General features: G+C 39.5%; 1 protein-coding gene, 1 long non-coding RNA gene and 2 pseudogenes across 5 annotated transcripts; 2 read left to right on the top strand and 2 right to left on the bottom strand.

The window, feature by feature from the left end:
- Positions 1-9753: 9753 nt before the first annotated feature.
- On the bottom strand, positions 9754-10592 carry LOC148847323 (uncharacterized). Its single transcript, XR_016101233.1, has 2 exons — positions 10121-10592; positions 9754-10038 (listed from the first exon to the last, which is right to left on the bottom strand). It is a non-coding gene; the product is annotated as an uncharacterized LOC148847323 (long non-coding RNA).
- Positions 10593-15811: 5219 nt separating this feature from the next.
- LOC148847322 (dehydration-responsive element-binding protein 1B pseudogene) lies at positions 15812-19120 on the top strand (annotated as a pseudogene). Of its 3 annotated transcripts, none has more exons than XR_016100502.1 (3): positions 15812-16620; positions 16839-16883; positions 18564-19120. The product of XR_016100502.1 is annotated as a dehydration-responsive element-binding protein 1B pseudogene, transcript variant X3 (transcript). The 3 variants fall into 3 exon arrangements; XR_016100501.1 differs by having other exon boundaries at positions 15812-16627; XR_016100500.1 differs by lacking the exon at positions 18564-19120 and having other exon boundaries at positions 15812-16627; positions 16839-16959.
- Positions 19121-28100: 8980 nt separating this feature from the next.
- On the top strand, positions 28101-32243 carry LOC148847321 (UPF0481 protein At3g47200-like). Its single transcript, XM_088951605.1, has 2 exons — positions 28101-29659; positions 31931-32243. Exon 1 carries the CDS (start codon positions 28184-28186, stop codon positions 29636-29638), a length of 1455 nt encoding a protein of 484 aa, XP_088807731.1. The 5' UTR covers positions 28101-28183; the 3' UTR covers positions 29639-29659; positions 31931-32243.
- Positions 32244-54607: 22364 nt separating this feature from the next.
- Positions 54608-55195, bottom strand: LOC148847320 (ethylene-responsive transcription factor ERF024 pseudogene; annotated as a pseudogene).
- Positions 55196-72089: the final 16894 nt, after the last annotated feature.

Below are 72089 nucleotides of genomic sequence, written 5' to 3'. Positions count from 1 at the left end.
TTTCCATAAATTGTTGCTAAATGTATGGAACTCCTCATAATTCATAAAAGTAAAGAATCTTAGATTTTTAACCAAATATTGGTAGATCAACGTATTTCAAATACTCAAACATAACATAAAATGTTTGAGATATGAAATGATTTCAAGAAATTGTGCTTTTTTTTTTCTCAAGTTTGCACTCAAACCCACTTTGAGTCTCAAAATCTCGATTTTTTTTTTTTTTTCCATTTTCTTCGTTTCTTTTTTATAGATATGAAGTCTTTTGGTTGTAAAGAGCTCTTACACAAAGTTTTCAAGCAAAAGAATTGCGTGCCATTTGCCTAAAGTGAATAGGTTTCCTACAATACTTCAACATACATATCAATACTTCAAACCTTTATGTAAGTGTGGAACTTACATGTTATTACATGTGGAGCTAAGTTTGTAGATTAAAGAGGGTCATTCTGCACTATCACACCAAATTGTCTTCATCCACGAAGTTGCAAGAACAATGCATCTCTACCTGACACAAAGGATCCTTTGGTCTCAACAATTTCTTAAAAAGCTCAGGCAAAACATAATAGCTTCACAAGGGATCAGAGAATTTGTCCAAAGGCTCAGTTTGGAAGGAGTATAAATACAGATTTGTAACGTAAAATCTTGCATTTTGTATTATTTTGTATATATTTGCATTGTATATATTTGTATTTATACGCTCCTTTCAAACTAAGCCTTAGGACGAGCTTAAAGATGGTAGCAAAAGATCTAGTTTGACACATGGGAAAGCAAATACGCTGGAAAATAATGTAAATAGAAGTACAACTTTATTAAGGGATATTACTTAAACCTCCCCACAAATACTACTACATACCCAAAGATTTCTGAAATGACTTGCTACCCCTGTCAGAATATGACTCCGTTATATTTGATAGAAAACACAAAAAGTCTATTTTACCCCTTTGAAACGTGGGACTTGATAAGATGGGTTTATGTTCAACTTACAAATTTGCTCATCTATGTTTGGTATCATTTCATTGATTGGTTGAAGAAAACCAAAAAAGAAAAATAACTTGTTTTATTTGACATTTTGCAAAATTGCAACTCAAATTGTTACATCCAGAGTCTTATGTGATAGTGAATATCACTTAAATTAAAAGAAAATTTCTATAAAATAATTATAAGGCTAACTTATATTGTATGGAGTAGATTGTTCCGCAGTCAATAGACAACATGTGTAGGAAAAGAGTGTGAAAAGAATACATAGTAGTGATGCCATATGAATATAGGAAGAGTTCACATCCGCGCCACACAATGCCCCATGATGGTGCATAATTCGGCCGGTTCTAGCTGCCAGTTATCTTGCTTCTGACGAGATCGGAGGTGCTTGAAATAAAGAAGAAAATGGAGACTTCCGGGGAGGAACCCGGTTGGAACACTCCGAAGCTCAAGTTAGTGCTCTTTCAGAAGGCAAGGGAAATGAGGAATTCTAAGACCAAAAAGCGCAAGAATCACATACCCTCTTCTTTGTGAGATGGGGGCCTTTTATAATCACCCTGTACACTTACTTCCATGCCTTTGCCAGTTCGGGCATCATTACCTCTGCCATATCGGGTCACCTCCTCTGCCAAGTCGGGTGTCATTTTTTCTGCCAATTGACGTAGAATTTGAAAGACGGAATGCAAGTCTTGTATTAATTCATGCGAAAACTGTGTCTTGACGACCATGTCGTCTACATAACATTTTATCTTCGTGCTAATTAAGGGCTGAAATAGCTTATTCACAAGCCTTTGGAAGGTTGCCCCAGCATTTTTTAGTCCGAAGGGCATAACCTTGTAGCAGTACAGGCCGAACTCGGTTATGAATGTGGTTTTTTCCTCGTCGGACGGATCTATCCTAATTTGGTTGTAGCCCGAGTAGGCATCCAAGAAGCTTAGCAACTCGTGTCCTGAGGTCGCGTCCACTAGGCGGTCGATCTTGGGGAGGGGGAAGCAATCTTTCGGGCAAGCTCGGTTCAGGTCGGTGTAGTCGACTCACATGCGCCATTTGCCGTTTGCCTTTTTTACCAGAACTAGGTTGGCCACCCAGGTCGGGTAATGAACTTCCCTTATGAAGTCTACTACGAGGAGCTTCTCGACCTCCTCATCGACCACCCTCCAGAGTTCTGGGGCTAAGTTGCGTTTCTTCTGTCTAATGGGTCTTACTACAGGGTTAGTATTGAGCTTGTGAGTTATGAGCATAGGGTCTATGCTGGGCATTTCTACTGCGGACCAAGCGAAAACATCTAAGTTACTGAGTAAGAAGCGTATCAGTTCGGATCGCAGGGGTTCTTCCAGGGATGCTCCGACTTGAAGTAATCTGGCGGGGTCATCTGTCGAGACAGAGATGGGAACGGTTTCCTCTGTTGGTGCAGCTTGCTCATCGTTCTGTTCCATAGGTCGCTCCAGTTCGAGGTCACTGGTTACCTTGGCCTTTCCCTTAAGGGCAGCAACGTAGCACTTGTGGGGCTCGAGCTGGTCGCCCCGCACTACCCCGATGCCGAAGTCTGTTGGGAACTTCATGGCCAAATAGTAAGTGGACATCACAACTCTTAAAGCGTGGGTGATCGGCCGACCTACTATGGCATTGTAGGGGGAGGGGGTCGCGACCACCAAGAAATCGTGATTGAGTCTTACCGTGCTATGCCACGTGCTGACTTCCACAGGTATTGTGACCTTTCCCAGGGGTCTGACCTCTTCTCTGTTGAAGCCGACCAGCAGGGTGTTCCCGGGCTTCAAATCACTCTCTCAGAACTGGAGCTTGTTGAAGGCCACTTTAAAGAGGATGTCTGCCGAACTGCCGGAGTCAATGAGTACCCGTCGGACTTCGAAGTCGTTGATCTTCATCTTTATGACAAGTGCATCGTCGTGGGGGTAGTGGACACTACGCGCATCATCTTCGGTGAAGAATATGGGGTCTTCCGTCCTAGGCCGCTTCGGGGGATTTCGTTCTTCTCTGGCGACCTCCCGGGTTGACGCGCGAGCTGTTGCCGAGGTGCACCCTGCCACGATCGATCCTCCAATGATCACGCGGATTGTTCCCCGAACTGGTCTTTCCTCCGGGGGCTGCTTCTGTGGTTCTACTGGTCGGCTGCTGGACTCGGGAGCGTCTTTGCTGTGCTCTCCATGCCGACCTGGCTTATTACTATTATTATTATTGTGCTGTACAAAATTTCATAGGTATCCACAATGGATAAGTTCCTCTCATTCGGGTTTCCCATCAGACGAGGTGGCCACTTCACATACGGGGCGGCGTCTGTGATCGTCATTAAGATCTCGGCCCGCTTCGAGTTTAAGGGTGTGTAGTCCGTCCGAGCTGCTAAGGGAGCTCAGAACGACTGGCTTGGCTTCGTCTCCTGAGCTGGGTCTTTCCTTCTTCTGTCATCTGGGTTGGAGGGCTCGCCTTCCCTCTTCCTTTTCTCGATCTCGCTTTTCAGCCATTTGGTTGATCTCCTCCTCTGTTCTCATGAATTTGTCTGCGAGCTTGAGGAATTCAGCCATGGTCGCGAGCTGGTTAACTACCATGTGCCACTTGAACTCCTTGTGTGTCACTCCTCTCTTGGCTGCCGCAAGCTGCACCGCAGGGTCCAGGCACGGTATTTACAAGCATGTGTCATTGAACCGCTTGATGTAGCCCTGGATGGACTCTCTTTCTCTCTGGACTACTCCGAAGATGCTCTCCTTGGTTCGGGGGCACCGTTTGTTGGTAACAAAGTGCATGGTGAAGACCTGCACGAACTGGGTCCAGCTTCTTATTAACCCGGGGGCTAGGTTCCTGTACCAGTTGTGGGCCACCCCCCTGAAGGTGGTAGTGAAGGCCATGCACATGCAGGATTCACTGGCCCTTGCTAGGTGCATTTGGGACTGGAAGGCATCGATAAGGTCGTTGGGGTCGAAGGACCCATCATACTTGTCTAGAGAGGGGAGTTTGAAATCTCTGGGCATGGGGACTAAAAGGAGTCCTGATGAGAGGGGGGAAGGGATTGAGAGAATATGGGCAGCTTTTTACCTCATCCGAGCTTATCTCTTCTTTACCTCGGAGCTCGAGCAGGATGCGGGTGGTAGTTTGGCGACTTTGCTAGCGTCTTCGTTGTTGCTTAGATGGCCTGTATTGGTGCTGCTGGCCTCGGTGTTGCCGAGCTCGATGGGCCCGGACTGTTGGTAGTCCGCCACTAGGACGCCGAATCGGTTCTCTGCGAGCGGGAGCTCAAACTTGGAGTGCCGAGGTGCTGACTTGATTGGCAAGGAGGTTTCCGATCCACTGGCGAGCTGCGAGGCGGGGGTGATTAGTCTTTCCCTCTTGCCCGGGGATGAGGCCTGGCTCTTGGAGGGGTTTTGAAGTTGGGAGGCTTCTCCTCGGTGAAGGCATCCGCCCTGAGGGGAGGGCTTAACCGGCTTCGGAGTGGGGTGCTGAGGTGGAAGCTGTGGTTGGTTCAAAGGCAGTTGGGGGAACTGCTGTTGATAGTGATACTGAGAGATGTGGTGCAATACTTTGTGCTGATGGAGCTGATGTTGCTAGAACTGCTGCATTTGGGTTTGCATTGCCCGCATGCACTGCATCAAGTCATCAAACTGGTTTTGGCTAGTTGCTAGAGGGACAACAGTTGGTTCGGCAAAGGTTGTCTCGACAGGGAGAGGAAGGGGAATATTCACAGGTGCCACCATGTTTTGTGCGTTGAGGCTAGGGATTCCATCCATCGATAGGGGGACGGTGAATTGTCCTATGCACACAGTGGCGGGCTGGGGGTGTTCCCCTACAACATTCAAGTCAGCGTTGTGCCTGCTGCTGCTGGGAGAAGCCGTGGAAGCTAAGGTTTCTTTGAGAAAGAGAGAGTTAAAGGATAGGGGAGGCTTTTTGAAAGGTTCCCACAGACGGCACCAAATGATGGTGTGCAATCCGGCCGGTTCTAGCTGTTGGTTACCTCGCTTCTGACGAGATCAGAGGTGCCTGAAACAAAGAAGAAAATGGAGACTTCCGGGGAGGAACCCGGTTGGAACGCTCCGAAGCTCAAGTTTGTGCTCTTTTAGAAGGCAAGGGAAATGAGGAATTCTAAGACCAGAAAGCGCAAGAATCACATACCCTCTTCTTTGTGAGATGGGGCCCTTTTATATTCACCCTGTACACTTACTTCCATGCCTCTGCCAGTTCGGGCATCATTACCTCTGCCCGATCGAGTCACCTCCTCTACCAGGTCGGGTGTCATTTCCTCTGCCAATTGCTAGTTCGAGTGTCATAACCTCCACTGCCAGCTGCCAGGGCCACCTCTGCCCGTCTGAGATGGCGGTGGCAGGTGGCTGTTGGATGGCGGTTGTCATGTGTCGGACCTTTAATCAGTCAGGTGCATCGCATCCATGTACGGGTCTCCTGGTTGTCAGGTACGGTTGTTCAGTCATGACACTTGGAGCCGAAGTGGTGTGTGAGGTGAAATCTTGAGCTCAGGTAGAAGTGTGGCCCGAACTGCCTCTGGGTAGGCAGTTCAAGTCTTTTGCCTTTTGTGCTTTTTGTTAGGCTCAGGACCGCGAAGGGAGAGCTCGGGATCCTCCTTGGGGAGCTCAGGACTCTTCAGCTCGGAGCTTGAGTTGCAGGTTCCCTCTTTGGGGGAGTTCAGGACTTTTTGCTCGGAGCTCGGGTTATAGGGCCCGCTGTCGTGTCGAGCTAGCGCTTCTGCCAGGTCACTCTTGGTTGCTTCGACATGTCGTATGGCCAAGGGGTCGGGTCAAATCTTTCTCCATCACCCCACAATACATCATGACCTTGTATTGGAACACCTCCGTCGAATAGCTCTAATAGGTGGCAAAATGCAAAAAAAAAAAAGAATAACATCCTTTACCCTTTTAAGCTTTTAGGTTGTGTTTGGTTTGAAGGAAAAAGTAGGGAAAGGAAGGGAAAGGTAGAAAAACCTATACAAGGTTTGTAAAGATTTCTCTACATTTCCCTTCCTTTCCCTACTTTTTCCATCAAACCAAACATAGCCTTAAAGTAGGCAATGGGTGAGAAAAAGAATTGGTCCTTCTGCTAACTACATTGATCTTGCAGCTCACAAGTAGTGAGTAGACCTGTTCATGGGCCAGGATCGGGCTTGGTTTTTGCCAAATTTTGAATGGGGCTCAATCCAAAACCCCAAGTCCAACACAGTGTAAATCAGGCCCGAAGCCCGGCCCATGAATAGGTCTACTCACGAGTGAAGATTGGTTGATGTGATAGTGTGGATCCCCTTGTTTCTAAAGCTAATTAAATGCAAACTCCAAAAAACAACATTTCAAGTGGGAATCATCCTTCGCCCCAAAAAAGTATGGAAAAGTATGGACAGGCCCAATGCAAATTTTTGATTTCAACTGTAGAACTATAAACATTTAAAATGTTAGCAACCCACACTCTATGCACCAACACCCACCCATGAATTAGCATCAATTCCGAATTAGCACTTACCCCAACAGTACTTTGAGCCTATAAATTCTGACCCTGGGCTGAACCGCATTTCTCCCAAAATAGAATCATCTTTCCCTTTTCCATTCTAAATGAAACCTTAATATATATAGTTTACCTTAATTAAATATATGAATAGAACCACATTTAAAATTATTTTCTTCTTTTTGTTGTTTATATTTAGGTCCCTCTCCTAGGCCACTTTAAAAAAGAAACACCTTGACTGCTCCTTCCACCAAGAATAAAGTTTGGGATTAAAAAAAAAAAAATTTACTAACTTTAATTAACTTCATCATGATATATCACATTATATTTTGTATGCTTGCTTTATCTCTTGTGCCATCTATGTTATCTCTATCCACCCATTTCTACCTATTTTTTCAAAAGTGATTTCCTTCCTTTCCAAAGGCCTACGACTGACACGTGAAGAATGTTGGTGCAACGACTAGTTAAGAGGACTATCGCGATAAAGTTGATTCTCTTTTTCTTTTTTCTTATTATCAAAAAGTCATTTTAATGCATGGTAATGACATTACAAAAGTTTTTGTATTATATTTGTATACACATATCGATTTGAGTAAGACTGAACTCCACTCAGCGATATGTAGCTTTCAGTATTTTCAATGTCTCTCTCTCTCTCTCTCATGATCTTCTTCTATTTGCACTAATAAATTGGGTTTTGAACGGTGGTTTAGTTTTGAGCCAAGGGTCTTATTCTTGTTGAAAGTTTAGACAAGCGACAGACCTGGGCTATTTAATTATTTCCCGCACTCATCTTCCACCTTTCTTGTATTGAGACAATACATAACAGATCAATGAAATAATGCAAAGAATTGAAGCCAGTTGCGAGAGAGACTTGTACGTTGTCTTCACGCGAACAGTATGATCTCGTGAGCGAATTAATTAATTTGTTCTCCAATATATATTGTCTAGTTATTAAATAGATAAAACAATTTGAGACCCCCTCCGTCCCATCTTGTTTGTTTCACCTAATGGATGGAAGGCAAGATGGCTGTCAATTCAGATTTCAGACTTCTCGTTATCAACTAGATTTAATTTGGAAATTTTGGCTCAACGTGTTTAATGCCTTATTCCATCTCAACTCCATTCAAACCAACTAAGGGATAGGGGATAGCCCACGCTGGATGAATTATTTCACCGGTGGTGCAATATATTTGGAATTCCATTATTATCATGTCTGTAACAAAAGAGCTCTTGATCTAACGTTGTTGTACTGTTTACTTAAAAGAGTAATGACCTTTATTTGATGAGTTCGGCTTCAGTCAGGGCAAAGCCCATTTGAACAGTCTTTTACTGCTTGTATTAAGAATATTTCTTTACTGATGTGCTTTATTTCATGAGGAGATATTTCCAATGCAAGGTTGGGAAATGTTGTTAGATCAGTGTGGGCACAGATTTGCCATGATAGAAGCGGATCTCCTATTTGGTGTCCGACAGTGATTAATACAAAAAAGAATCAATTTCATTGAGGGACAAAACTATTATTTATATATAGGTGGAAACAGGCCAGAAACGCAATAAGTGTGTTCTTGGCCCTTCCTCTCAATCTTGAAAGTTCCATTCAAATGTTAAGAATCACTCTAATACTCCTCTAAACTTAAAATTGAAAAAATTGTTTATTTTTTCTTAAAAAAACTGTAATAGATCCAAACCTTTTTAGCTTTTAATTCCATTTCTCTCCAAACCCTATCTCATTTATTCCTCATCTCCTTTTCTTATTTAACTTCACACCCCCCACAAAAAAGAAAAAATAAAAAAGAATTCTTGACTCCATCACTACTCCATTCTATCCCAAGCTTTTAGAATATTTGTTTCCCTCTCCCGGTGATCATTCAAATCCTTCTTATTCCTATTATTCCTATTGTACATTTAATTAATTTTTTTTTTCTTTTTGCCACATGGTAATGGTAGGTGGCCAGCTATAAGAGCAAAAGTGATATATTATATATATATATATATATATATATATATATATTCTTGTATTTAGTGCCATACACCACTAATAACCTCTTTCCCTAAATCCATAGTTGTAGGAATGATTCTATATCAAAAATGACTACAAGAATATGAGGTTGTATTTAGATAAGCTTATAGGTTTGTGCTTTTAAAGCACAAAGCCAATCCCACCCTCCTTTGGGAAAACTTTCGCTGCCCATGCTGGGCACTGGGCAGGAATTCCTGCCCAGAGGACACAGTTTGTTGCTACGTTATATGACCGTGGCCCTATCCCAGCACCATTAAGTTTTCTTTTTATTTTTACTATTTTATTTTATTTTTTTTAAGGATAAATCTCTTAAATTAATGACACGTGGTATTCCTACTGTCTAGTTATTGTCTTACGGTTCCCTTAAATTTTCTGACAATTGTCATTGCGTTAAATGTTAACAGAAGGAAATAAAATGTTAAATTTGCCCTCGTCTTTCTCTTCAGTGGAGAAAGGTCTCGGCGGAAATTGGGACTCTTCTTCTTTTTCAATGGTGCAAAATATTAAGGAATGGGAAGCCAATTCTTCCACATAGGCTTGCACCGGTGATGCCTTCTTTCCCGAGGCTTCCAATTTCACCGTGAGGCAAGGTCAGCAGGTCTGTTTCATTTCCACCGAGGCCGGTGCCGGTACTGGCAACGGTGGCTGTGGTGACACTATGGGACGCAATACCGTATTCATGATCAGATCTGAAGAACCTTGAAGAAATGGCGCTTTAATAGAGGGAAAGGTAGAGGAGCGGAAAAAATTTGCAAGTTCAAAACAGAACTGAAGAACAAATTCTATAGTTGCAGAGAGGAAGACAATTTTAGAAAAAGTGATGAGACTAAATTCTGGTTTCCCCATTAGCACACTTTGATTCTGTGAAGTCGTTAGGCTTCGTACGAAATTGCATTCAAGACTTCAAGTCTATTAGAGGTCGATCGCAATGCGAAGTTGCGAACTCGAATACACTCACCCATTCTTCTTTTTCCCTAAAGGTAAGCCTTTCACTGAGATGCTCGGTGACCTTCTATGCTACGGCATATTCAATGTGGATGGGGAGCTATATATGGCAAACTCAGCGAAAGTTAGTAAGCCATGAGTTCACCACCAAATCCCTGCGGGAGTTCGTGGTGAAGACGCTGGTGGAAGAGCGGCTGTTGCCCTTATTGGAGTTGGCTTCGGCGAATAATAAGGTGGTCGACATGTAGAGCTATTAAGGAGGTTCGCGTTCGACATGGTTTGCAAGGTGTCATTAGGGATGGACCCTGGTAGCTTGGACGCCTAATGGCTTTTGGTCAGAGACACGACTAGTGAATATTTACAGAATGGACCAACATATTCTATTTCTTCTTGGAGTTAGTTGTATTCCAAATTTCTTTTTTAACTTTTGCCTTAACCAAGCCAATAAGTTCAAACATCTCTCGAGAATTTGAGCTGCCGGTATCGATGAAGAAGTTAGCATGAACTTTGGAAACCTCTGCATTGCCAACTCTGAAGCCTTTCAGCCCAGCCTTCTCAATAAGCTTCCCTGCTGAAACTCCATGCCAGGAGGATTTCTGTACACCGATCCAGCAGTTCGTTCCCCCACATGCTGAGACAATCGCCTCCTGTAAATAAAACCATATCCCATTGGCATCTCTGAGGAGAACAATGAAGAATTCAAGAAGCAAAATTTGAAATCCTTGTTACTTTCTTTGGTATGCTTGTTGACACTCCTTTGCTGATGCTGAAGGCAACAGACGAAATGTTACGGTCACAATTGTTGCCAAATCTTGCATAGCTGGGTATTCTTGTCGATGCATTTTGTAGGGGATAGAAGTGGTTGGAGAGAGAGGGTTTTTGGTTAACCTGAGAGCGGCTGAAGGTTTTCTGGTGGGGATATAAGTGGTCGGATACAGACGATGACAGTGGTGATGATGGCAGCAGAGAAACAGGGAGTGGAATTTGGATTGATTGATTTGGTTAAGCATGGGGTTTGCAATTGCTAGCTGGTTCTCTATACTTATTTATGGATCGCCTCGCCAATTGGCTATTTCAAATCCACTAGAGGTCTTGGACAAGTAGAGGTCTCACCACTATTTTTAATAATGGGCATGTGGAATTTTTTCAAATGCTGAATAGCACTATTCCTATCTCTCACAGTTTGATCGCTGATGATACCATCATCTTTGCGAGAAGTTTCAAAAGGAGTTTAAAGAATTTGCTGGAATTCTTGAGGGCTTATGAGGAAGCATCGATCAGGCCAATTAATAAATAAATACAAGGCTTTTATGACCCAAATTAAGAAAGTGGCATAAAAATTTACCATATGGCTTCACACATTTGCCCCTTCACATTTTGCGAAAAAGCAAAAATGTCCTGAACCACACAATCGAAGCACGAAGCATTCTATTCTTCTTTTGTGCTTTTTATAGCCAAAGTATTTTGAAAAGTACACATTATCACATTCAAACTCCAAACGAGTTTTTTTTTTTTTTTTTTCTACTTGAACGAAATACTAAAATATTTCAAAAAAAAAAAAAAATCCAAACAAACACCACCAAAATTAACCAAGGTTCTCATCTCAAAAATTCCAGATTCGCGACTGCTGGTTGATTATTAAGGAAGGCTTAATTTGGTTGATTAGTAAATAGTCTACCAAAAAACAAAAAGAAAAAAAAAAAAGAAAAAGAAAGACAAAATTGTTGGTTAAAAAGTCTGCACTCGTGAAAAATTCAAGAGTCGTGTATAGATAGGCCCGACCGAGACGGAGAAATGGAGTCAAATCATGTCCCCCATTGAAGAAAGAAATAGGATGGCCCAAATTAAAGACCCAATTGAAGATTTTTTTTAATTAAAATGATACGATTACGATAGCAATGAAGCAATGATAATAATGTGTTAGAAACAATAAAACTAAAAAAACAAAGGATCATACCAACCTTGAGAATCATATGGTATAGAACACTTCAGCCTCTAACCGAGGTCATCAAGTGACACTCTGGGTCATAAAGTGGAACACATGCCAATTCAATGGGGTTATAAAGTGAAACACCAACCTCTCATGCGAGCAAGGTGCCAATTAATGATTTGTTGGTAAGTCCTCGTGCTATGGTTGTAGCGAAGGCCTGGTATGAAGGGATAGGTTACCCTTTGTCTAAAACAATTCATTTTCATAAGAATTTACATCTGCACCCAATACAGTGTACTCCACAAATGCCCCTTAGAATATCTCATGACAAATATGGGAGATGTTCCTAATGCACATTGGGATGTACATGTGGGGCATTTATAGGGTGCAGTTGTAACCTCTTTTCATAGCATAAAGTCTAAAAATTTATTTACATTCTCTCACCAAGTCCATTATTTTTGCCAAACAATTGCCACTGTCAGGTTTAGAATTTTTGTGATATTTATATTTACTAATAAATATGTATGTTACATTTGCACGTGATATTATCTCCAAGACAATAATATTTAGAATTCATTGGCAGTTTTTAAACAATTATAAATGAACAGTTTCTTAACTGTTATAAGTGGGTAGTTTTTTGAGTGAGTAAAGGACTTATATACTCCCTTTATACCCGTTGTATGCTGTTTAGATAAAGGATCGAAAATATCCAATGAAAATTCTAGAAAAAAAGGGACATTCGCTCTTTTATAAGTAATATAGATTATAGGGGTTTTTATGATTCGGTCCACCCCTAGGTGGAACAAGAATTTTCTAAGGGTAGATTGGATCCTGCTCGTGGATTGATGCCAAATTCACAGACAAGATGTGGTTTATAGGGGGGCTGCAAAAAAGATTTCTGAGGGGGAGCGCAGCCCAAAAATCCATAGATTATAAGCAAGATATTTAATTAATTTTGTACCTAAATAATTCACTCTACCCAGTTTCATCTTTGGCTTGTAGGCTAAAAATAAAGAAAAACATCTTGAATTATTATTTTTTCCGAGGAATTACAATTTTTGCGGCAAGAATATGAAAACTCTTGCATAAGATGACAAATAGACGACGATGAATTCGGATTGCCATGTAAATATGTTCTACTTGTGACGAATATAAATGTTGGGCCATACATAGGTAAAAAGGATAATTAATTGGATATTAGGTGGCAATCGTGTTGAGCATTTTTTTTCTCCACTTCTTGTCTCGTATTTCCTTTTTCTTCTTAGTTTTCTCTTGTGGGCCGGGATAGGAAATTCGGAATTAATGATTGTTTCGTATTTGGCCAAGGACTGGGTATGGGATAAAACAGAACCGGTTGCCTGGACAGTTCTTGGGCCAAACAGTCCAATCATCCGGGTTAATGGCGGTTCAAAAGCCATGCTTTAAACAAAAAATTCAGGAACACATTTCTTTTCTCATTTTTGAAGACCAAAAACACATCTATAAGCAAGAACTTGATTTCTATGTTTTTGTGTCAAAACCAATTTATTTTTAAATCAGCTGGTTTTTTCTTGTTTTTAGAACTTAAATACATCCGAGAACACCCCTTAGATGTGTGGTTCCTTCTATTTAACTTGTCATTATCTGTACATAAAGGTGAAGATGACAAACCAAGGGAATGTTTGGCAAATATGAACTTTCCATTTCTTAGAATAAAAGCAATTGCCAATGTGGTGCAAAGAAGTTGCCTTTTGTTACAAAAGAAAACAAAACCCATTCATATTTCTTTGTTGGACACCCTCAAAATTATCGGAATAGGCCATAGGCTGTTTTGAAGCTTTATGGGATTGACACATTTGCGTGAATAAGGAGTAAAAGAGTAATTATAATCAATATTTTTTTAATTAAAAAGACAAATAAAGAAATTAATGGGATAACGTGTCATTTGCCCCGAAACATTTCAGATTTTTTTTTTTTTTGGAGTACATTGCAGCCCAATGCAGAATTTTGAAATTACAGCCCCCTATAGTCTATTAGTAGCCCCTATAAACTGCATCCAACTTGTGAATTTGGCATCAATCTACAGTCATGATTTATCACCCTGTATGGTGAGGCTAAGAATTCTGAGCTAAGCTGATCGGTCATTCTCCCAAATATGGACAATTGGACACGTGTCCCTACCATGTAATAATAACTTTGAAAATTTTTTGACTGTTTGAAAAAAAAAACAAGGGAGAATGACTGACATTCCAATAGAGTTTAGAGTTCAGATCTGCACCCCACAATGTCCCACAGCACATTCCCGCCGTGTATCGGAAACATCTCCCATAAGCCAACAATTCAAATTTAAAATTTTTTAATTTTAATATTAAGATAAAAATATACCAATGATATATAAAGCCTTAGTTGTATGATGAGAAGAGGCAACAGTGTAAAAATTCCCTAAAAGCAGAAGGTGACACAATAAACACATGAATCCTCTATACCCATTATGCACCCATCGGCTAAGCTTCCATGTGAATAATGCTTTTCTAAACTAATATATTTCTCTGAAGAACCTTGCATTGGTATCCCTTCATAAAAAAGCCTGAACTTTTCTAAACTAATATATTTCTCTGAAGAACCTTGCATTGGTATCCCTTCATAAAAAAGCCTGAACTTTTCTAAACTAAATGGTCTATATCATTCCTTTTAGATGGAATATGCATTTTTTTTTCAATTGGTAAATGATAATGAGTTTAGCTCAAATAATAATAGTAATAATAATAATAATAATAATAAAGAGTTCGAATCTACCCCCACGTGTCCTCCCACACGCATGCACGCCTGTAACTCCCATTTCACCCAAAAAAATGAGTCTCTCTTTCAAGTTCGAATCTTAGTCTCTCACTCCTACCGGTCTACCCACTAAAAGTCAGACCACCCTATCTCCTCTCCTGTCGGATCTTGCCGAGAAATTCAACGCTGATGATCGTTCCAGCAGATACACCGAAGGTAATACTCTTCATCTCTCTCATCTCAGATATTCTGAAATATGCTTTTCTCATTTTTTTTTTAACTTTTTTTATTTTTTTTGCGTAAAAGGAAAGAATCGCGACAGATATAGGTGCTGGCTCTCGTTAGGACTCAAAGGCTTGAAACAACGACAACAATGCCTTTTTATATCATCCCCATAAACTTGATTATGCGACTTTTAATTTCGACAAACCAACTGCATGTTTTTATCTCTAAATTATCAGCAACAAGGACGACTTTCAGTGCCAACCCTCCTCTAATCTTGAGACATTGAGTTGCTATCTCTAAATTATCAGCAGCAAGGACAACAAAGTCTTCAGTGCCAACCCTCTAATCTTTTTTTGGAGAGAGTCAACCTTCTAATCACAAAAACGATTGTGCTCTGTTTGACCCACACAATTATTATGGTTTTAATTAATCTCATCTTCATTCTTTAGGCTCAGTTTGGAAGGAGTATAAATACAAATATATAGAGTGCTAAACCTTGCATTTTCTATATATTATTTTATATGTATTTGCACTGTATATATTTGCATTTGTATTCTTTCCAAATTGAACATTAAATAACCATGAAATTTACTCTTATCTTTGCATTGCGTATCAGCCAGCATTCCATGGTTAAACTCAAATAAGTGAATTTAGAGTGGAGTATTGCAGGAGGAAGAGAGAACAGATTGGAGAATATCTGCCGGTGATTCTTCCCTTTTGCATTTTTTCTATTGCAAAAAAAAAAAAAAAAGTTAAAAAACTGAGAAAAACATATTCAAGAACATCTGTAGTGAGAGGGATGGAGAGTTCCAGTGTATCTGCCGGAAGAATCATCGGTGTCGGATTTCTCAACAAGATCCGACGGGGGAAGAGATGGGATGGTCTAAGTTTGAGAGGGTAGGTCGATAGGAGTGAAAGATTGAGGTTCAAACTTGAAGGAGGGAAATGACACACGACGTCTTCTAACTAATCATGTTGGTAAATGCTCTTTTCTTCTCACCTCTCTCTCTATCCAAGTTACTATTTAGTGTACAACAACACTAAAAACATGTTTATCCGAGCAAGTTTTGCATGAAAAACACTTAATTACCTAGAATAACAGGCTTACCCATATAAATAAAAAACAACAGGGCCTAATAATTCTTGATTGCATTACTACTTTTTTTTTTTTTTTAATTTTAATTGAGAAGCATGAGTTAAAACTGCAGTTTCACGTGAGGACTTCCTATTGAAGTTGGTGTTTGCAGCGGGAGAATCTTGCGTTCACATATTATGGTGTCGTAACTCGTAAGCACTTAACTGGACTGGTGTGGGAGCCCGGAGCGGCGGAGCCCACAACTGTCTATTCTATTCTCCGTCTCACCGTCTGTCATAGTCTTTTCACGTGCGTTTTTCATATTCATTAAACACGTGCACTAAATCTTCCACACGTGCTTTTTTCCCTTTTTTTTTGTTTTTCCGCGTGCGTTCCGTATAAAATGGTAAGAGTAGTCTTCCTCTTTCAAACGTCACGACTTAGGTCAAGCCTATTAAGTCTTCTCTACTATCCTTTTGTCTTCTCCCATCGGTGCTGCTTTTTTCTGCTTTTCTGCAACTCCACAGACTTGCTCTTGCTCGGTCTTCTACATGGACATTGAGGAGTCTTCCGCTTCTTCTTCTTCTTCCAGCGAAGCAGCAGATGCTACACAGCTGCCTTCCGATGCGAGCTCTCGCTCTCCACCGGAGGTGAGCACGCCGGCTGTGGTGGTAGGGCACAAGAGAAAAGCCGGTAGGAAGAAGTTCCGAGAGACGCGCCACCCTATCTACAGAGGTGTGAGGGAGAGGAAGGGCGGAAAGTGGGTTTGCGAAGTGCGGGAGCCCAACAAGAAGTCGAGGATTTGGCTGGGCACCTTCTCTTGCCCGGAAATGGCTGCCAGGGCTCATGACGTCGCGGCATTGGCTCTTAGAGGGAAGTCAGCTCCTCTCAATTTCCTCGACTCCGCCTGGTTTCTACCTCGTGCTAAATCATCCTCCGCCACTGACATACAGATAGCAGTTCTGGAGGCTGCTGAAGCCTTCAGGCCTGTGAAATCTGCTTCTGCTTGCACCACCTCATCCACCTCATCTGCTTACTTGCCTCAGAAGGTTATTAATAGAACGAAGAAGGTTCCAGAACCTTCCACGACGTTCTTGGATGAAGAGGCCTTGTTTAATATGCCGGGTCTGATTGACAGCATGGCGGAAGGGTTGCTTCTCACTCCGCCAGCTATGCAGAATGGACTAAATTTCGATGACGTTGATTGCCACGTGGATTTAACACTCTGGAGCGACGTCTAACGTACGTGGTAGTGCTCCTTCCCTTTTGTAAATTGTAATCTCCACGTAACTTCCTTTCTCTTCTTTTATCTCCTTCGATCGGTTATCTTCTTAATTTGTAAATTGTAATCTCCCAGCAGCACTATCGGCAATCTTCTTAATTTGCATTCTTCATTTTTTATTTAATTACCCGTTTGGTGTAGATATTAATTAAAAATTGTACTTCTTTTTCTATAATAGGTTACGACGAAACAGGATTCATGTAGACGAGACCATATAATTGATGTGAGTCATTCATGATGATGATGCTCTCTCTCTCTCTCTATATATATATATATATATTCATCATTTTTTTTAGTAATGCCGTTGTGCTTTCTTTTTCTTTTAAATTGGGTACAAACCAAATATTAGATATCCACCAAATATTATATAGTACAGATAAGAGTTTTATGAATGATCTAGAGCCGTTTTTTTAAGGGCTGAAATTGTTTCTATTTGTCCTAATAAATTAATATAATAATCTGAGTTCTAGTTTTAATTGGACCAAATATGAAAAACATGTGATGTGGGAAAGGGATTTGACCAAATATGAAAAACATGTGAAGGAAAAGGTAACGAAAAGTAGAAAAACCTATATAAGGTTTATAAAGATTTCTCTACCTTTATCTTCCTTTCCTTATTTTTTCTTTCAAACCAAGCACAGGCTAAGTGTGCTTTGAAAACAAATTATTGACTATTTTTCTTTGGGAAACGTTCCACTTTTTGTTTATTCTCTACGCTTGAGTACTGTAGGAGCAGTGTTCATTTTACAACATACGAAAATGAATATGACCATTGACCAAGCCTCTTGAATGCCACTTTATAACCGGCTCCATGTCTTACTTTATGACCTCCAGCTCCCGTGAAATGAGAGGCTGATGTATTTCTATATCGTATAGAATGAACAATATTGCTCGGACACACTAGTATAACTCTTCTCTAAACTGTTGTATTATTGTCACATTGTTTTTTTATATTATTTTTCTTTATTTTTTTTTATCTTCATCAAACTCTTAAATCATGTTTTTGTGCAACACCAATTTATTTTCTTTTTCTTCTACCTACATGATTATGAGCAAGGAAGCATTGAACAAGAATAATAGGACCATATGACTTAGAAACCGTTTATAAATGTCTGAATTTACTGAACAGAATAGCTTATTGATTTGTCTTTTAATGAATAAAATAATTAAATAATAAAACATTTGTCTGCTTAAGTATTTGGCATTGGTGCATTGCACCGTTTTCTCATAAAACAGTATTGGACATATGGAGTTGTAAGTGCTTAATTTTTATTTGGGAACCGATGCTGCCATATAGGTGTTCTCTGAAAAGACAATACTATTTTTGTTTGGCATTAGTGCTTGTAGCAATGTTTTTAACATTGATCTATATTATTCAATGTCCAAGATGATGTCACATTAATGCCATATCACTGTATTGCTGGCAACAACATACTGTTTTCTTAGAAAGCATTGAATTTAGCACTGCTCCAGACCAAACTTTGTCGATTTTTAAAATGTTGTTTGAAGTAAGATTATTTATGAAAAAATGATATACCAAATAAGAGGGCATTATTTAAAGCACCACTATCTCTGATATGGTGCTATTTTCTCAGAAAATGGTATTAATGCCAAACACCCACTACAATGATCAAATCCAACTTCAGTTTCAGCCATTAAGGAGTTCACAGCCTCCCTAATAACTTATTCACTGAAAGAAAAAGTAATAAGCCGTACTTAAGTTTACTCACAGCATGAGCTATTATCAAGAGGCCCATTAAAGTTTTCATTAATTAGCCAGCCAAAAAAAAAAAAGGTTTAGTTATGGTGGAAGTTGACCTCTTTTCTGTTTGTTTGGCTTCTTATATTCGATTCCTTTTCCTTTTGACAAATTACGGATTGATCTCCTACTTTATATTTATAGGTGGTTAGTGTATGGTTGAATTTGTTCACCACCACCAATCAAAGAGGTCCACCGTCCAGGCCGCAGACCTTAAGAATAATCTTGGATTTTATGCAGTCACAGGTTATTTGAGAAGTTAGTTATCCCTTCGAGTGCCAAATGAATCCATATGCAAAAGATGGTAAACGTTGTTCTATCAAAGCTCTGAATTCTTGGCGTTGGATAATTAAAATGGCACACCGACAAGACAAACGTCGTCGGCAAGTATTTTTCTTGGGTGTACATCACTTGTCCATATATAGGGCGAAGAATTCAGAGAGTTTGGACCCTGATGTTGCTTACTTGCTTACTCGCATTTCCACACAACCTACCACTAATTCTAGGGAAGTTTCTATTAGTAATGGTTTGATTAAAAGGAAAATCCACTTAGAGAATAGGAAATAGTAGTAATGTTTCTTTCTGTAAGGACATTTGGGCTGGAAATGGTCCTTTTATGGATCTCATGAACCATATTGATATTGATGTAAATAACATGGATTTCCCAGTTAGTAGGGTGTTTGACCCTTTGGAGGATGTAATTAAAATAATTGCCTCCCCTCGGATCTGGCAATACATTAAACCGAGTTTGCTTCCCCATGATGATATGGATGATAAGAGAGTGTGCAAATTAAATCCGGATGGAGATTTTTCGGTTAAAACGACTGATTTAGAGGAATGCCATTTCGCAATAAAACGACTGATTTATTGCGAGGGGTTGTAGAATTGATCCAGCATGTGTTTACTGTAGGGAAGAGGAGAATATTGATCATGTATTTGTTAAGTGTGAATCAGCGAAACAAATTAAAGAATATTTACTGGTGCGAGATCCCATGATAATACTTTGAAGCAGTGGTGGTCTAGTTTAGATAACCAGAATTGGTGTTTCAAGGATAAATTCATAAAAGAGAAAATTGCTTGTTTTTACTACTTCATATGGAAGAACAGAAATAAAAATTGATTTGATGGTAAGTCTAGTAATTCCCAAATAATCATTAATAGAGCATTAAGTTACTGGGAGGAAATTAAAGAAACCATTTCAAGTTTTGAACCAGTATTGGTTAAGTCTTGGGAGCAATTGAGTGGCTCAAACCTAAACCCGATTGCATCAAAATAAACTTTGATGCTACATGTTCTAATACTGGAAGTTGTGTGCCATTGGATGCATTGCTAGGAATCATCAGCGCAAAGTTCTTGAAACCAAGGCCCTTAGGATTGGATAAATGATGATTAACTTTGTTGAAGCATGCGAGGCTTAGGAAGCTATAAATGTAGTGATCAACTACAAGAACCAACGGATCACCATCATAGGAGATTCTAAAATTGTCATTGACTATTTCAAGGTAGATTGGTTCCTCTCTGGAGATTGGAATGCATTATCAAGGAGTGTCTCAAGCTTATTGATTTCTTCAACTTAGACATCAGTTTCAAGCATATGTACCGGGAAGCAAATCAAGCGGCTGATTGGCTTGCCTATAGGGTTCTAAGGTGTCAAGTTAATAATAGAGATTTTAGGTTTTGTGATCTTAGTTTCATTTGTGATGCTGATTTGAGGGGAAGAGCTACCCCTGTCTTGTGTAGCTCAGTCTTTTCTTCCAAAAAAAAAGAGTATTTATTCATATCAAAAGCTACTTCTCATTTGTTTTTTTGGTAAATTACTTAAAACTTCATTTCTTTCTTTCTTTCTTTCTTTTTTTTTTTTTTTTAAATTAGACTAAATCCTCTTCTGGCAAAAATATATCTAATGAAATAATCAAAAAGTCCCTTTTACCCTTACTAAATCTTCAAAATTTCAAAATAGTGGAATCTAACCACTTGAGTGATGCATTCAAGTAAGATGACAGAGAGATGTTGTGCCCATTATTCATTACTAAATAGTGAATGAGCCCCACTCCAAATGAATTTAGGATTTTTTAAGCTTATTAAATTCATCTAAAATTTTGGAAGGTCGATGCCTCTCCTGGGATTCCAATTTCTTCAGCTACGCATCATCATGGCCGCTTTGTCTGTACATACCGAGGAACCTTTAATGAAACGCTGAGTGCTGGTTTAGAAATTCAAAGTTAGAAATCATTGCCATATGTATATAAGGAATCCATCAATATATATATATATATATGACAGGTCCTGCCTAACAACACCGAGTCTACAAGGAATAAAAATCTTGAAAGAATAACTGTTATTTAGCTATTGCATCTCCCTATGTTTATTCAGATATCTTTATTTCCTGATTTCATTTAAGTCGTTAGACAGACATGGCCGAAGGATCTTAAAGGGGTAAAGTTGGGATTTAAAAAATTTAATGTCACATTCATCCGAATCTTAAGAGATTGTTAAAATTAAGAAGTACGGACAGGTCCAATGCAGATTTTTGATTTTCACTTGAGAGCTATAAACATTCAAAAGGTCAATGCATCCATACCTGTCCATGAATTGACATCAATTCTGAGCTAGCACCTATCCCAAATATACTTTGAGCTACAAATTCTGACCTTGGGCTGAACAGTCATTCTCCTTTGTTAAAAGGAGAGGAGGTATTGGTTTGATGACATCAGCCAATAGGGGGATGTTATAATCCAATTTAAAAATTGAGGGGAGGTTTAAGTATTTACATGAAAAATTGAGGGAGATTTAAGTCTTTTACTCTCGTTTTTTCATGCCTCGAGGAGGCAAGGTAAGGTAGGTTTTCATCAAATTTATGGGAGGTTATGATTGGTCAAAGTCTTTCCGGTATTATATCTTTCTAGCATCATAGATTTTTATCGTGGGTTAGACTATGATGCTAGAAAGACATAATACCAGAAGAAACTGCAACCAACCAACCGATATCATAAAAGTAGTAACCAATAAGGTGTGTTTTCATCAAATTTATAGGGCGTTGTGATTTATTGGTCAAAGCCTTTCTATTATCGTGTCTTTGTTTCTCATATTAAAACATGTACATGTAATTTGTAGGGGAGAATGATGGCAAAGAAAGTGCAAAGATTGGATATCTTAGACAAGGTGGGACCTATTAAGGGTGTTCAATACGAATTATTTTTGTTGTTGTTGCAAGTTCAATGTGAATTGATATGAAATGGTTTTAAAAAAAAAAAAAAACACATAGAGGCCTTGTTCATTTACTGGTAAATAAGCTTGGGAAAGTTGGTTGATGGGTATCCTTTTCCCATTGACCAACTTTATAATGTTCTGTTTGCATTTATAAATGGGCCCCATGGTAAAATAATTAAGCTTCAATTCCCCGGGTAAAATGTACCTATCTCCTAGGTGGGTAATTTTCCAACCTAGGGGGAAATTTAATAAAGCATAATGGGACAACTTTACCCATTTTTATATTAGCTTCTTATGGATAAAAATGTCATTTTTTACTTGCTTGGGAATCCTGAAAATCAAAAGAACATGGGTAAGTATACTTACCTTGGTAATGTTACCCAGTAAACATTTATTTTAGGCCTTGTTCTTTTGGCCTATTTTGTACATTTTATGTCTAATTTCTTTTCTAGACTTGAGACTATTTTTTTAAGACCTCTTATCGCACTTTAGTTAAACCTAATAAATTCTTTTTTTTGTCCAAAAAATGCCCTTTGTACATTTTATTCATCATTTATTATTAGTAACACACTCTTACCATACTTTATTAAAATTTTAGAAATAATGTAAGAATTAATAAAGTAACAATATAAAAGATTATTATTTGTATTTTAATATTATTTTATTATTATAATAATAATAGTATTATTAAATTAATATCTTCAATAATAAAATCAAACTAAGATATTGCTTTATTAATTCATAATTTTATATTTAAAAATATTAGTTATTATTTTTTTATTGTTTTTATGCTCTGTTATTAATATTTTATTATTAATGATGTTAATTATCATTAAGGTAAACATCCATTCTCATATTCAACTATGAGGCTAAAATGGTAAAGCATGCAATTCAGTATTCATATTTTTAGAACATCTCTAATATTATATATTTTTCATATTAAAAAAAGCAAATACAATAAATAAGAAGTATTTTTATTAACAATGATAATAAAATACAAATTTTAAATCCACTATCACACCATGCTTTGATTACTTATACTTTTTAATGGGCTATGATAAGGATATTGGAACTATTATTTTTATCTAAAACTGCAACATACCGATTTACTAGTAAAATAAAAACCGAGAAAAAATGAGATAATTTAAAGTTCTACCTCAAATCTGCAATTACTGTATATAGTCCTTTTCTTTTTGGTATTCTGATCGACTTCCAACCGCAATTCCAATCTATGCTGTGCACAATGACAAACTGATAATAAAAAATTAGAGAAAAAAACAACGTCACTCTTAAATTCCTCTAAATAATTCTTCAAACCAACTGAACAGTTCAAAGCTTCAGACGTTTTTTTTTTTAATTTCTTTTATTGATTTTTTTCTTTGTGAGTTTGTGTTCTAGTTGAACAGTGAACAGTGTTACAGTGAAATTTGAAAACGGCTCTTCGGTTCTCGGTTCAGTTCTTTATTTATTTATTTATTTTTTTTAATTTTACGTAAAACAGGTTATAGGAGGTCGTCAATATCACTGTAAACCGTTTGAGTGTTTGACCCTTGAACCCTTAGACCTGTGAGTCTGTGACCATCCAAAAAGGTAAAAAGTGAAAAATCTTGTCAAACTTAGTCTCTCTCAAGTTATGAAAATTGATGAATTGGGATTTGCTCGAATATTTCAAAAATTCTGGGAGATGTGTTGCTGTATTCATCAATTTCGAAGTTTGTTTACAGTTTCGGCTTGCATGTTAATTAGGAGTTCAAGAAAGTAGGAAATTGGCTTATATGCTTCAGAAAAGTATAGGAAGCAGAAACAATGATAAATCTCTAATGGGTTTCGCTTAAATTAATACTTGGAAGTTGAAAAAAAAAAAAGATAGTAAAAGCCATGGGTTAATTATTCTGAATCACTCACCACAAGAGATGGGCCTAGCGTTATGGTTGCAGAAGGTCCAAACAGACTTTTATTCCTAAATTCCCACCCCCAACTACTAATACTTTCTTCTCGTGAAATTCTAGGATGATGGCCTTTCTCTCTGCGCTCTCCCACCACCACAACAAAATAAAAAAATAAAAATCGGTTAAAACCGTTTGAACAGTTAATTGCCCGGGTCAGCGGCTTGCTGACTAAAATCAATGGTTTTTTTTTGAGAAATCCCAGTTTTAGGGAAAAATGGAACCGATCACTTGACCGGTTTCTGGTTTTTCCGGTCTGGTCCAGTTTTAAAAACCATGCCACCAACCACGCACTGATACACATACTCTCTGGGTTCTGCCCTTGACTTCACATTCGTGCCCCACAAGGGGGTAGTCCATAATGCCCCACAGCACATCCCCATCTTGTATTGGAAACATCTCCCAATAACAGATAGGGCGATGATGAGACATCACTGCCACTGGGAGATGTTTCCAATATAAGGTGGGGATGTGCTGTGGGGCATTGTGGGGCTTCCTCCTTGAGTTTCATGCTCCTCATAAAAAAAAAAGAAAAAAAAAAAAAAAGAAAACAAACAAACGTTGTGATCATACTTGAACGCTTACGTAATTTGAACCGGTTAATGCTAGACTCCAAGTAGGCCATAAGTTAGAGGGATACGGGAAATGGCATCAGAGACAGCTTACAGAATAGATTTGCTTCCCAAGATAAAGTAGAACTGTAATTAAGTCTTAAATACACTAAAACCTGTTGATGGCCGGCTTAGGTTTTGCCTCTAAATTAACAGAAAATGTTTATTCCAGAATCTGAACCTGGCCCTTATATAAATTCCGAAGCTTAGGTTGAGCATAAAAAGTTTTACTTTTGTGTAATTTAATAAATTAATATAACATATTATTAATATATTTTTATTATATGTAATATTATTAGGCTGGATTTGGGTTTTGGTTTAAGAAAACCCGAACCTAGCCTGAAATAGTCAAATCTGATTTTAAAGCCCAAACCCATAGGCCTAAAGTATTGCCCAAGCCTAATAAAGCACAGGCCAGGTGAGGCCAACCTGTTAGCTAGCTGAGCCCATGAACAAGTCTAATAAAGTTGGGAACACCCGTTTACATGAGAGATACCATTGTGGGAAGCCCATGTGGACTAACAGAGACGATTATCAGACTTGGTTGAGATGGAATCCCGTTGCAAAGAAACAAGAGGGACTAAGGAGGGGCAAAATTGGAATTACGATAAAATACATGATGCATTTGACATCACGTTTAAATGATCCTTTGACATCCCTAAATACAACATGGTATATTCAAGTAATTTACCCTAAATATATTAAAGCATATATATATATATATATAATTCAAATAATTTTAATATTACAGTGTATTAAAATTTATCAATCTGGAGGAAAATAGACTATAAACACATTGATGATTGCAGAGATATCATTTCACAAATCTCCCACTACTCAAATTTTCATGTTAATAGAATGTGCAATAAGTGGTTGTTCATAGACTAGAGATCACATTGATGCCCTATAGAGTGCACTCTACAGTACATCTCAACCGTGTATTGGAAATATCTCTCAATGGCATGTATGAGATATATTCCCAATGCATACTGAGATGTTCATGTGGGGTGCAGAAGTGAACTCCGTAGACTTGCAAGACATGTTTTATCTCTTTCTAAACCTTGTACAATTGTACCTGGTCTTTACTTGTTTCTTATGTGATTCTGATTCCTAATCTGTTTAATGAAATTGCCATTTGGAGTCAAAACTGATAAATTACCTAATATATAATAAGAATTAACGGCTCTGACAACTTTTGTATTATTTGAAAAATGCAATTTTACCCTAGACTTCAAAGAAAAGGCCAACCGTAAGTAGATAACATCTTGTGTTGGTAATACTATTCACAATGTATTAAATAATGAATAAGATAATAGAAAAATGCTGATGTAACACCATTAAACTCAAAATATTAAAAAATTGAAGTGTGTACCACTAAATAAAATAAAACTATTTAATATATAATTAATAAATATAAAAAATAATATATAAGTGAGTCCCACTTGAAATTATATGTGGGTCCCACTTGAACTTTCCTCTTTTCAGAGAAAAATAATAGGTGAGCCCCATTATAACTCCATTCAGCCAAGAAAAAATGTGTCATCCACATGCTTATGGGTTCAAATTTGGAGCTCTATGGTCTATACTATATAATTCATGTAGGAATGACAAATTTCCCTATCATATATATAATTGTTTATATTATATATATACCAAAATATGTTAAAAACATTTTTATATTTTAAAGTATTTCTCTTATTTTAAGTAAATCTATTTTCTAAAAACATTTTAATTTAAAAATTTCAGAGACTCGGGTTCTGGAATGGGTACCCATCTCTATCAAGGATTGGTGATGGAGGGTCATTTTTATCCCTGATGGGGTTGGAGATAGGGATTTGTTTCAAAGTTGGGATTAGGGATGGAGAATATGATCCCCCACCCGAACCAATTCCATTACCATTCCTAAATTCACGTGTCAATAAATTGGGCCTAAATCCATTTGTAAATGGATACCATCCATCTACATCTTAATCTAGGGGGTGTTTGACAACATATTTGGTTTTAATTTTCCAAAAAAAGAAAAAAGAAATAACGACACCATTAAAATTATATTGTTTTTAATGGTATTGCAGTTGTTTTTATTTTCAAAAACAAAACCAAGCATGTTGTCTAAGACCTCCTTAATTGTGATGTCTAAAGGCCATTGTTTCTTTGAAAAGAAAAAATTTATCTTCATTGAGAAAGGGTTGAATCTGATAAGGTAACGATCCAGAGTTTCAGACTAGGGTTGTGATTCGGGCCAATTCAAGTCGAATATTTGAGAATGCTATGTAGTCGAGCATTTGGAGGTGCACAATTATGACGAAAGAAACTTTTTGTATGCATTTGTTTGCACCTTTGACGCAAGATTTATACTTTTTGTTTCTTGGTTGCACCTAAAAAATTGACACAAAATTTGTACCACTTTCCTCCTGATTTTATTTTGTATGGGACCAGTTTGGGGCAGAGACCATATTCCTTATCCTCAACCCCGATTTTAAAATAAATCCCCGACCCCAATGGAGACAGGTTTCTGATTGAAAACCCGAATCCCTAAAATTTTTAAATTAAAAGTGTATTTCAATCTTATTCTTCTTAAGCAAAGAAAACACGAAAAACTTTTTTTAAGCCCTAAAGTTTACTCTAGTGGAGGGGCCACTATCTTAAAATTTTATAAAACATCATTAAAATTTTATAAACCATTACCTAAAGTACAAAATGCTCTCCTTCAAAAGAAGATAAAACTTGAAATAAAAAGTAAACTAAAATCTTCACTCTGCTCATTTGCATTCAGATCCATTTGCACTGCAAACGAGCAAAGCCTTAGTTGACATGCTGTACAGTGTTATGGTGATAAGATAGGATCTGGAATACAAAATGAACAAGATGGTCTTGTTCGAACGCAGCCCATTCTAATTTACATTGCATTGCTGATAAACTGCTTTGCGTTTGAGCAAATCCGGATCTTTCTAATAATTTAAGGGAAAATTTTAAGCTTGTGCCACAGGCTGCATTTTGTAAGATTGTTAGAAGTATCTATATATATATATATATAAACACAAATTTGGTCAAAATATGAGAATGTAAACTTGGTTCAATTGTGCATCGATAATTTTGTATTGTATTTGATTGTGATGGGTATAAATACAAATATCAAGACTGGAATTTACCATTTTTACATTCACTAGCTTTGAGTGCAAAAGTTTGATTCTACTTTTTTTTTTTTTTTGAGTAACCTGGATTTTCTACCCATATGTACCCACAGCACACTAGAGCTGCACATTTTAGCATATTAAAAGTAAACTTTGCTCCTATTTTGAATGTAAAACTGTCAGGAAAAACAGATTTAGTTTCCGTAGAAAGAGTTTTTCTTACCAAGCATTCAAGCAACTGGAAAAATGAACTGAAATATAAATTCATCTTGGTTCTAATTAAAATTCACATCTTACGAAACACAGCCCTCTTTTTCACACTTCATAATTGATTTCAACCATGAAATTAAACTATTTGGCTTCCAAGTACATATAATTGACTTGGGTTAGCTGCAGGGTTTTGGCCCATGGAATGCTTTTCTGGTACTCCGTATTTGTGGCAAATGAAATGTAGACTGGTAGGTGACCAATTAAAGAGGTCACGACCTAATACTATCTTGAGCAAGGTAGATGAAGAATATAGCACAATCCCAGATAGTGGGGTTAGGCGAATACAGTTCCATTAATTTGTTCTCTGTATATATGGCCGAATACGGTCTAGGGCTTGATAGGATGTCTATTTCATTCTGACCAATTCCTTTATCCTTGAATATGTGCACTGCGAGAAGGATTAGGAGATGATTCGACAACCACAAACTAATTTATTGCTCTACAATATGCAATATGGTTCACAGTTCCTGTATGACTTTATCTACCATTCCAAGGAGCAAAGAGGATTGGCTGCTGGTTGGTTTTCATGAGAGAGTGCTGTACACGTTGGAGTTGGTAGCTAGATAGACAAGCTATGGGTGATCCATGGGTTTCGAATGAAAGAACAAAGGTTGGAGAAAATTGAGATGGGAAGAGAGCAAAACCAAGAAAAGGAAGGAAAAGACCAGCATGTCATTCATATTATTTCTGAGGAGGTGAACAAGGATAGATTAGCTTCCTTGCAACAAAGGATCTTACAAGCGCCGCAGCTTCTAAACAGTTTGGCCGGCAGCCGCGATTGTTGCATCTTTAGAGTTCCTCAGAGCCTCATCGATATCAATGGGCAGGCCTACCAACCTCTTATTGTCTCAATAGGCCCTTACCACCGTGGCGAAGAGCACCTGAAAATGATTGAAGAGCACAAATGGCGCTTCTTAGGCTCCTTTCTTTCTCGAACACAAAGGAGCCTAGACGACTACTTGACTGACCTGAAGAAATTAGAGGACAAGGCAAGAAAGTGTTATTCAGAGACCATTATCCTCGACAGCGATGAGTTTGTTGAGATGATGGTATTAGATGGGTGCTTTGCGATCGAGCTTTTTCGCATAGTTGGGAAGTCTGTGAAAGCTTCCCTCAATGACCCTCTCTTTGCCATGTCATGGGTGCTTCCTTTTCTCTTGAGAGACCTACTTAGGCTAGAGAACCAACTTCCCTTCTTTGTTCTCCAACGCTTGTTTGATCTATCAGAAAAGGAAAATATTGGTCTCTCCCTTGTCACACTTGCCTTGTTGTTCTTTGACTATGCCTTCGATTTCCTCGACTCTGTAGGTCGAACACTTAACGATCAAGTAGTTATTGACAAGTTCAACAACCTCCAGGGAAAACATCTACTCGATTTATTCCGCTCAAGCTTCATCTCAGAAACTGAAGAAAAGCTGAAGAAAGACACCCCTATAAACAAAGTCGCCATCCCAGCATCTCAACAAAAGCAGATGAAGAAGAAGAAACCCAAAACCCAGGTGATTCAATGCGTAACAAAGCTCCGCAAGGCGGGAATCCAGTTCAAATCAGTGGAAACAGGTAGTTTTCTGGATGTAGAATTCAGAAATGGGGTCTTAAAAATGCCCAAGATAACGATGGATGATTTCATGAGCTCGTTCATCCTCAACTGCGTCGCCTTTGAGCAATGCTACAAGTACTGCACCACACACATCACCGCTTACGCAACTCTAATGGACTGCTTAATTGACACAACCAAGGATGTTGGATATCTTTGTGATTATAATGTTATTCAGAATTACTTTGGAACGGATGCAGAAGTCGTTGGTTTCTTCAATAATCTAGGGAAAGATACGACGCTGGACATTCAGGATTGTTACCTCACCAAACTGTTCGACGACGTGAACCACTATTACTACAACAATTGGCATGTCTACTGGGCGAGCTTCAAGCATACATATTTTGATACTCCATGGTCATTCATTTCAGCGGTAGCTGCTGTTGTGCTTCTTCTCCTAACCATGGCTCAGACCTTCTTCACCGTTTATCCTTATTTTCGCCCTCCTAATTAAGGAGTGAGACCAGAGAGACAGGTACGTAGTACTAAATGCACACTACCTGATACTTAGACCCCATTAATGGTACCATGTAAACAACATAGTGCTATAATCTTGTACACTAATTTAGACCGATAATATATAAAGGTTGCGCCTAAGAGTACTTACACATTTTCTTACATGCATGGATGCAACATTTACAGTCTAGATGCTTTTCTGGATCCATGAAACATGCTTCATAAATTACAGTTTCAGTTATAAATTAGTATTTATGGGTAATTGGTTTTTAATGATTGTTGAGCAAAGGCTTAAGCTGTGTTAGGTGGGGTCACTTAAATAGATTTTTATGTTTTAACATGACCCCTCATGTAAAAGCTTATTGGGTTTGAAGCATGAACAAGCGCATGACCACCTATAACTTTGATGAAATTTATTTAATTATAATGAGGGTGACAAGGATTGAAACTAGACGACTTGGTCAAATAGGCTATAATACCATCTTAAAGAACAATTCAGTTTAAAAGATTAAACTATTATGTGAGGACTCTAAATAAGATTTTATTCACTTACATTGGCATGACTTGTTTGTCCGTTGACATTGAATTTGAATCAGAATATTACCAAATTAAGGTGATCTGAATTTGATATGGTTACAATTAAATCAATTATTTAAACATTTTTGTTTATGGATTGAGTATAGATTTACTGCAATTTGATTTGATAATACTTAAACATTTATTTTTATGCTTATATCTAAAATAATTAATATGTATCTATCATTGAAGTTGGTTTTAACATTGTATCGTTTGGTGATGAGGCCCAAGTCTCAATAAAAGTTATTTTGTTTGTGATACATAGTTCCAAACAAATTTTTAAAAGGTTAAAGGAAAAGACAAGATAGCTGCTATGTGCCGAAAAGGTGAGGTGTAAACCTCAAATTATAAATATAATTTTTTTTTTACTTTTTATGTTATATATAAATACAATGTATGTATGTATGTATATATATGCACACAATTTATTTTATAACAAAGTTACGCTTTATGTTATATATATATATATATAGCATGAATCTTATATTTTTTAATTTTTATTTTCTTTTTTGTTTTATGTTCATAACCTTCTATATCTAAATTAAATAATCTATACATATATTAAAATTATTTGTAATATTTTATACATTTAAGGATACAATTTATTTATTATATATCAAGTTTTCTGTTTATATTGATATTTAGTTGTCTTAAAATTAATCATATGTTCTTGGAATTTGATTTTTTACTTCTTTTGTGGTCATAATTTACTAGAATAAAGTAATCTATTTATTTAATTTGAATATTTCATAGTTTATTCATAAAACAAAATAAGTTTATTTCTAATTTCTTTATATATTTTCAAATACAATTTTCTTTTCATATTTAATTTATACATTTACTTTCTATTAAATTATATTTTTTAATATGATACTTTTTCAAATTTATTTTACATATATAACCTTTTTGCATAAATAAAATAATACCATTACTTAATTTACATATGTGATTATATTCTATTTTTTTTTCTTCATTATAACCTAATTTATAACTGTTGAAGAATTAAAACTAGCAAAAGGGTCTACCTTCGGCTGGTCGGCCTAATAAAGAAAAAATTGTCCGTACAAGGGTATTTTGTTTGAAGGTAATTAGATTAGGGCATCAGAAAGAAACCCTACTCTAACAAAGTAACATATGTACATTTCGTAAGAGAAAATAAACGAGATATTTTTGGGTTAAAAGAAATTTATGAAATATTTTTTGGTTTAAATTGTTTTGTTTTATTTATAGACAACTAAAGAATCAAGTTTTCTTGAATTTTAGGGAGTGGTTATAACTTGTTTAAAATATTTTTTCTTTTTATTTTTCAGTTTTAGTGCTTTTTATATGCCTCTTAAAAATAGATGATGTAGCCTATTAGCACAGGGGCAAGGCACCGAGGCCCAGTGTTTTGGCTCTGTCGTAGTGAATCATCTCAAAGCCTTAAAACCATGGTTCTAAGTTTTTTTTTTTTTTTTTTTTTTTTAATAACAAACAAAATTTTAGTTATTTTTAGTTTAGTTTTATTAAAAACATTGTTCCATATCAATCTGGAATCCAAAATTCTAAATTCAATGAATTAGATTAATTATATTCTATTCTAATCCAAATTGCTCAATTTAAATCCCATTTTACATGAAGGGGGCGCTTTGTAACTCATCCTGATCCAGCTGCTATTGGAGGTTTGTTCCACTCCACCTTGGTTCATTAACTTGCTTGCGCCCAATAATTGCAGGAGGTCGTTCCTCTCTTTTGCATCAGTCTCGATCGGTTAATCATATTCAAAGGCATGAGACGAACCAGGCTGCTTATACCCTTTCTAAACTTGCGATTGGTTGCTTATACCCTTTCGATCGATTGAGGAGGCTCTCAACCATGTGTTGCCATATATATATATATATATATATTCAATGACACTACTGGCTGAATGTGTTAGAGAATAAAAACCTATTAGGGACTTTAACTAATTAAAATAGTTTAAACTTTTATATAAGTTGAACGGTTGAGATGGCACCAAAGTTTATTTAACCAAACGGTCTAATGTGCAATTTTTGTCAATTTAATTGTAATTAATTAAATTTTAACACAAGATATAAATGGACTGGACTTGTATTTCTCCACGCTTTAATGAGCTTTCGCCTGAAAAGACTAAACCAATTCACTATTCAAGGAGCCCAGATTTCCTACTCACTTTTTCTATCCACTTTTTACCTGCGATAAATTGGAGTCCTGCACCTCATAATAAAGATGTGTGGCTCCAATTCAGAGCAGATAAAGAGTGATTAGAAAAAGTGGGTAGAAAATCCCGAGTGCTGAAAAGTTATTTGAAAATGGAATTGGCCATAGAGCTAGCCTTTCATTCAATTCATTTAATGGAGAAAAGCAGCTAACTATATATCCACGTAGCACCAAAGCATACCATGCGTACCTTTAATCTTAATTTAACAAGAATGATCAGGAATCGAAGACTTTGTCAACCACCCACCTATATTGATTGTTGACTTTGTCAAGGGAGACTTCTTGTCTGTCATAAAATTCCACGGACGGCATTTTCGTCAATGAGATGAAAGCACACTAAGATGGTATGTTGTAGGAACATAGTTCTGCAATCAAGCTCTCATAAGTTATTAACTATTTATGTGTAGCTAGGCAGCCATGGAGGAGAAAATTTTCTATGGGGATTTTTATCTTTAGTTGATAATATTTTGAATCACACTAAGATGGTATGTTGAAGTATCAATATTTGTACTTGGTTCTTAACATTGGAAATTGGGAAAATAAGGTGTTTTGCACAATTGTTTATTATAGTGTAGAACACATAAGCATCACATAAGACACTCAAAGTGGAAGAATACTCATGTTGGAGGAAATGCTACAAAAGGTATTTCCTCTAGAACCCCTAAATATGCACAAAACCCAACCTGATGGCAAAATGTTTGAATTTGAAATACCCAATTAAGCATGATTTTAGAATTGGAAAGTCAAAGTGCCTACATAGTGCTTATGTGTAAGTTTAGACCGCAAATTTAAGGCTATGATCCAAAACATACCCTAAACCTTTTTAGCTCAGTTTGCAAAGAGTGCAAATATAAATATGTTCGGTGCAAAATGTTGTATGTGGTGCAATTTGTATTTGTAAACGGTGTTACAAATATGTTTGGCAATTGTTCAAGGAACTCATTTGGGGCTCAGCAGTCAAGACTCAAAATGAAGCTACTCACCTTCTTGCCTTGAAAAATTAACTTGGAAAATGAAATAACATTAATTTAGAAAAAAGGAAGCTCGCTTCCAAAAAGATAAGCAAGTTAATAAATGGATTTTTTAGAGGAGTTCCACTCTCATGCACGTCAAATATAAGACTGTGGGAGAACATCCTTCTCAAGGAAATGTTTAACCTAAAAGCATGATCCTTTAGGTGAGATATCTGAATAGGTATTTATTCTCTAATATGACCCCTTACATTAAAGCCCTTTGGGCTTGAAATGGAGACCGGCTTCAGTCAGGACAAATCCATGCCCACACTGTTCTAACATCATTTTTCAATATTGCATTGGGAATATCTCCCCATAAAATAAAGCATATAAGTATGAAGATATTCTCAATGCAAGACAATAAAGACTGCCAGAACAGAATTTACCCTGATTGAAGCCAAGCTTCTTGAAATGTAGGCAAGTACATGTCTACCCATACCTTATTTTAAATAATGAGGCAACAATAATTGAACTCTAGACCATTTGATCAAACTGAACAGCTATTTGACAGTCCAAATTGATTTTAATTACACAATTTAGATAAGAGAGTTTAAAGAAACCATTCTTAGAATATAAGTTAATATTCTAAGTTAAGAACAAAAAATAAAGAATGAATGAATGAATTATTTTAAAGTAATATTATATATACAAGTATGTACACTACAAGAGTATTTTGATTCTAGAAGGAATTATAGTGATTAAGAAGCCCTCCCAATAATGATTCATGTTTTCAAACCTAACATTCCTCACTCGTCATTTTAGGTAGTATTTGATAGCTAGCCTGAATTAATTAAATTTCCATGATCACAACTCACAAGGCGTGGCTTGCTATAACGAAGCTTCTAACCTACTAGTCTCCCTACTTGTTTAGTTACATATAATCTCTCTACTGAGGTTTTAAATTCATTGTGATAGCCCAGATAATAGTTGGCTAATTTATCTATGCTTCTCCCTTCTCACCTTCAACTCAAACGCCTCGTCAAAGGCCCTTGTCAGTTTATAGGCATTCCTTGGGCTGTGTTTAGTTTGAAGGAAAAGGTAGAGAACCTATAGAAACCCTTTTCATATATACCTTTAACTTTTCCTTCAAACCAAACACAGCCTAATTAATTAAAAAACCTTAAATTTTGGTAAAATTCGGATTTACTGCTAACCTCTTTTTCCTCTCCTCTCTACTAACCCACTCAAATTAGGCCACATGTCCCTATCTGTCCAACTTCCCAACAAATCTTAACTCTCGGTTGATTAAATTATTTTTTAGTTCCCTAATTACTAATTTTGTAGGGAGAGAGAGAGAGAGTGAGGAAGAGGAAGCCAAGTGTTGGTAACAAAGATGAAAGCCAGCTTCCTTCCGATTCGATTTGGGGTTCGTTTTTTTTTGGAGAATCAAGATCTGGCAAAAAGGACGTCGTTCTGCTCATAGAAAACCCAGAACTGCTTTTATTGGCCAAGACCGCTCCAAACGGTTCGGGCAAAATTTAATGAAGGATTTAAAATCTCTCCCTTTCTTCTGTTAGTCTCTGTAATTTTTGTATATATTTTCTTTGTAACAGTGGCAATTAGAGATCTTTAACTACTAAATCACTCACTCTCTTCTCTTCTTCATGTCTCTTGTCTTTCTAACTACAAATTATCATTTTAAAAAGCAACGCTCATCAAAGTCTCACTCAAATTGTAATTTCCCAATTAATAGTCGTGAATTTAAAACAAAAATTAAAAAACCACTAATATATATTTGCATTATATGTATTGGAAAAATGGAGTCACTAAAAACTTTGGAGGAGAAGCTGTTTACAACGTTATTTGCCCTCATTCAGTTTCATTGAGTTTGTTGTTGGGTTACAGGCAAATTCATTCCCATGATACAACAGAGCCTTGAGCAGGAATCTATAACCAGCAAAGTTGAAGAGTCTCCAAAGAAACCTTCTATGAGACTGCAACAGACCGGACTGAGAGAGAGAGAGAGTAAATTTTGAAAATTTGTGTTTTAAAAGTCTTTGTGACTGTTTAAAAGGTAGTTAACAGTTAATGATTATTAACTTTGAATTGTGCCTCTTGATCACACTCGATCGAATTGTAACCGTTGATTAACGGTGATCAACGATCAACATCGCACCAAAACCAAAACCGCCTTTCACGAGCCACGTTGGTGTGAGCAAAGTGTGCATCATTGCGTCGTACACGGTATCAAACCTCCATACTCTCCTCTACTATTTCTAAGGAGTGTAAATCAGTTCCTATTAAAATACTGAAAACAAAGCTTATAATTTTCCAATGTGGGACAAGTTCAAAAATGGGTTTTGTAAGAGAAAAACTAATTTTCCTAACAAGTGTGCAGGTGCAATCTCTCATGTAATTGACCAATCAAATCCAATGGATTTAATCTCTTATGAGATTAAAATCCAACAACCCCTACATTGATTGATCAATTACATAGTTCTCTTTCAATACAAACTACTATGAAATAGTTATCAAGACAAACCGGAGACACTCATACACACAAAAATGTCCAGTCTCTATAAGAGTTTCAAGTTTTGCTCAGCACTGTTATAGTCATGTGCTTCTTTCCTAGTTTCATGAACAATTTCGAGAGCAATCCTAAACTCTCGTGAGAAGTGGCACAAGTTTTATGTTCACATAGGTGAAGTTCCACTATGTGTTCCGTTATTTGACACATTTCAGAATTTCATTAAGAGTTCAACTCAACCTCTCATCATAATGGACAACATTGTTTATGTTGTGATGAAAAATTTCTCAATGTCAGTGCTAACAGTCACATTACTGTAACTTGTTGTTACCCATTAAACCTAATACTAATGGTTTTTCAATTCAAGTCGGGTTACCATTATAGGTGACTAAGTAAAGGGTTTTAATCTCATTTATTTGGTTGTTGTTCTTACCAAACTCTCGTGAGCAATCCTAAACTCTCGTGAGAAGCGACACAAGTTTTATGTTCACATAGGTGAAGTTCCACTATGTGTTCCGTTATTTGACACATTTCAGAATTTCATTAAGAATTCAACTCGACCTCTCATCATAACGGACAACATTGTTTATGTTGTGATGAAAAATTTCTCAATGTCAGTGCTAACAGTCACATTGCTGTAACTTGTTGTTACCCATTAAACCTAATACTAATGGTTTTTCAATTCAAGTTGGATTACCATTATAGGTGACTAAGTAAAGGGTTTTAATCCCATTTCTTTGGTTGTTGTTCTTACCAATTCTCTGGCCAAGCCCTTGGTAAGAGGATCAACCAAGTTTTTACTTGACCTCACATAGGTTATAGTGATGACTCCATCTTGAATCAGTTGGTTAACATATTCATGTCTCAGACTTATATGTCTGGACTTACCATTGTAGGTACCATTGTAGGCTCTTGACAGAGTTGCCTCACTATCACAATAAATGAAAATTGGAGGCATAAGATTGGTCCAAAGTTTTATATCCAATAATAAATTCTTAATCCATTCAGCCTTTTTTCCAACAATCGCCAAGGCTATGAATTCGGATTCCATGGTCGAATGAGATATACAAGTTTGTCTCTTGAATTCCCAAAAGATCGTTCCTCACCACCAATGACCAAAATCCATCAAGAGGTGGACTTGTTATCTCTATTACCGGTAATCCAACTTGCATCAATGTATCCTTCTAGTACAACTGGATAATCACAGTAAAATATGCCAAGTTCTAAGGTTCTCTTAAGATACTCAAGAACTCTCCCAATTGCCTTCTAATGCTCTACACAAGGGTTACTTGTAAACTGATTGAGTTTACTTACTACAAATGCAATATCAGGTCTAGTACAAAGCATATCATACATCAAGCTTCTTATTGCACTAGCATACTCAAGTTGTGCAATTGCTCTACCAACATTTTCTACTAACTTTATACTAGAATCATATGGCGTGCTATATTCTTTAAACCCTAAATGCTTAAATTTCTCAAGTACTTTCTCAATATAATGTGATTGGCTTAATGCATAACCTCTACTATGCTTTTTAACTTTTATTCCCAAGATGGTATCTACTTTTCCTAAATCTCTCATCTTGAAGATAGAGGATAAATAGTTTTTAGTTCCATTTATGCCAACCATATTTGTACTAACAATAAGCATATCATCAACATAAAAGCATACAATTACTCAATAATTTTTAGTAAATTTTGAGTAGATGCATCTATCAACACTATTATGTTTAAAACGAAAAGCTAGAATGCAAGAATCAAATTTCTCATGCCACAGTTTAGGTGCCTATTTTAATCCATATAGTGATTTAACCAGTTTACAGACTTTCTTCTCATTTATAGGAAGAACAAATCCTTTTGGTTATTTCATATAAACCTCTTCATTTAAATCACCATTTAAGAAAGTAGTTTTAACATCCATTTGATGAACAAATAAGTGATAAATGGATGCTAATACTATGAGTGTTCTAATAAAAGTTGTTCTAGCCACTAGTGTATAGGTGTCAAAGTAATCAATCCCTTCCTTTTGACTGAATCATTTGGCTACCAATCTAGCCTTAAAAATTTGTACAGTTCCATCATTGTTGTATTTTTTTCTAAACACCCATTTACATTTGATTGGTTTTGATCCTAGAGACATGTCTACTAGTACCCATGTGTTATTTGATATTATTAAATCCATTTCATCATTTATACCTTCATTCCAAAAGGCAGCATCTCTAGAGGTCATGGCCTCACTATAGGTTTTTGGATCATTTTCAATGCTCAGGACAATGTGTATCTTATTTAAAATCTTCTCTCTATCAGCCTCAACAAAAAATACAATTGACTGATTAGAGATAAAATCTGAACCTAAGTGTTTCTTTGCTCTTTGTCTTTGAGTTCTTCTAGGTTCTATTGTAGGTGTTACAATTGTGTCATTTATTTTTTCAGTCTCATTATTATCAACATGTATTGAGATTTGAGTTTCTCTTTTAGGTTTTCTATCATTTTCTGTAGTTTCAGAACACAATTTATTCTCAAAAAATTCAACATCTCTAGTTTTAATTATTATGTTGGACTTTAAGTCTAGAAGCCTATAGGCCTTGCTATTCTGCATATCCAACAAACATACTTCTTTTAGCCTTGAGTCCTAACTTGGTTGTTTTAGGATCTAAAACTCTATAATATGCTAAGCACCCCCACACTTTTAGATATACTAAATTAGGTTTTCTTCTTGTCCATAATTCATATGGCATTTGTTATTAACTTTAGAAACAATTCTGTTATGTAAATGGCAGGTTGTTGGGAGTGCTTCCCCCACAGGTTTAAGGGTGCATTAGCTTTTAACAACATGCAGTTTATCATTTCTGTAAGTGTTCTATTTTTCCTTTCGGTCAAACCATTCTGTTGAGGGGTATAAGGAGCAAAACACTATTGTATTATTCCAAATTCTTCACAAAAATATTTAAACTCATTTTTAAAGTATTCAACACCCCTATCACTTTTAAGGATTTTAATTTTCTTTTTTAATTGATTTTTAACTTCAGTCTAGTATAGTTTAAATATGTCAAAAGGCTTCATCCTTAGTTCTCATAAGGTATACATAGGTGTACCTAGAAAAGTCATATATAAATGTTATGAAGTATCTCTTACTTCCTCTAATTAATACACTATTAAGTTCACAGATGTCAGAATGAATTTGGTCTAGAAGTTGATAATTTCTCTCAACATAAGGAAAATGTTTTTTAGCTATTTTAGATTTTACACATATCTCACATTTTTCAGTTGATTCATTACTATAAGCAATTATACCAAGTTTGCTCATGTTCTTTATGGATTTAAAATTTAAGTATGCTAATCTATCATGCCATAAAGAGAAAGAATCAACAATATAAACAGAAGCATTTCCTTCATTAATACTTAATTTGAACATATCATTACAACCATATCCCTTTCCAACAAACATCCCATTCTTAGATATGATTAGTTTGTCAAATTCAAAAACAACTTTGAATCTCCTCTTATAGACAAAGTTTACTGAGGCCAAATTCTTTCTAATGTCAGGAACATAGAGAACATTCAGGAGAGTTAGTGTCTTTTCGAAGGTGAAGTTCAGTTTCACGCTGCATCTTCCAACAACTTTAGCACATGATTTGATTTTCCATCTGTACCTCCTGTCCATCAGTCACTTCTTCATATGTCTTGAACAAGGACTTGTCCTTGCAAACATGGATTGTGGCACCTGAATCAAACCACCATCCAGAAAATGATTCTACCATATTTACTTCAGTAATCATGACTACTAGATTGTCTTCCACTATGTTTGTGGACTTGGTTCCACATTTTCGATGTCGATAGATTCGGGCATAATGCCCATTTTTTCCACAAACATAGCATGATCCCTTATTGTTGTTGCTCTTCTTGAAGTTCTCATCCCTCTTCTTTACTTGTAATGTAGGATTAATCTTATTCGATCCTATTTTCACAAAATTTACCTTAGAGTTCAGCATACTAGCCAGGGTCTTATCCCTATTGTCTTTAATTCGAGACTCTTCTTCAATATGAAGAATTTGCTGAATTTGCTCTAAGGTATGTTCTTCAGCCTTATGCAGAAGCTTCTTCTTGTAATCCTTCCAACATGGTGATAGTTTAGCAAAAATTTCTCCCACTTGGAAAGATTCAGGAAGGATGATATCAAGTGATCACATTTTGTTGACTATCACCTTATGGTCATTCATGGTGAAGTCAAAGTATTCTGCGATAAGATACTTATGTGTACCTGCTTCTTGCTCCTTGTATTTGAATTCTAGAGCTTTCCAGATTTCTTTTGGGGATGTAAGTTTTTTGTAGAAGTTGTAGAGCCGATCTGATAAGGCATTTAGTATGTCTTCGGCATAGAAGTGAATCATCTTCTCGTTTTGCTCTTTCCTTCAATTTTTCTGGGTTATTGTCAGTGGATTCAGGAAGTGATTACAGATTTGGATCCAAGAGATAGTACAGTTTTAGTGTGGTCAGAAAGAAGATCATCTTGTCTTGCCATTGGCTGAAGTTTGCTCCATCGAACTGGTCGAGTCGAACAAGATCTTGGTTATCATCTTGATCGAAGTCATGCTTGCTTCCGCCTCCATTGCAGAATAACGTTCTAAAATTTTTGGAAAAATGGGGTCACTGGAAACTTTGGAGGAAAAGCTTTGAAGCGCATCTAAAGACATTGTCTTTAGAACGTTATTTGCCCCCACTCAGTTTCACTAACTTTGCTATTGGGTTACAGGCAAATTCGTTCCTAGGATACAACAGAGCTTTGGGCGAGAATCTACACCTAGCAAAGTTGAAGAGTCTCCAAAGAAACCTTTTGTGAGACTACAACATACTGGATTGAGAGAGAGCGAGAGAGAGAGAATTTCAAAAATGTGTGTTTTAGAAGTCTGATTCATACCCCTTAAATAGTTTATGAAGAGGTATGAAGAAAAGGTAGGTGCTGGTTTAGAGAAAGCACATTGAACAGTCACAATTTCAAACATTGTGACTGTTTAAAAGGTAGTTAACAGTTAATAACTGTTAAAATTGAATTGTGCCTCTTGATCACACCTAATCGAATCGTGATCGTTGATCTCATCAACGGTGATTAATGGTTAGCATCGTACCAAAGCCAAAGCTGCCCTTCGCGAGCCACACGAGTGCGAGCAAAGTGTGCCTCTAAAGCGCCTCATTGTGCCGCACACACAGACACGCACGCGTATCAAACCCCCATACTCTCCTCTACTATTCCTAAGGAGTGTAAATCAACTCAGATTAAAATACTGAAAATAAAACTTATAATTTTCCAATGTGGGACAGGTTCAAAACTGGGTTTTGTAAGAGAAAAACTAATTGACCAATCAAACCTATTGGATTTAATCTCTTATGAGATTAAAATCCAACAATATGTTCCTCATAAAATAAATTTTAATTGAATTGAGGCTCCATCAACCTCCCAGCTGTCACCATGTTTAGAATGCATTCATGAGCCGCCTAACCCCAGTTTGGTTTTTCTGCTAACCTTTTCTCAAAAGATTAATCCATAAAAAAAAAAAAATTAACAAAGAATTAACATCCATTGAACATTTATTGGAATGTTGGACAGATAGTAACAGATGGTCTAATTTGAGTGGATTAGCAAAGAAGAGAGGAGAAAGAGATTAACAGAAAATCCGAACTGATATATAATACCTCCAATTCCATGCATGGCTATTTCATCTCTTAACCAGAAATGGTCGCCTCAATTGTTAGATGTGCAAATGGGTTAATTTCAACTATATCCGGCTTTAGTTGGGGCTCCAGCTAGCCCATTAAAATTTTAATTAGCATATGTTGTTCAACCCAATTCATCCTAAGACGCATACCACCTAATTGACGGCCCACTCTTTTATGGCTAATCCTGGCCTGGCCTAATGGCCTTGCATCAAATACAAATAGTCCCCAATTTGTGATCAAGTTCAATAGCTGCCCCATGTACGTATTGGGAACTGACCTTGGCATGGTCAACTTATGCCCGATTTTGTCTTGAGCTGATCGATCTGATTCTACGCACCCTTGTTACACTGAACCAGAATTGATACTCAATTGTACTATCATGGATTTGTCTTTACCCTTCTTTCCTTTTGTCTTTTTATCTGAAACTAAATTTCTTTATTCCACGGTACAAAGACTTCAAACACACAACCAACCCAGACTACTGATGATTCCATAAATAGTACCATATGAAGCTTTAGGGTTATGTTAGTTGGTTGACTGTAATATTGATGTGGAATTAATTTTTTCAACTACTTATTTGGAGAAAGAGAGGGGTTATTAGGAGTTTGCCTGTCCACGAGAACTCTGCCCATTCCTACTCACAATTTACTATCCTTCGTGAATTGGGAACATTTCTCTCTGCAAAATACTATGTAAAGGATGAGATATTCTTTATTTATGATTCCGATAGATATGAGCATAGTTTTCATGAGCAGGAAATCCAGACTCGGTTATTCATGGTATGTTGACACCAAATACCAAAAAAGAAAAAGATATGCTACACTCAATTAACAAGATCAGGTACGTTAGTGGTGACTGGGTAATGGGTGCAGGTTGCACCCGTGTGATTATAGTAACTGAAATATATATTTATATATTATATATCATATATAATTATAGTATTTATATTAAATATTATAAAAAGAAATAATCTATAAGATTCCTAAATGTGAATGCCCCAGTTGCAGGGTATGGAATGCAGGCTCACTGGCATTTATTTGATAAAGAATCTGTGGAGGCGTAATTTGAATTAGCCCATGTTATACATTGGGTTACCGTGCAAGTGCAGATCCACTGGCATTAACTACCTCAAGAACCTTCCTTTCCGCGGATTTGAACTGTGAATAGGTCTAATGTTAAGTAATAACTTATTGGGTCATCGATTTTTTTTTTCACAAAATTGCACCATGCTTACAACCTTATTTTAGCTGTGAATTGAAAATATTTCTGTACTTATTTCTAATTCATGGGAGATATTTCTAATACACGGTTGTAGGGAGGGAGGCTGTGAGTACCAAATCCAATTTCTTTTTTTTTTTTTTTTTCCGCTGAATTACAGTTGAAGAGCACGAATTTCGTGACCGTCATCACAGCACTCCCTTGCAAGTTGCAACCCCATGAAAACTGATTTTATTTTTTATTATTTCCACCATTCGTGTCTCGTGTGTCAACTCATCATCGAGGGTTGCGGTTGCAGCAGACGCGCTTTCCACAAAAGTTCGGATCCTCGATCGGACTACGGTAGGACCGTTAGGTTGGAATTTCATGGATTGAGTCAACAATTTCTACCTTTTTTTATATAATATCCCGTGACCCGTGCCGTGGTTGAAAACATAAGAATTGGTGCAACTCTGGTAGCAACCGGGTCCGGGTCAACATTCCTGTAGACCAACCGACATATGCCGCCTGCTTCGTTTTTCTTGGAAAGACAACTTCTGTTCCGAGTATGTTCATGTTCATGCACTATTAATCGCGTTCCAATCCAATCGGCCAAAGCCAACCCGGCCGACTAGGACTACCTCAAATATTTAATCATTCTCAGCTGGTTTCCCTCTGCAACCCTTTCGATCGAGTTTCGACTTGGCGTTGTGAGCTTCTCCCTCCAGGCTCCAACACATCCACACAATCACAAACTTATTGATTCACTGAGCGTCTTAAAGGAAATCATGGCAATCCATGGCCCTCGAAAGGCACTGGAGCTTCCTGAATCTCCTCACTTGTCAATACATACCACACAGCAGCGTCAGCGATCCTCCATGTCAAATTCTTTCCACCCCATTCTACCTATCTCTTTGCACCAGCTTTGCACTCCATGGCAACATCAGAACCATGACCTCCCATCATGGTTCCTCAGCGACGGATGCATTGAATTTTCCCCCGCAGCTGCTGACCCCACCAAATCAACAGAAGACAACTCTAGAGTTCGAACATGGCAGAGGAGTTTGAGCCTTGATTCTCCACACACCCCATCTACATGGGAAGCAGAGTCCTTACAGCAGAAATACTCTGAGACAATAAACGTGATGACTCCTGCAATGGAAAACCCTTGCAACTTATTGCGACAGCTTTGCACGCCATGGCAAGATCAGAACCTTCAGTTGGTCCTCGAAGCTGCTCCTACAAACATATTTCTGGAATCATCACCAGCAATACATCGCCAACCAAGGGTTCCTACAGAGCTGCAGTTAGAAAATTCTAGCCCAGCAGTGAGATTTAGATCAATTCAGAGGAGTTTGACCATAGGTTCTCCACATACTCCATCTAAATGGAGAGAGCCCTCACTAAAGCAGGAGCGATTCAAAATACGAGGTCTTGATCTTGGACAAGAGTCCCCGTTGAAGCTCAATCGTTTTAAAGTGCGGGCTCTTGATTTAGGAGATGGGATTCAAGAGGCCCAGGGAGACAAGTAGGATATGAAGAACAATTAATATTGCTTGCTAGCTAGCTAGCTCGAAATTGTTAGATATATATTACATGGAAGAAAATTAAGACCTTACTCTTCCAATCCTTGAAGAGTCATATACTTTTTTTCATGCATTCTTTAATTCATTTATTCATTATTTGTTTTCTTTTAGTGGACCTTATTGAAATGGTCTTATCTGCCTTGTATATACATATCCCCCGAATGTGTAGAGATATGTATCATTTATGGATAATAATAAATAAGATTGGTTTTAATTTGCAATATATTTGTGTGTGTGTGTTTTTCTGAGTGGGTGGCATCCTTGTTTCACAATGGGTCCGTTTGGTTCGTAGTCGGAAATAGAATCGTAATTGGAATTGAAATTGAAGCTCTTCAGAATCGGAATCAGAATGATCTATTTCCATAGTTTATTTAGTTCAGACAGAAATGAGAATGAGAATTAAAATCAGCAGGAATGGAATTTCATTCCCAAAGGAAAGATAAGAAATAGCCATTCTCTGAAATAAGGGAATGCCATTTCAGCAAAACTGGGAATGGGATTCCAATTCCACCCAACCAAATAATTGAAATTGGAATAGCATTTCGATTCCAATTCCAATTCTAAACCCCTATTCCTGTAAACCAAACAGGGCTAATGTTTTATATACAGATAGCTAGAACTTTCACAAAAAAGACTAGTTGTGACATTTCGAATGACTTCATTTCTGACAGAAAGGAAAAGAAATTATCACAATGTTTAATATATAGTCACACAAATGGGGGAATGGCATCCGTTTCCGCCTATTCATTCACATTCCAATCGACTAAACATCCGAAAATGGAATGGCCCATTCCAATTGCGATTTCAGGGTCCTATTGCCTCGAACTAAACAGACCCTCAGTTGTTTTAAGAGTTCACATGATACCACATAATCCAGATTACTAGCAGAATGTTAATGGCTAAACTCTCAAGTATTGATTTTTTAAAGTCTGAATGCCTTGTTGTGGCAAGGGAAAATTGAGGCCCTCAAAATTAATTTCACTACCCCAAGTATATAGAGGGTACATCACTCTAATTTGACATCTTAATTAATTTTACCGAGAATAAAAGAGATGGGCTGGAAAGCAAAGTATGGTGAGTCCACCACGCCATATGGCACACAGCCAACCACATAGCATAGTAGCATATAAACAAGGTGGTTGTATAATATTTATGATGGGATTGGTCCATAGTGCCAACTCACCTCGACCTTATCTAAATTACTCTGGAATTGCAAATTAAAACCCACCTTGAGTTTGAGGAACCCCCCCACCCCCCACCCCCTCAAAAAAAAAATTAATAATAATAAATAAATAAAAAGTTTGTTAGAATTAGGTTGCGTTTGGATCCATAAGCACTTTGGGCTATGTTAGCACCTGGACCGTTTGGTTGGAATTTCGATCGTGGGACGTCGGGTCAAAAATTGCCACCCTTGTCTGTGGCTGCAAACCATGTAGAACTGTAGAACCGGGTTCTGGTCCCAGACCTATATGGTAATCTCATCGAGTACTCAACTGAAAGTTCTGTCATCATGTACTTTGTACCCAGTCAAAGTCAAAATTCGAGCGCGGCATTTGAGCCAAACGTGTGACCTCTCTTGCCTAGTTTTCTTCTGGGTAATTGTAATTGCGATCACTCTTGCAGTCTTTCTTATGAAATATAAATAGATAGTTAAAGAACCAAAGCCAACAACAAAAAAAAAAAAATTGCATTCCTTCTGGTTTCCCTGGCAAGATAGCTAGCTAGCCCTTTAATCAAGAGAAGGAGAAGAGTTTTGGCTTAATTAATTTATTTGCGATCTCCTCCCTCCGGCGCACTCACACAGGCACATAGCTGTTTCTTCTGCCATTAATTTGATTCTCCTCTCCAAAAGAAAAGAAAAGAAAAACATGACGACCCATGTCCCTGAAAGGGCACCATCAGAGCTTCCAGAATCATCTCCTCAGTTCTCAAGATATGGGTATACGACCTCACAACAAGACTCTGAGACGATGAACACGAGGACGTCTGCCATGGCGAATTCTTTCCGTCCAAGCCCATATATCTCTTTGCAACGTTTCTGCATTCCATGGCAAGACCAAAGCCCTCGAGTTCGAATGTTGCAGAGGAGTTTGAGCATGGATTCTCCACACACACCATCGAATTGGCAAGCAGAGGTCTCACAGCAATACTCCGATGCAACGACGGCGAGCAGAGCAACGCCTACCATGGCAAGTTCTAATTCGTTGCGACAGTTGTGCACGCCATGGCAAGACAGGAATACCCTTCAGTCGTCGACAGTACTCAACAATACTAGATATGGTGAAGCTTATCCAGATAGTCCCATCATCGCTTTTCCGGCACAACCAGAATCAGAAGCTGCCCAAGTGAGAGTTCCTGCAGCTTTACAGGTAGAGAACTACGGCCAAGTGAGATTTCGAACGCTACAGAGAAGTTTGACCATAGGTTCTCCACATACACCATCACAATGGGGAGAGCCCTCGCTAAAGCAGGAACGCTTCAAAATACGGGGTCTTGATTTAGCAGAAGAGTCTCCAAGGCTGAAGCTTGAGCGTTTTAAAGTGAAGAACTTTGTTATAGACGACCAAGGAACTACAAGGTACCGCTAGAGCTAGCAAAGCCGAATTGAAGCTTCTTAGATGGGTAAAGAGCAATTCTCCAAATTGTTAACTAAGAAGGTCTGAAGGTGTTGTCCATATATCCTTGTAGAGTTCCATATATCTAATCTAATTTTCTTGTAAAAGGAAGCTGATCAAGCTCTTGCAGCGAAAAAATTCAGCACCAAGCAATTAATATCCTGATTTTCCATAGGGATAGTATAATTATTGATTTTTCTGTATCATGTCTTTCCGGCATCAGATAATTATTGATTATCAACTAAAACTAATTTTGTTTTAATACAAAATTTAAACAACCAAACTCTCAAACTCTGAGCTCTAAGCAGGTTATCACAAATGCCAGAAAAACAAAGATAGCTTGTAGGTTTTTATACCCCTCAAGCTTATCTATCTCATGTTAAAATTACAAAATAAAACGCATAATAGTAATCACTTTCCCCCAATTCATATGGAGAAGAGAGTTTCTAAGCGGGGAATTAGTCTAAAAGGATAGAGTCTACTGCTGCTTATGCTTGAATTTTATCTCTTATATCTGTGACATGTAGCGGTGGCAATTGGGCGGGTTGGGTTGGATTTGGTTTGCTCAACCCAAACCCATCTAACCTGTCAACCCATTAATGATATAGTTCTATAAAATTAAATGGTTGGGTTCAACCCAAACTCTTCTTGATTCAACCCAACCCGTCCGAACTCATTAATCCTATATTTTATGTATTTAAAAGATAAAACTCTCACTTAACAAATAAGTTGGCCATAGCTTGGTGGTAATAGTAGTTGTTATTTACACAAGTGGTGAAGCCATATAATTATGATTGAGTTTCGGTTTTGACCGAACCACTTAGGTTCAAACCAGTCAAACCAACATGAACTATCTAATTGCTTTGTCTTCAAACTAATCACATTAAGAGTGGTTGAACTGTTTGGATTCCGATCAATTTGGTTGGACCAGACTGGACTGGTTCAGTCAATGGTAGATTGACTCAGACCGGCCTATATCGGGTTGTGCATAGGTTTGGGACCAAACCGACTGGTTTGAAGCATTCGGTCCGGAATTCAGGTCGGATCAGATTGTGCCTGGCTGTCCGGTCCATTTCGGGTTCGGGTTGGGTTTGGATGGGGCTGGTTTACCCAAACAAACTGAACCGACGTGATTGGGTCTATTCATATTTAGATTGAGTTTAACTAGTCCAAACTCGGGTCGAGTTGATTTGGATTTATGTCGATTTGGGTGAAGTGTGTTTGTTCAAAGCAAAACTAATTTTAATTAATAATTAATAGAAAATTATTCCACTCAAATGAAGAAAATAAAAAAAATGACTAAAAAATTAATACTTGTATTTTTAATGGTTAACCCAATGGTAATTCACAACCCAACCCGACCAAACCAATTTAAATTAACCCAATGAATGATCAACCTATTTCCAACCTGTCAAGTAAATGAACAGGCTTGGTGGATTAGATACTAAGTGGATTGCGTGAAAAATTGCCACTTCTAGTGGCATTGCGAAGATCTTTTCTTATTGTTCATATTATTATATCAAATTTTTTTGTTTAACGATTTTGATGCTACGTGATTCGGGCACTCCTAGTTGGCCGAAACTTGGCTCCTAACTGGCGACAGAGGGTACCTAAGGAGAAGGATGAGATGAAGAATCCCCGGGGATTTCGCCCGGCGGGAACACTCCAATGCTTAAGTTAGAGTTCTGTAAGAAAATGGAAAGTATGGAAGAAGCTAAGAATGTAGAAAGCGCAGAGATTGAGATTACCCTAGCGCCTTGAGGGCTGTGGTCCTTTTATAACGGGCCTCTACCAAATCAGGCATAACCGCCACTGCCAGATCGGGTGCAACCGTCACTGTCCTCCTATGACAGCCATTGTTTCCGGGGTTGAGGTGGCAGGCGTGGGCCGTCTCTGCAGGATGCGTACCTATCGGGTATGAGACATATTTCAGAGGTGGCAGGTATGGTGCCGCCTACCAAGAGGCAGGGGTGCAGCCTCCAGGTTCGGCAGGTGTTGTTAGAGAGATATTTTCTGGACCTTCAGACTATCTTGAGCCGAGCTACATTCTACCGAGGTTCCTGATGCCAAGGTACTGGTGATGGGCCGAGTTGCTATCTACCTGAGGTGCATCCCCAACAGAGGAGACAAGGGCACCGGCTCGTGGTGTCCCTACTTCGGGACACCCAAGTCAGATCGGGTGTTCCCTTGGGAAAGGCTTAGAGCTCATTAAGAAGAGCTCGGGACCCAGGAGGAGCTTGGGCCTTGAGAGGAGTTCGGGCCCTGGGAGGAGCTCAGGATCTCCCACACTTGGTGGGAGTCAAGGTTGGCCGGGTGCTAGTCCCCAGCGAGTCGCTTAACCCGTCGAGTGGCCAATGTTGGACTCGGAGGGTCCCTCTCGTCGAGTCACGGTTGTGCTATTAAGCTGAGTTGTTCATCGAGCCAAGTCACACGCACGTGTCCCTGTGCTATGAGGTCGGGTCGAATCACCCTCCATCAATCACCCCCACTCCCCGTGCTGGGAGTGCTGACCCAGCGTGGGGAGTTCACGGTGCACCGGGTGGATTTGACTCGGCGCTTATGCCACCTTGTTGGGCAACCCGTTCGCCAGACTAGTCTGGCGCTCGGCTCACTCGGAAGGAAAAACCCGGGTTGTGTACAACCCACGTGCGGACGTCACGCGATCTAGACTTCGTGAACGCCAAAAAATATGCTAAACTGATTTCACCTCAAAAGCCTCGTAGTCGGTTTTCTTGAGAACTGTCAGATTGCTTCGATCTTGATCGTTGGTGCCCAGACCTAGTGGCTATAAATAGTGGGGGACCCTGGTCATTTTCTTCCGCCACTAAGTATCCTTCGTCTAGCTTGAGCTCGCGTTTGGAGTCTTTAGCTTGGGTCTTCTAACTTGTCCAGTTGTAGTTCGGTTGCGTTTTTCCTCGGTGAGTCCCCGAGCCTCCCTTTCTCCTTTTTCAGTTCATTTCATTCAATGTCTAGGGATAGTCTCTTAGACGAGCCCGAAGTGGGTACCTCGGGTAGGCTGGCGTCCACCTTCCACTGAGGTCGGGTGCCAGATTAGTTCGGTCCATCCACTATGCCACTGGAGAGACTTTAGCACCTCATCCAACACTTCAACCTACCTCAGGAATACTCATATAGTCTTCCTGCAGGCAATTTCCCTTGGGAGCATGGTCTGGATGAGATTGTGATCTTTAGGGAGCAGCTCGTTGGTGGGCTTTGTCTCCCTCTTCACTCCCTTATCCCCAAGGTGTTGAGACGCTTTAACGTCATGGTGGACCAACTCCACCCAAACTCTATTCAAAACGTGGTCGGGACTATCTCCATTTGTTTTGAACACAACATTCCCTTAGATATAGATATCCTTTGTTCTATTTTGTCAATAAAGAAGAGCACCTCGGGCGTTCTCCCTGAGCACAGGTGGACCTACTATCTGTCCCCTCGCCCGGGCTTCAAATTGTTACATAAACTCCCAAGCAAGGTCCCAACTTAGAAGTAGGACTACTTTGTAGTCCGGAGAAGCACAGGGTGGCCCTTCTTTACTAACTGGAGGGTGGCTACTCAAGACCTAGACATTACTCTTGATAGGAAGACGAGGGAAACACTCCACTCATGGGCTCAGGTCAGGTTCGATCACAAAGATTACATTGCCGAAGAGAAGCTCATTTAGGCCGGTTTGAGCCCGGGTAGGTCTATTTTTACCTTAGCGTCTCGCTTAATCAGCTAAGCGTTTTCAAGCTTACTGACGTCAAGCTCTATTGCAGGTCCCATGGAGGAAGAGAGGATTACTGGTCAGAGGCTCCTTCGCCAAATGAAGAAAAGGAAGAAGCGAGCCACCAAGAAGGCGCGCGTAGAGCCCCCAAGTACCCCCACCCCTGAGCCCGACCTCCCACAGGTTCCTTCTTCGGGGCCCGAGCTCCCATAGCTTCCTTCTTCGGGGCCTGAGCTCCCACAGATTCCCATCTTGGAGCCCGAGCTCCCTAATGCCCCTCCAGTGATAGATTTGGAGGGGGACTTACCATCTCAAGAACCTAAGGTGGCGGCAGAGCCGGTCGCTGAGCTAGCTAGGGTTGCTGTCGAAGTTCCTAATCCCGTCGAAGTTGCTGCTGAGGCTTTTGAAGAATCGACTCATCATGCTAATGAGACGGCGGTGTCCAGCTCGGGGAGCCAAGAGGAGGAGAGCATCCTGATCCCCCAGTGTAGCCTCCAAAAAAATAAAGAGGTTGTCTACCCCGCAGAGGTTACAGACTGAGCCTTAGGTTGTGTTTGGTTGCAATGCAAATAAGTTTGCACTGATGCAAAACTATGGCAGTGCAAATGATTTGAGTGTAAATTCTGACATATTTTTGTTTTAAATTTTAGTTTATTTTGGTTGATTGCAATACAAATAAAGTAAATTGAAACATGAAGCAGAATAAAGTAAAATCCAAAATAAAATTAAACAAGAATTTGCACTTATTTACATTTACACTCATGCATTTGTACTAGTGCAAATAAATTTGCACTGCAACCAAACACAGCCTTAATTGTACACCTACTTTTACACTATTCATATAAAAGGGGTTGTCTCTTTCAAAGACTAATTGATCTTACTAACCTTACCCCTGCCCAATCTCTCAGACTTTCAAAGCTGCATAGACCCGCTATTCCAGTAGCCCGTAGTCATAGATGTATGAAAGTAGTCTTCTTTTGGTGTTCTAGCTACTACTTTGGAAGTAAATTACAAAAAAAGAGCTACGGTTTCTGAGCCACATTGGAATCCTTTGAGGCAAGGTTTAGATTGAGATTTCAATTTCATTAAGTTTTCTTCTTTGAGATTACTCTGTTCAATGCTTGTGTCGTCTTTGGTTGAAGAAGAGTAGGTTAAGTTCTTGGTCCATTGGAGAATTAGGACCACCCCAACGATTGCTATGTGGAGCCCTTGCAATTTCTGTTAAAAAAAAAAGAATAGCTAGATGGGATTTTTTTTTTTAAATAATTCCTACAATACCCGGCTTTTAAATGGTAGAAAAAAGTGTTTGGTCAGGGTCAGATGAACAAAATTGACACTATAACAAAACCAAACCGATTAGTTTATAGGGTAATATTCACTCTCTCGTTAATTTGTAATTCTCAGAAGTAACCCTTTATTTTCTTTCAATTTCTTTTGTTTCCTTCTAAGCTCTGTCTCAGGAAAAATGAAAATACGAACCAACCCCTGGGTTCAACTGAATTCCTTGACAAATAGAATAAGGCTACGTTTGATTTAAAGGAAAAGGTAGGAAAAGGAAGGAAAGGGTCGGAAAACACATACAAGGTTTGTAAAGGTTTTTTAACTTTTTCTTTCTTTTCCCTACTTTTTCCTTTAAATCAGACACAGTGTAAAAGATAACGATGATGATGAAAGAAAAAGTTAGAAAATTCCTACCAAAAAAAATTAAAGGTTTGCCATTGCTGAGAAACAAAATTTGGCCCAAGCCCATCCACAAGCAGACGCATTATTATTGTATAAATAAAAACTATGTATTAATAACACTTTTGTTATTTTTTTTTTCTTTCACATTTGCTCCAATAAACAGAATAAATAGTATATAAGAGTAAAGAGATATAGCCAATCCTCAAAATTGAACAACCCACTTAGACCCTTCCAGGACCAAGCTGTTGTAGGTTCAACTGCGGTTGGGCTTGGGCTACCAAACCTGTTTTTTATATTGGGTTGAGCTCAACCTTGAGTTAGGTACAACTCTTAGTATTGGGTGTGGGTTGTTACTGAACCAGGCCCCGTGATCCCAAGTTGCAATACCACCCAATCCTACCCGAACATAACATAAAGCAAAACGAAATAAAATTACGAGGTTGGGTAAGGCCCACTCGGAATTAATTAAGGGCAATATATGGTTGCTATATAATTCAGTTGTATACACCCTACCTTAGCTAAGCCATCTGGAGATGTGTATAGAGCAGTTGGAATTCAACGAAAAGAGGCGTTCAACGCACCCGCAATGGTTGAGTCTTGATCAAGGCCCACACTCCTGTAAAGTGTAAACCCATCAGTTGATGATCACATTGGCAGAATAACCTAAAATCCCCTTTCCCCAACCCCAACAACCACCACTCTATATTATTGGAATATATATATATATATATATATATATAGGGTTCATCAGTCCAAAATTCAGGCCCATGTCCATTCAAATGGTTGCCCATGACCATGATGATGCCAAGTTCGTTCCATTGTCTAAGTAGGGATGGTACTTCTCTAGGTTTCTTTCAGTTATTGGTTGGACATTTACAGTCCCATGCATGCACCCGGATGGAATCTTTCGTTGTTATGTTGGACAAGCACAGAGCAGCACCATCCAAATCCATGTGCAGTTCTGGTTGCCGAAGGGAAAACTGACCCAGACTTAGCTTCTATCATTCTATATTCTCCCAGACACCGTTCTACATCAAGGGTTAGACTTCAACTTAGTACACCAAACTTCACATTTTGGAGTCCAGACAATCTCATGTAGTGGAAGGTGAGATATCAGCATTTCCATCTTGACTCTTTTGAGATGACATTCTGTAACAAGCATTGGCAAATGATAGAGTGTCACTTGTAGGTTGCTTGAGCCATTGATAGTGACACATCAACAAAGGATAAGATGGGTCCCAGTGTGGTATGCCGTATGGCACATCATCACCATTGGCCAACTTCAATACAAATTCACTAAGCCACACTTTGAAATAATTGTACCACTAGCACTAATGAAATTTGATGTTGGTTAACTAAAAGAAAATCAGAGCCAACTGCCAAGTATTAGCTTCCTGATAATTCTTACTGATTGACACCAACATTGCTTTTATCATTTATCATTCATCAAACTGGGATGTAACGTCTGATCACTTCTTATTTCTTTCTCCTGTACAATCCGGCCCATTAGGTTTTGATGGGGTGATCTGATCTTTTTTATACATTCTATTTTGTCTTTATCATAATTTTTTGAGACAAAAGCATAGAAATTAAGAAGTATTATATTTCATTATTATGAGGTTATGGTGAAACTCAAACTACTGCAGCTTTTAGGGGTGATGAATAAATTCCTGTCTGAGCTTGATTTTGCAGAATTTTTTTTTCTGAATCTCAGAGATGACGCAAATGGGTTGAGTCAGTGAGTTTTTTCCTTGCATTCTGATTTGCTGTGCAATGGCGCCTTCAAGCTAGCTTCCCGGAAAATGGATACTCAGGTTCCGTTTATTTATAGTACAATTTCATTTGCATTACGGATCGAGAAGAATGTAATTTCTATTCAATTTTGCTTCAGGTCTTATTTTATTTCATCTGCAATGCAACCAAAAAAAGATAAAGCAAATAAATCTGAAACAAAAAATAATTAAATGATTGAGAATTTGAAGTCCCATGCTTCTGCACCAATGAAAATAAAATTGCACTGCAATCAAACCGGGCCTTAAATATTAAATAGAAGAGGAGTGCAATTACATCCAAGAACAAAAATCTAAACTCCTAAGAATGAGCAGGGAGAGGCCTCTGCATGCACGTACTACAACTACTGATCAAGAGAGAGAGAGAGAGAGAGAGAGAGAGACGGCATGGATATTTAAGTAATTAAGGATGACTCCACAGATTTTGGTTTCCTGTGCTTTCGGTGGTGACCTCATCTTCCTCATCCTCAGCCACTTCCAATGGAGGAGGGCTAAGCAGCATCCCTTCTGCCATATTCAGAAGGAGATTAGGCATGTCAAAGATGAAATCCTCGTCAATGTACTCATTCGAATCGAGGGATCTTTCAGAAATTACTGATGATGAATTGATCTTGCCTTGGTCCCTTGACGTCAACCCTGACAAAGAATCAAGAGCTGCCCCAGCTGCAGCTGCGGCAGTGGCTGCAGCAGCTTGAATGTCACGCGGGGAGGTTGACGCAGGAACCGGCAAGGATGTGGCGGAGAGCGGAAAGTTTAGCTCAGCACTATGACCTTTAAGGGCCAATGCCGCGACATCATAAGCGGTAGCTGCCATTTCTGGGGTTGGAAATGTGCCCAGCCATATGCGACTGGACTTCTTTGGCTCACGTATTTCAGATACCCATTTGCCGCTCCTCCGCCGCCTTACTCCTCGGTAACCACCTGGTTTGTGCCCATGAAGCGAATGGCTTGTGTTAGTGCCAAATCCAGGAAATCTACCGTCGGAATTCATCGTTCCAAAGTAGTTGATTGAGTTTGGGAGAGAGAGAGAGTATTGTGAATTGGTGGACGTTTAGTAAAGATCGAATTGGATGGACCACTGTTGTAACTTTTGATACGTCTCTGAGTGGAAGGAGCTCGTAACGCAACCCATCCAATATAAATAGTTGCTCAACTGGACCCTGTTGGTTAAAAAGGTTTCTCCAGAAAACTAAACTAGTCAAACCCAACTGCAATAATAGTGATCAATCAAAGTAGCTTGATATCATTTCTCATCTTCATGAACTCACTTTTGAGATAAAAACAAAATAATATGGATGATCAAGAGGTGAAGAGAAAGGGACCTTGCTACCGGCCATATTGAGGTTAGTTAGTTGCAAGCTCTATTAAAGCCAAGGTCAAGACTCTAGAGAGAGACTGAACTCTTATCTAACCTCATTTTCTTGAACAGTCTTTCATCTTTCTTACTTGGGTTGTTTATTAATGGTAACTGTACTATCATGCATGCAGGTTGTTTTTGTATAAGGTATATTTGCATTTACACTCTTTCCAAACTAAGCCTTTAATTTATATCAAATAAGGAGATGTAAAGAAAATGTTATACAACACAACTAGGTTGGGTTGAGGTAAATCCCAATCTAAACCCAACTCAAGCTGTCGAACCCACAACCCTAACCCTAACCCAAGGTTTTTGGGTAGGGCCAACTTTTCTACTTCTTTTTGCTGTTCTTATTTCCCATATACTCAAGGATCAAGGTCAATTTCATTTTAGTATTATTATATGTAAAAGAACATATAGCTATGATGCTTTTGGAAAATTTGGGCTTTAAACTTAAAATTGTTCACATGCATATACATGCATGCATATTTATGAATACATAAATAAATATAATAATGGATGCATAATTTGCATATAAATATATGCATAAGTAGTATAAGTAGTACTTGTATACATAAATATATTTACATAATATTTATTAATAAAAATATGAGGAGTAATCGGATTCGAATTGGGTTGGGTTGGTCAAAACATCGACCCTAACCCAACCTGAAGTTAAATTGGATTTATATTTTCCTATCCTTAGGACCTTATCCTGATCCAAGCTTCAACCCAAGTTACAGCCCTAAAAACAACACATTATTCATGTTTAGGAGAGTCCGTGCAACACTGCTTGATTCACTGCAACACAAGTATCCTTACTGTCTGGAGAAACCCGTTGGCAGACTAAAGGGTCGTCACTAAGATAGATGAGATGGGTTCAGTAGTGAGAGATTTTCTTTCTAATACCGAGAGAATCAAACAGCTCACTCAGTGGCTATGGTAAATTAAATCAAGTCTCCTATTTACTTGTTATCATTAAGGAAGCACTATATATATATAATGGGAACCCCGCGCGTCATATTGAAAGAGACTTCAACATTTCCTTTTTTCTGTTGCATTTGAATCACATCCAGGACTCCTAAGTTTGAGCTGTAGATACAAATATCTATCTGTTGGACCGTTTATGGGAGTTGCTTCGAATCTAAACTCGGGTCATAAAATCAACATATCTTGGACTTTTGAGCGAACAAAGTTGACTGAGATCTAAAGTTGCATACTATTGGGCCCATGTCCATTGTAGTTATAAGGGCAAGTTTACTATTGGGCCCAATATAAACTTGGCTGTCGACATTTTCACATTTTGGGAGGATTCTGCTAGTCGTTCAGCACCTGTCTGATCATCACTCAGAGAAGGATAAGTGAGGAGGATATGCAAGAGGGTCATAGAGAATTAGTATTAATATAACCACCCCATGTCAATGAGTAATCTAATGGTCTTAATTGGAGTTACCATTTCCCCTTCCCCATGATATAATTAATGGGAGTCAAAATTGTAATCATTTAATTAGCTGTAACAATTGGATTGATAACATATGAATGAATTAAATTTAGATCCATATAAAATGCCAATTATAAATGCTAGGCATTCCAAATTGATTCAGCCTATCAGCCATGTCAATCCAAATTTGTAAGTGTACCTGATTACATATAGGCTGAGCCCTGTCGCCCCCCCCCCCCAACGAAATTATTTCTGGCAATGACCGACGGTGGATTTAACCATCGGAGGAGAGGGGCTGAATGGCCATTCATTCAAATGGAAGAATGCCATTCGGTCAAGAATGAGAATGGAATTCCGATTTCACCCAGTCAAATGGCATGAGTTCGGTTCGAGTAAAAAATTCATAAGCTCGAACTCGATTTTGAGAAAAAATATTTTATAAAAATAAAAAATTATATATAAAAATATTTTTTATTTGATAGTTAAAAAATTAAAAATTATAATATTTTTATTATATATATATATATATATATATATATATGAACTGGCTTGTGAGCCTCACGAGCCGAGCTCGAGCAATCATGAAATGCTCAGCTCATTGCCACCCTAAATATAAGAAATCATCTCAACTCAAGCTTATTGAAACTCTTATACCAAAGCCCAACTAGAATGCATAACGAGTCAGTGTGCAAGTGAAACCTTTAGGGCCAATTCTCAAACATATCCTGTAATTTTAAATATATCTTTTAAGTGGCCCCACATAACCCTCTTTAGTAAAACCTTTAGGTGGCATTCTTTTTTCATATTTTGAGAGGGGGAAAGTTGGTTAATGGGATTTTGGTTCCCATTGACTAAGAATCCCATGTTCTTTTTTAAGATTTATATGGGGACCAGGGAAAATTTATTTTCCTCGGTATCACATCTCCTAGGTGGGTAAATAACTTTCCCATCTGATGAAGGGTGATTTGGCCCGACCTAGCGAGAAGGGGACACGTGGACATGACCTGAGTAAGGGATGACAGCTCAGCCTGGCAAGCGTAGTTCGCAGCGTTTGAGCTCGGGTAATCAGCCACCTCGGCCCAAAACTCACCTCGGCATCCAATCCAGTTTGAAACTAAAGAATCAAAGTATTAGTTCGGGGCTAACAACCCGAATCGCCACGTAACCGACTCCAGAGGTCTCTCCAACAGATCTCGAATCTCTCGAGATCACGATGAGCTAATAGATCCCAAATCTCTCGAGATCACGATGAGCTAACAGATCTTGACTTTTTCGAAATCACGATGAGAACTCATCCCAGCTCCGCCAGAGTCGGAAGTGAAACAATAAGCCTATCGTTTAGCATTCAAACTATATTGGAAGCGGAACCATATCTCCACACTCATTCGGAAGTGGAACAAACCATATCTCCACACCCCGGAGATCCCAGAGCTCTTTCGTGAGACCCACAACTACTCCGGAATATAAAGACGAGAATCTCAAGGCAAAGGTACGCGTGATTATTCTACTCTTTAGCATTCAAGCTCTCAACCTCTTAAGCACTCAGCTCACACAACAACAATTGGCGTCGTCTGTGAGAAATGAAGGCAAAGCACCTCGTCATATGCAGCGACTCATAGCTAGTAGTCAACCAAGTCAATGATGAGTACGAAGCCCGTGACCCCACTATGGCTGTTTACTTGACCAAAGTCAGAGAGATCCCACGTGGCTTCGTCTCCTACTTCATCAAACAAATTCTGAGGTCCGAGAACGCTGAGGCCGAAGCCTTGTCCCGATTAGCCAGCACAAGTAGCAACACCATGCAGACCGTGTACATAGAGGACTTACCTCGGCCTAGCATTCTTGGGGGGGGGGCAGAAGAGGTCGCTCCCTATCACAAGCAGAACCGAGCTAGAATGCAATGCGGCCCGAAGGGTAGAGCGCTAGTCAGCTAAGTACGTCCTTATAGACGGACAACTGTACAAAAGGTCTTTTACGGTCCCCTATCTACGCTGCTTGCGACCCTCAAAGGCCGAGTATGTACTCCGCGATACCCATGAAGGCTTGTGCGATGGACACTTGGGGGGCAGAGCTCTCGCACAGAAAGCATTGTTGTAAGGATATTACAGGCCCACAATGAAGGCAGATGCACTCAAGCTCGTCAAGAAGTGCGACAGGTGTTAGAGGCACACCAACATCCACCATCGACCTAATGCTGGTCTGAAATACCTCACTAGCCCTTGGCCCTTCGCGTAGTGGGGAATCAACGTCCTAGGTCCTTTCCCGCCAGCAACAGGACGGAGAAGGTTCTTAGTCGTAGCAGTGGACCACTTTACAAAGTGGGTGGAAGCCAAACCCTTGGTGACGATCATAGCCCGCAACGTACATAATTTCTTTTGGAAAAAACATAGTATGTTGCTTTGGGCTACCTCGGGTACTCATCTCCGACAATGGGAAGCAGTTTGAGGATATCAAGTTTCAAAATTGGTGTGCTAAAATTGGAATTCAACAAAACTTCACATCGATGCCACACCCCCATGCGAACGAGCAAGCAGAAATCACTAACAAAGCGATACTTCGCAGACTGAAAGATTGCTTAGATCGAGCCAAGGGTTTGTGGGTAGACGAACTGCCTAGTGTTCTTTGGGCCTACCAAACTACCATTAAGACTGCCACAGGAAAAACCTTTTTCAACCTCACTTACGGCACAAAAGCCGTGATCCCAACGGAAATCGAGGTGCTCACACTATGGTTGGAGGCTTATGACAAGGAGACGAATGATGACGAGCTTCGTACCAACCTAGACCTAGTAGAAGAGGTACGAGGCCTGGCTTACATCCGGACTATAGCTTACCAACAAAGAGTAGCTCGGTACTATAACGCTCGGGTCAGAAAATGACATTTCCGCATCGGTGACCTAGTTCTTCAAAAGGTCATCGTACCTAAGCCTGGCGTTGGTAAGCTCGGGCCGAATTGGGAAGGTCCATGCAGAGTAAGATGGGTGTTCAGGGAAGGCACATATGAGCTCGAGACTTTGGAAAGGAAGCAAGAACCTCGAGCATGGAATATTGACAACTTGAGATGATACTACTTGTGACCACTGAACTAGTCGAAAGGGATCACCAAACTGGAGAAAGGATTGCAAGTCACTCCCAGAAGCCTAAGGGCCATGGTGTCGAGCTGACGTTAAACCACAGCACTACAATAAGTCCTAGTCGCATCTTTAGCATAGGCAGATAAGTCCTAGTCGCCTCTTCGGCATAGGCGGATAAGTCCTAGTTCCCTCTTCGGCATAGGCAGATCAGTCCTAGTCGCCTCTTCGGCATAAGCAGATCAGTCCTAGTCGCCTCTTCGGCATAGGCAAACAAGTCCTAATCGCCTCTTCGGCATATAGGCAGACCAATTCTCACGCCTGAGGCATAGACAGTTCGAGTGTAAACCCTACAACATCTAGCCCACCTAGGCGTATGACAACAGGTTAATCCCATTTGAAGTCAAGCCGATGGCTCGGCACTAGGGGATAACCAACACTTAAGCGAGTAGCTCGTGTGCGGACAACTCGGGTATATACCCTACAATGTCCGCCCACCTCGACGTACAACGATACGAAGTTATCCCTACTTGGAGTCCAACTTGTTAGCTCGACAATTTGGGGTAACCTACACTTAGAAAAAAAATCTACTCCTATTTGGTTTACTTCGGCAGTTTGGGAGTTATTTACACTTAGAAGAAAAATGAAATTTTTGCACATAAAGATTGCAAAATAACATTTGTATTTCAATGATATGGCATGTCGAGTAAAAAAAAATTACAATGCACCAAGCTTGGTGTATGACAGAAGGGGGTCCAAGAAAAGAGGCATCTAGTTACTTCAATGCTCTTCGTCCTTACTGGAGGCTTCGGTAGGAGGATCCGTCTCCATGCGGCTCTCGCCAGCATCGGTCTCCTCGTCTTCATCGAGCAGGTTGCCGTCACTTTCTAATTCGAAGTCCGGATCTTGGGCAGCTTCGACGACGGTCTCCTCTGCGATCCTCGAAGTGGTTATGACACTGAGGTTGAGCTGGGGAAACTCATGTCGGGTCAGCCACCTTCTAAGTTTGAATTCTTTGTGGTAGCTCGCCTGCCCTACCTCGACCATCTCTTTCCAATACTCTGCTGAGGACTTGTACTCCTCGACAGCCTTAGCCTTGGCCTCCTCCATTGCCTGAAGAAGTAGCTCGGTTTGCTCATTCACATGAGCCTCGAGGTTCTCCACCTCCCTATTCAATGCCGCCTCTCGCTCCTCGAACTCCCTCTTCAGTGCTGCCTCATGTTCATCGAGCTCCTTCTTCTCCAACATCAGCAAAGTAAGCAGCTCCTTCTTAGTCCGCACATCATTCTTCAACTGGTTATTTTCGTTGTGGGCTAAGTTCAGTCAGCGTGAGCCTTTCAAGAAGACTCCTCGGCTTTGAAGGCCCGCTTCAAGTTCACCTTGGACTGATAAGCCAAGGCATGGATGGTGGAATTCACCTGCCAAGAGAAGAAAACAAGAGTTAGTGCAAAAATCCAAGTACAAGATAGATTGAAGAAGATAAGTCCGAGAACTTACCACCATGCAGGGAGTAGCCGCTCGGGCTCCGAGCTGAGCAACTGGCAGTTCAGCCCAACTAGCAACCTCCTCAACAAATACCATGTCCTTACTCTTGAGAAGGCCGAATTTTGGAGACAAGATACTCTGAACTACGTCATCATTGCCCGAAGAAGCAGCAACTACAGGGACGGGCTCCGAAGACGTAGCCTCCTCGGGCACGCGGGGTGGGGAGGGCTTGCCCGAGTCCTCTTCGACCAGGTCTATCACATGAGGCTGATTGGCAATTGATGGCTGCTTGGGCTCCGGAACGGCAGCTGGTGGGGGCTCAACGTGAGCCCTCTTGGTGGCTCTCTTCTTCTTCCCCTTCTTCATGCTCCCAAAGAGTTCGTTGGCGGGTATGTCCATGATAGCTGCAACAAAAATGATCTGTTAGAAATAATACCGAAGTAAAACAGAGAGAAAATACAACAAATAGCAACCTACTAGGACTTAGACTGGCCTGCACGAGCTTCTCCTTGGACACGAAGTCTTTGAACTTCAGGCCGAGCTCCGCCCAAGATCAAAGTGCCTCCCTTGTCTTCAGGTCCAACCTAACACCAGGGTCATGGATGGCTGCCCTCCAATGAGTCGAGAAAGGCCACCCTTAGTGTTGCAGACCACGAAATAGCGTCTCTTCCAGGCCGGAACCTTGTTCGGGAGCTGGTGCAAAAGCTTGAAGCCAGGACGAGGGGACAGATAATAAGTTCGTCTATACTTGGGCAGAACACAAGACAAATTCTTCTTTATAGAAAGGATAGAAGAAAAAACGTCGAGGTCTAGGGGAAGATTGTAATCGTGGAAAAGTGAAATGGTCCCTACGACATTGTGGATGGAGTTCGGGTGCAACTGATCTATGGTGATATTGAACAACTTTATGATCTCGACTATGAGAGGGTGAAGTAGAAGGTGAAGACCAACTGCGAGCTGCTCCTCGAAGATCACGATCTCGTCGTGATCGTGATCCCAAGGAAAGTTACCTAAGGGGATGCTATAAACGAGGTCGTTGGGAAGTCTGTACCGGGCTACTAGGGTTAGGAGCCTATCCATCGTCATTGTTGTCGTCATTGTACCAGACTACTAGTAAAGTTACCTCAGGAGGACTGTGGACCGCATCCTGACCCGAAGTAACCTCCTCGGTAGGACGAAGATCTACGGCCTGAGTTGAGGTACCCACCTCGGCTCCAGTGGATTCACCGCTCCCGTCTAAGAGACTTTCGAAACTAAAACTAGACATGCTAGAAAGACACTAAATCGAAAAGAAAATGTAAAGGGGGAGTCACCAAAAGAAAGACCGAAGAAAGGAAGGCGACCTCAGAAAGACACCGAACTGAAAGACTCGAGTAAGACCTCAAATTGCGGATCCACAGACTTGTGGCAAAGGAAATGAGCCCCTTGTCCTCACGCGCTGAAATCGATTCAGCGCGTGTTTTGACATCCACAGAGTTTATAAAAACGGCGTGACGTCCGCACATAACATAGACGCGACCTGGGTTATTCTTGGTTGGGCCGAGCAGCTGAATAGGTCTGACCAATGACTCGCCCATCAAGCCACCTAGACCTCGTGCCAAATCCACTTGGACTTGTCATGAACTCCCCGCATCAGGTTGAGACCCCTGGGTCGGGGAGTGGGGGGCAATTGATGAAGGGTGATTTGGCCCGACCTAGCGAGAAGGGAACACGTGGACATGACCTGACTAAGGGATGACAGCTCAGCCTGGCAAGCTTAGTTCGTAGCGTTTTAGCTCGGGTAATTAGTCACCTTGGCCCAAAACTCACATCGGCATCCAATCCATTTCGAAACTAAAGAATCGAACTATCAATTCGGGGCTAACAACCCGAATTGCCACGTAACCGACTCTAGAGGTCTCTCCAACAGATCCCGAATTTCTCGAGATCACGATGAGCTAATACATCATGACTTTTCCGAGATCACGATGAGAACTCATCCCAGCTCCGCCATAGTTGGAAGTGAAATGATAAGCTTTATCTACTTACTACTCCTTCGGAAGCGGAGCGTACCCTATCTCCACACCCTGGAGATCCTAGAGCTCTTTCGTGAGACCCACGACTACTCCAGTATATAAAGACGGGAACCTCAAGGCAAAGGTACATGTGATTATTCTACTATTTAGCATTCAAGCTCTCAAGCTCTTAAGCACTCAGCTTGCACTTACAACATACTAACTTAAGCATCGGAGCGACCTCGCCGGGTTAGCCACCTCGGGTTCTTTGATCCATTGTCTTGCAGATAGATCTAGCTCGCTGCTAGATTGGAAGCCAGATCGCCCTTTAGTTAGGAGTAATCAGATCACGCAGCATCACCACCTAAGGGAAAAGTTGCCAATACTTGAATGGGACAAAAATGTCCCTTTTAATAATGGATTTTTATGGATAAAATGGTCATTGCCTTATTTACATGAGAAATAAAAGAATATGGATAAATGCACTTACGCGGATAAGTGTTTCCTAGGAAAAACTTACCCAGATAACTGTATTTACTTGGGTAAATAATTTACCAAAACACAAACGAGGCCTTAGGGCCATTTTCACATGTGATATTTCATTTTATCATATGTAAGTCCTGATCAAATCATCAAGAGACTTAGAGACCAGTACTGTGCAAGTGTCCCGCTAGACTGATCAAATTAAGAAGACGAGATGGGCATACTTGGCTGCCGGATCGGATCCTGGTGCAATGAAGCTAGGGCCGTCCATGAATGGACAAATGTTGACGACAGACAGATAGAGAAAGAGGAAGGTTCTCTTATTTTGTGGTTGATACCGTACTTCCACATACAGAGATCCTCTTTCATTCCTCCTTGAGGATTTCATCATTAACCAGATCGAGTGAGAAGAACATGATGCCCTTAGCACCACTGAATAAAGTGAGGATATTTAATTTGTTAAAAATCAATCATATCTGAATTTTGAGAAGAAATTTTAAAAACATACTGAGACGTCAGAGGACATGCTTTGAACAGTCAAGTGTATATTTTGAAAATTCAAAGAACAGTTAATAAGGTAATTTTGTCCTTTAACGTTCTGTAAATATTAATGGTTAAATGCTTTTTAAAAGGTATATTCAAGTAGTTTGTAGAGACCACAGGGAAATATTTAAGTAATTAACCCAAAAATAAAAAATAAAAAGCACAGGGATTAGAGGGAAAAAGACTTGGGTTGATCCATAGCTGCTCACATTTGGTAAGCAATAATATGGCTCACTTTGGGAAGAGTATAAGTAGAAATATGTACACCGCAAAACCTAGTGTATTATGTTGTAAACCTTGTATTTATAAACTGATGAGACTTAGAACTGAATATCCAAGTAAATCATCTCATTCAAATTCAGAACAAAGTGAAAACTAAACCATGGTACAAGATTAGCAAGTTAAAAGACATCTGACCCAATTTTAGGCCTGTCGTTTGCAGGGTAAATATGTATGGGAAAATTGGTCAATGGGTAACTTTTTTCAATTGACCAACTTTCCTATCTTCTTTTTGCATTAAGTAAAAAGTCCCACAGTAAAGTTACCTTTACTTTTTTGGATAAAACTTATCTATCTCTAGGTAAGTAATTTTCCCACTTGGGAGGAATTTTTACAAAACCTTATGGGACCATTTTATCCATTTTAAGAGTTACTTTTGATGAAAAAAAATGTCATTTTATTATTTAGCTGGGAACCTAAAAATCAAAAGAATATGGATAAGTGCACTTACCCAGATAAATGTTTCCTGTATAACTCACAGTTAGGGCTTTTTTGTTACAAACGAAGTTATTACAAGCAATGGATAAGTGCACTTACCTAGGTATTTGTTACAAACGAACAGCTTCTTAGATGTATTCAAAAGAAAAACCTACCTTAAAAGTTTATTATCAATGACTTTCTCAATATAACTCACAGTTAGGGCTTCACTTTCATTTCAGCTATAGTGGATGATGTCGATGTTTGGTGTCTATTGTTTCCTTGGAGATGCATGGGAGGTTCTTTTGTTCCTCTTGTATATTCTTGGTGGTAAGTGCAACAAACCATTCACCTTTAATGTGAGAGGATGATAGCGAATTGATTGATGATTGATAAATTGTATATTCTTGGAGGTAAGTGCAACAAACCATTCACCTTTAATGTGAGAAGATGATAGCGAATTGATTGATGATTGATAAATTGTATATTCTTGGTGGTAAGTGCAACAAACCATTGGACAACCGGCACTACAATTAATATTGCTTGGTCTTAAGAGTTTGGTAGGTTAATAAATTCACACACTTAATTAAACCTCCTTTAATTTCTCATTTCTGACAAATGCTTAAACCTCTCCCTTAATGCCGGTGCGTTGCTTTAAAGCTTTCAAATCCTGGTTTTTGTTTCTATAAACTTTATGCGGATGAAGATTTATCAAATTACCCTCCCCCCCCAAAAAAAAAATGTATTCTTTTTATTTTATTTAAGTGGGTTTCATTGTTATCTTCATCAAATCTGCGATTAGGTCATATGTCAGCAGCTCTTTCCTTCCATTTCCCCTTCTCTCTTCTCTCATTTCTCCCTCGCCCCTTTCCAGTTCTTTCATTCACTCTCTCTCATTCCCTTTCCCTACCCAAGCCTCCCAATAGGCCATGTGGCAAAGCTCCAAATATCTCTCATCAATCCAAATCCCATTATTAGGGGTGGATTCTAGCCGAGCCGAGTTGAATAGCTAGCTAGCTATTCAAGATCGGCTCACAAAGACAATACGAGGCTCAAGAGCTCACTTCAAGCTAGAAGATTGAGCTCGAGCTCGGCTCGGCTCAGCTCAAGCTTGACTTGAGAAAAATTCTTTATAAAAATAATATATATATATATATATATATTGTTATTTGATATTTAAAAAATTAAGAATTATAATAATTAGTTATTATTATATAAAAATAAAAATATTATATATATTATTTTCTATAATTTTCTATTATTATTATTATCATTATTATTATTATTATGTAGTTATTCGAGCTCGACTTGAAGCTCGGTTGAAATTGAGTTGAACTGAGCATTTCACGAGCTAAGCTCGAATAGCTCATGAAAAGTTTGGCTCATGGCCACCCCTACCCGTTATTTAGGTGGGAAATCCCTAAAAAGCTCCATATGGAAAGGAAACCTTACCCATATGGTTTTCTTTTATAGACTTTTTTCCTGCCCTTTACAAAACTAATAGACTTTTTTCCTCCCCTCTACAAAACTAACTGATGGAGGACGATTTGACCCGACCTATGAAACAGTGACACATGGACACTGACTCAACACGAGCGACAGATCACCTCTAGTTTGGTGATCCCTTTTGACTAGTCCGATGGTCAAAAGTAGCTCCCCTACCTGCGTTGCTTGCGACCTACCGAAGCCGATTTCGTACTCCGCGACACTCATGAGGGGTTGTGCGGCGGAAACTTGGGGGGCAGGGCCCTCGCCCAGAAGGCACTTCAACAGGGGTATTATTGGACAACAATGAAGGCAGATGCTATTGAGCTCGTTAGAAAATGTGACAAATGCCAGAGGCATGCCAATATTCACCACCAACCCGTTGTCGACCTCAAGTATCTCACCAGCCCGTGGCCCTTCGCACAGTGGGGCATTGATCTACTCGGGCCATTCCCGTCAGCAACAGGTGGGAGGAAGTTCTTAGTAGTAGCAGTGGACTACTTCACAAAGTGGGTAGAAGTTGAGCCCCTTGTAACGATCACAGCCCAGAACGTCCAAAACTTCTTTTGAAAGAACATCGTGTGCCGCTTCGGGTTACCTTGGGTATTGATTTCTGACAACGAAAAAGCAGTTCGAGGACATCAAATTCCAAGACTGATGCCAAGACATGGGAATCCGATAGAATTTTACTTCAGTCACACACCCTCAAGCAAACGGTCAAGTAGAAGTCACGAACAGAGCCATCCTCCGCGGACTGAAAGCACGACTGGACCGGGCTAAAGGGTTGTGGGCAGATGAGCTGCCCAGTGTTCTATGGGCCTACTGAACCACGAAGAAGACTGCCACAGGAGAAACACCCTTCAACCTCACCTATGCCACCGAAGCAATTATCCCCACAGAGATCGAAGTCCCTACATTGCGACTAGAAGCATACAGTGACCAGACGAATGAAGATGAGCTCCGTACCAACCTCGATCCACTCGACGAAGTAAGAGACCTCGCATACATCAGGACGCAGCTTACCAGCAAAGAGTAGCTCGGTACTATAATGCTAGGGTCAAGAAGCGGAACGTCCGCATCGGTGACCTGGTCCTTCGCAAAGTTATGGTACCTGAGCCCGGTGCTGGCAAGCTCGGGTCCAACTGGAAAGGACCTTACCGAGTGAAACGAGTGCTCGGGGAAGGAACGTACAAGCTCAAGACTCTGGAAGGGCAAGTACTTCGGGCATGGAATATTGTCAACTTAAGACAATACTATCTATAAGAACTGAGTAGACTACGAGCCACTCCCAGAGCCTAAGGGCCAAAATGCCGAGCTAACATGACCTCGGCGCAATAGGACCCATTCGCCTTTATGGCATGGGCGGACTCCAAGAGTGGACTATAAGTCACTCCCAGAGCCTAAGGGCCAAAATGCCGAGCTAACACGACCTCAGTGCAATAAGACCCATTCGTCTCCATGACATGGGCGAACTTCAAGTGTCGAGCTGACCAACACTCGGCATCAAGAAAGACTTAGCCATTTCGATGATGAAGGTAAAGTATGAGAAGCGTAAACAACTCGGGCTTAAACCCCGCCAAGCATAGCTCGTTCTAGTACGATGATCAAACTAGAGAATAACCGACGAGCGTATAGTTTGGGCACACGTGGTAATCACTTTGCCATGCACCATAGAGATACCTTAAATGATTTAAGGGACAATTCGAGATAATGAATATCGAGGAATCCTATTTCGGGTATGTAGCTCTAATAGCTTGGGTGTTGAGATCGCCTTAGCAAAGATAAAAGAGCACATCATACTTGGAAGAAAAAGGGAGAACTTTCATTACCATTTCTAAAAAAAAAAGAAAGAGAGAGAGAGAAAAATGACAATGAAATAATCGAGCTAAACAACTCGGGAAAGTTTGACAACCACAGGGCACAACCGCCCAACCAAAAACCTTTCAAAGATCGGGTTTATGGCACCCGGGAGCCACCATAAGTCCGGAAAAACGCCGCTTCAGGGATCCGCCTCCTCATCCTCATCCTCTAGGGAGTCAGGCTCCTCTTCCTCCAATTGATCCACCATCTCAGGAGACAGGCCCTTCACAGTGATGCCGTCGAGGTTGAGCTCGGAGAACTTCTTCCAAACCAACCACCGGCATAGCTTAAAACCCAGAGCAGTACGAACTTGAGCCATATTCCACCTAGAGGTCGTGGTATTCTTAGGAGTCTCTAAAATCCCATACTGCTTTCTCTTGTTTAGCCTCCACCATCTGGTCAATGTTTCGAGTCCGATCTAGAAGAGTGGACTCCAAGTCCCGCACCCTCGGTGACTCCTCCCTGTAATGCATGCTCTCTTTAGAAAGCCTGGCAATTTGAGCCTCCTGGTCATGGACGAGCAGCTCTTGAGACTCACTCCCCTTGCGAGTGTGATGAAGCTCGTCCCGGATCCGGTCGAGCTTGCCCTAGAGCTTCTTATTAGTAGCCCGCTAGTCGAGGGCGTCGACGCGATGGACGCACATCTGGAGAGCCATGACATGGATGGCGGTATTCACCTGCCAACAGAAAAGAATAATAGAGAACAGTGAAAGGAAGCAAAATGAGAGAAGAAGAAAGGAAAGAATCACTTACCACCATGCAGTGGGAGGAGGCGAACGTGGCGAGGTCCTTGGGCTCCATATTCCCCCAATAAGCGACCTTGTCATTGTTAATCGCCTTTCGGCTCCTCCAGCGAGCCACGAGGTAGTCATCCGAACAGAAGAAGCCTACCGATGCCTAGGACAACATCGTTTTCCGAGTTTTGGGGTCCAGCTCGGCCCCGGGATCCTGGATGGCGCCCCTTCAAGAAGTTGGGAAGGGCCACCCCTCGAGGTTATGGACCACAAAGTAATCCCGCTTCCAGGTGAGAATCTTATTCGGTAGCTCGTATAAGAACTTATAGCCGTGGCCGGGAGAGAGGTATTTAAAGTGCCTCTCTAGTGGAACCCCAGGAGTGGCATTTTTTATACAAAGAATAGAGGAAAAATATTATGGTTCAAGGGAAGACAGTACTCATAACACAAAGATATAATCCCAACCATGTTTCGAATGGCGTTGGGATGAAGCTGATTGATGGTGACGTTAAAATGGTTTAGCACCTCCACTATCAAGGGGTGCAGGGGGAGATGCAGGCTAGCCTCGAGTTGTTCTTGGAAGATAACTATGTCATTGGGACCATGCTCCCAAGGGAAGTTGCTAGTGGGGAAGCTGTAAGCCAGGTCCCTAGGGAGGTGAAAGTAGCGGATTAGAGACCTGACTCTCTCCGCCGTCATGGAGGAAGGGCCAAAAGTGTCAGGCTCCCTCCCCCAGAAGTAGATGCTACATCACCGGAGCCCTCCCGAGCCTCCGAGACCTGCTCCCAAGTTGCCTCTGAACTCGAGGGAGCATCGTTGTCTTGGTTATCGCCCCGGTGGTAGGTGTGGTATGGATACCTAGACATGGTTGAGAGCAACTGGGACTGATGAATGTGCGACCTCAAAATCCGAAGACAACAAGATGACGTGAGAGAAAATGAGGCCCAGAGGGCCCTCTTATTTATAGTCTCCACACCTCCAAATCGACGACCCATATCAAAGCAGATCCAACGGCTCGCAGGCACACTGACTGCACGCCTTCTGAAAACTGAAGGTGTTGGCGACATGTCTTCCACGATTAAGGTAATGGTAACTACATGACCTCCGAAGATAAGAGCCATTTCAACACATTTTCGGAATCCGAAAAGTCAAGAAAATCAGAAAATCTCTTGATTCCCGTGAATGCATTTAATGTGAGTAATCAATCAAGTTTGAATTCCGAACAAATCAGTCCATCACGCTTCATGAACTCCTCGTGCTAAGGCAATGCTCTCAGCTCAAGGAGTGGGGGGCAATTGATGGAGGACGATTTGACCTGACCTATGAAATGGTGACACGTGGACACTGACTTAGCATGAGCGACAACTCAGCATTGTAGCCTAGTGCGACCAAGTGACGGGCCCATAAAGTAGCTCGCTACATTGTAGCTCACAAAAAGAGGAGCTTGCCACAATGCAAGCTCCGGGTTCCCTGAGCTACCTTTGAAGGGATACTCCGAGGCAACTTTAGCTCATGAGCTAGGGGAACTAGCTCGCCCAAGCTCCCAAGCAGACAAGTCATCCCAAGGACCAATTCTATTAAGGGTAATCCTAAAGTATCCCGAGCTCGCTACAAAGTAGCTCACGAATGAGCCGCGTGAGCACTCCTCAAGAAGCTTCTATCTGACAGGTCGTACCGATCGGACTGCACCATGTCCCTTACTGACGGCACAGCCCCTGTCCTTTCGACAGTCTGCGTCCACGTCTCTCAGCAGGCGGAGGCGTGCCTACCACTTTGGAGATGTGTCACTCACTCGGGCAAGAAGTACGTCACAATGGCTGTGGCAGGAGCCTAGTGGCGGTTATGCTAGACCTAACATGAACGCCCCTATAAAAGCCCTAAGGGCAGAAGAGAAACTTATTCTTGAGACTTCTAATCTCTCAAATATAGTGATAGCACGCTATCTACGCTCTTAGCCTTTGTCTTCTCCTTGCTTCTCCTACAGAGTACTAACTTAAGCATCGGAGTATTCCCGTCGGGTAAGCCCCTAGGGATTCTTCTTCTTCTTCATCTCAGGTATCTTCTAGGAGCCACGTGAGTGCCAGCTAGGAGTGACCGGATCGCGCTACGTCACTAACGAACCAAGATTCTTCCTTCTTCCGTTCCCTCTATCAAAAGTGATGAATTGAGACTCTTCCCTCGTTTTGGAGAGATTTCAGTTTTTTACTCGGAGGACAATTTCAGACTTCTCAATATCCACTTAATTTGGTTTTCTTGTAGTAGTTTCAACTTCAACCGAGGTAGGTCTATTTCATCTTCCCAATTGATGTCTCTGTAATTTGGTGACTGCTTTTTAGTTTTAATGCTTTATTTGAATCTTGAATTTTATTAAATCAGTCATCATTTAGGTCCATGGTTTTTTAATGTTTTTTGATCTAGTGAGTGTTTGCATTGATGTTGTTTTCCGAGAAAACGGTGCAACGTAGGAGCCACATAAAAAAAATAGTGCTTCAAACAGCCTCTTATTTGGTACCATTTTTTCATAAAAAACATTGCTTCAGACCATGCCTTGGAAATTGGGAAAGTGGTCTGAAGCAACGCCAAATTTGATGTTTTTTCATAAAACAGCTCATTGCTACCAATGGTGCAATGATGTTGCATCAATGTGGCATCGTCTTGGACGTTGGATAATATGACTAATGCTGAAAACGGTTCTACAGCATTGGTACCAAACAAAACCAGTGTTGTTTCCCCAAAA

Source organism: Nelumbo lutea, chromosome 6, assembly GCF_056320005.1.
Source record: "Nelumbo lutea isolate HS-2025 chromosome 6, American lotus-T2T, whole genome shotgun sequence".
In the NCBI taxonomy this organism is placed as follows: Eukaryota; Viridiplantae; Streptophyta; class Magnoliopsida; order Proteales; family Nelumbonaceae; genus Nelumbo; species Nelumbo lutea.
The sequence above is the reverse complement of the archived record's forward strand: the minus strand, read 5'-3'. Positions and strand labels throughout refer to the sequence as shown.

Excerpts from the sequence above, each read along its gene's own strand:
- LOC148847321 (XM_088951605.1), top strand. The coding sequence starts at position 28,184 with ATGAAAGAACAAAGGTTGGAGAAAATTGAGATGGGAAGAGAGCAAAAC.